Raw genomic sequence first — 72089 nt, 5'->3', positions numbered from 1 at the left:
AACTTGGTTATTTTGTTGATTTAGCTAGTTTAAGATGCTTTTGTTGGTGATGTGAAGCAAAACCTATCTATGGTGTTTTGTTCTACAGAGCACATTGGTCTTTATTAAACGGCGGGGGCAGAACGACGGCCTGTTTACCAAACCCTCTGCTGCAGTAGCTTGGAGGTATCTCTTGGAGGTATTGCAATTTTTTGTTTTGTTTTTATAGTACTGTCACAGGCAGCTTGCTGTGATGGTCACTTTTTTATTTTGTTTTTTAACCAAAATTAGGAATTCTAAGCAACTCATTTCTAGAGGAATTTCTGACTATCACTTATTCTCATGGATATTTAATTTATTCCAATCTTTGTGACTATGTACATAATATTACTATTTGCAAAATATTAAAAGTCAAATAATTTCTTCTATATAGATATAAATATATAACTATATAATATTACAATTAAGTTTATTTGTATAATCTTACAGCTGAGCAGGGAGTTACAGATGGTGCTGCTGGACCTGGATGCGCTGCCACAACAGATATTCTGGGGCCCGTTCTTCATATGTCACTTATTACATCCAAGATTAAAAGACACATCCCAGATGATATGATCCAGCTAATCAAAAAAAACAACAAAAAAAAAAAAGCAACCCTCAGACTTTTCAGACATTGAAATCTTCTTTGTAGTTTCCCAAAGGTCATTCAATATGTGCCCTTGTCCTGGCTAAAGCTGCATTGTAACAGGTTTGGAGTCAGGGAATGGGGTCATAAAATACTACCTACAGGCATAACCCCTGTCCCCAAGCAGGATCCCATTGTAATCACCTGCACAATGGTAAAATGCAGTTGTGTTAGGCCCAGAATAAGTGTGTGTAAAATGATGAGCTTGACATTAATATTTTTCTTACCACATTCAAATAATGTGCATAAACGTGATCTCTGAAAAGTCTTGAGTCATGCACCAGCAAGACATGGCTGCAACACACTTCCCGTATCACCTCCGTTTATAAAGCCGAGATCTAAGCTAATCCTGTTTATGTGAAATAAGCCTACTCCCAAGCAGGTTTAAGTTTACCAACCTGTTGCTTTGACTCAGGGATCATCAGGGATGGTCTCCAGAGTGTTTTGACATGCACCTCTCCATGGTCCATTGTCCATCATGTGCATGGCTGCCATATCACTATGATTTTTTTAGAAAGAGGCAAGAATAACGAACAGTACATACAAAAAAGTGCCTCACAATCTGAAGTTTGCTAAAGAAATGTTAACATAGAACAATTTAATAGTCAATACTGCTAACATTTTAAATACAAAGGGATTACAAGTCTGTGAAGATTTTCAGTTGTCCAGGTGAAGTTATCGAGAGGTTTAGTCATGGCAACTGGATTTCTAGTTTTTTTAGGTCTAAATGTTTCACTACTCTTTCAAGTAGCTTCACCAGTCTAAGGGAAACATGGTATCTTTCAGGTTGGTTTCACTCAACCCCTAGCCCAAAAAGACTCATTAGACCCACACTCCTGAGTTGGTTTCACTTCACATCTGGTCTGAACAGGCTCGTTAGGTTCATTAGGATATAATAGTAGACTCATGTGACCCCTCAAATTCACCAACTGGCTGCAGAGTGTGTCCTCCCTGAAAGACATTTGATGTGTTCCTTAATTTCGTGGATGAAAAGGCAGCCTGTTAGATTGAAGACGGGTTATGTCTGAGCCCTCTACCCCAGCCCTCCAAGGAGGGTTTCATCACTTGAACATATATAGGTTCTCTGACACCTCTCTCAAGCCATCTCTCTTCTCTGTCCAAAATATGTACATCATTGTCATCAAATGAGTGTCCGCTTTCCTTTAATGGAGGTGCACAACTCTTCAACATTCCCACCACCAATGCTTTAACATCTGTTAGGAGAAGACTAAGAGGACAGCACCCTCTCTGCGAGGAGCAACATCAACCCAGAAGAAATTTGCCTGCTACTGGACCTATGTCTGACCACCACATACTTCTCATACAGAGGTGAGTTTTACAGACATAAACATGGATGTGCCATGGATTACAACTTTACACTTCTTTTACTTGACTGTTAAAATAGTTAGGTGATACCTGCACCAGTTCAGACACCTCTGCTCACAGTTGTAAACACATCACTATAGCACCACTGACTGTCTCCCCTTCATCATCAACCATATCCTCCTCAGGCTCATCCTCTGGGGCCATGGTGTCACCAGCCCCAAGGCAGATGTGGAGAATGGCGTATGTTGTTATGTGCTGAAAATAATGCTCATCCTGTTCCATTGACTCTTCTTCAATATTATAAAATTATTGTTGAGTGACAATTACATGAGGTACAAAGGTGTGGTGCACCTCCAGCACTTGCAGAAAGATGGCTCTGAATCCTTTCTTCTTTATTCATTGGATAGACATTGAAGCATTGAGCTCCCAGACGTTGTATTGCCTACTTGTAGGAAGTGTGTGTGTGTGTGGGGGGGGGGTTACACTTTGTGTAACTAGTACTGCAGTATAGTGTAATCCTATATGTTTAGACACGTGACAGGGTCACCGCTCTTTACTATAGGGGAGACATAAGGGAATAACAACTCCATATATGGTAATAGACTAAATTCCTTTAGGTGGAAAAGTACTGGTATGGTTGGGCGGTGGCCAACTATATATTGTATAGTTTCCACCTAGAGTTCAGATCTCTCCGTGTGTTCCATGAGGGTTGATCTCCAGAGCGCTCTGTATAGTTTAAATAAAACCTGAAATCAGCTGAACCACTCCAGCCGCCTCTGTGTACCTTCTCATCAACGGACCTGGGTAAATCACATGTGTATTTAACAGTAGCCTGCATTTGCTAGGATAAAGTGCCCTGGAGGAGGGGCTTTTATGATAAAGTAAGGGCAGGTAAATAAATAATTCTTTATTTAAAAATGTGAAAACTGTATTGAATATCATTTCATAAGTTAATAAATTTTATTTAGTTGAAAATAACTTAAGATGTTTAAGGGAAACTTTAAAAATTCATTACCCTTTATATCTTAGTCAAATAAATATAAAACCTAAATCACTGACTAAAAGCCTGTGATATTTAACTAAAACTGAACTAAAACTACAATAATTTAGATGACTAAAATATGACTACAACTAAATTACGTTTTAGTCAAAAGACTATAACTAAAACTAGATCAAAATTTGCTGTCAAAATGAACACTGTTCTGGAAAACACTAAGCTATTATCTAGTAAGCTAGTACATGCTTTTGAGCTTTCCTCAAGGATTCACATGTCAAGAATAACAAAGAATTCACCTTGGGATCAAGAATAATTGAGTCCAGGGCAGAAGAAAGCATATAATTTCCCATAATGAATCCAACACCTTGAATGGGAAAATCTTGATGTTCAGCAACATTAAAGAACCCAGAAATTAATTTGGACAGGACATGCATACAGTCAAGTGGGGTAGATATATAGCGCATATACATAACCCGTACTATTGTACTTGCTTGACAGGAGGCTTCGGTGGAGAACGGCAGAAGATCTGAAAGTATAAAAGACTGAACCACCCGTGTCTCTTAAGATCTTCACCAATGTCTACAAATATAACAGGCTATATACATGTAACCCTCATGGACTGATTCTCCGTGTGCTGTCCCAGTCCTCTATATGCCCAGCTTCAGAACTCTCTGCGTTATGTTTTAAGATGATAGTGTTGGGTTAAGTGGCAATGTGTGATGCGGAAAGAAAGCACACAGTGGACACAGCAGTTGTTTGAATTGTGGAATGTGCAGCAGGCACTTTATTTTGTTGCCCACAGAATAAAGATGATTGTTCAACAATGGCTGGCAGCCTTATACCTTACGGTAGTTAGGACAGATCGTAATGAAAAGATGGCGTGCTGCGTTGGAACACAGCAGTGCTACATTAGCTGACATCAGACACAACAGTACAACTCAATAGTATTTTCCCATAGAAACAATGATGCTATTGCACTACCTAGTGGTGTAAAAAGTCACTGCCTTGGCTGTAATACAAGTGTGTTGATGCATAAAGGTTTGTAACGTAACTTTTTACTGGTGTCGCTAACTAACTAAAGAGCTTCGTCGAACTCAAGCTAACTCTTCCACGTACCAGGAATGTCAAATTGTAATTGAGTTCATGTTCTGTGTTATATGTGAGCATGCTCGCCGCCCTTTCTGAACGGTACTCCTGTGGGAGAGGAGCTGGTGCGGACGGACTGTTCACTGGAGGTGCTTTCATGTTATTTTGTTTTGGGTACTGGGAATATATGAAAACTCAACTAAGATCCCGGTGTCACCATTTTGTCCAACACAACACGCAAATACATCAGGAACCACTATACCAACTGGCCGTGCATGGTGACGCAAAGCGCGGGGGGAAACTCAACATGGCGAGACGAACACTGGCAAACCAGGCACAGGGAGGCTTCTAAGGCGACCGGTTAAATAGCTCTGCTGTGAAATAATCCTCTGATCCATAGCTTAGTTCATAAATCCCTTAAAAGTTCACTTCATCATAGCACAGACCGGACCTCACTACAACCTTAGTTTACCTATGAAACTGTTGGGAAAATATTATTAGCAGTTACATTCTATTTATCTTGTTAAATATTATTTATGCGCACATTGTTGCAAAGAGTTACGCAGACCTGACACTCTAAAGAAAGAATGTTAAACTAACTAAAAACCCTGTTCCTTACTCAGAGTTTTTAACTGAATTCCCTGACTTCCTGTCTGATTTAGTGCTTAGATCAGATAAAGTCATTATAGTGGGAGATTTTAACATTCATGTAGATGTTGAAAATAACAGCCTCAGCATTGCATTTAATTCTATATTAGACTCAATTGGTTTCATTCAAAACGTTAATAAACCCACCCACTGTTTTAATCACACCCTTGATCTTGTTCTGACCTATGGCATCGAAATTGAACATCTAATAATTTTTCCCCCAAATCCTGTTTTGTCAGATCATTCTTTAATAACTTTCGAATTTAAAATGATGGATCATGCAGCGTCTGGAAGAAAATTCCACTACAGCAGATGTTTATCCGACAACGCTGTTAATAAATTTAAGAAAATGATTCCATCTTTATTTGCATCTATGCCAAGTATAAACATAGTGGAGGGCAGCTGCCTTAATCTTACTCCCTACCAAATTGATCATGTTGTTGACAGCGCTGTAACCTCACTGCGTGAAACGCTTGATTCTGTAGCCCCTCTGAAAAAGAAGTTAGTGATTCAGAGAAGACTAGCCCCATGGTATAATTTACATGTTCGTACCTTAAAGCAGGCATCACGAAGGCTGGAAAGGAAGTGGCGTTCCACAAACTTAGAGGAAATTTTTCTAGCCTGGAAAAACAGTCTACTAACATATAAAAAAGCTCTCCGTAAAGCCAGAACTGCATACTATTCATCACTAATCGAGGAAAATAAGAACAACCCCAGGTTTCTTTTCAGCACTGTAGCCAGGCTGACAAAAAGTCACAGCTCTGTTGAGCCCAGTGTTCCCTTAGCTCTCAGCAGTGATGAATTTATGAGTTTCTTTACAAATAAAATCACAACTATTAGAGATAAAATTCAGCAGATGCTTCCTATACCTGCAATAAATGAATCTTTTACTACAGTAGCTCTTGAATCATCTGTAGGACCTCAGTTATGTTTAGACTGCTTCTCTCCTATAGATCTCTCTGAATTTACATCAGTAGTTGCTTCATCGAAATCATCAACGTGTCTCTTGGACCCCATCCCAACTAGACTGCTTAAAGGCACCCTGCCATTAATGAACTCATCTTTATTGGACTTGGTAAATTTATCTCTAGTATCAGGCTACGTACCACAGGCCTTTAAGACTGCAGTAATCAAACCTTTACTCAAAAAGCCTAGTCTTGATCCAGGTGTCTTGGCTAATTATAGACCAATATCCAACCTGCCATTTATTTCTAAAATCCTAGAAAAAGCTGTTGCTAAGCAGCTATCAGACCACTTACACAGGAATGAACTATTTGAAGATTTCCAATCAGGATTTAGAGCACATCATAGTACAGAAACAGCACTGTTGAAAGTTACCAACGATCTTCTCTTAGCCTCAGATAATGGACTTGTTTCGATACTTGTCCTCCTAGACCTTAGTGCAGCATTCGACACCATTGACCACAACATCTTATTACATTAGACTGGAGCATGTGATTGGTATCAGAGGAACAGCGTTAAAGTGGTTCCAATCCTATTTATCGGACAGATTCCAGTTTGTTCATGTCCATGATGAACCTTCCACACGAACAAAAGTTAGTTATGGAGTTCCACAAGGTTCTGTGCTAGGACCGATTCTGTTCACCCTGTACATGCTTCCTTTAGGATATATCATTAGGAAGCACTCTATTAATTACCACTGCTATGCGGATGACACTCAGTTATATCTATTAAACCTGTTAACACAAACCAGTTAACCAGACTTCAAGCCTGTCTAACTGACATAAAGGCTTGGATGACCAGTAACTCTTTACTTTTAAACTCGGAGAAAACAGAAGTCATTATATTTGGGCCTAAAAATCTCAGAAATAACTTTTCTAAAATTATAGCTACTCTAGATGGCATAGCCCTGGCCTCCAGCACTACTGTAAAAAACCTTGGAGTTATTTTTGACCAGGACATGTCCTTTAACTCACACATAAAACAAATTTCTAGAACTGCATTCTTTCACCTGCGCAACATTTCCAAAATTAGGAACATCCTGTCTCAAAATGATGCAGAAAAACTAGTCCATGCATTTGTTTCCTCAAGGCTAGATTACTGTAACTCATTACTATCTGGATGTCCTAATATCTTAATAAAAAGCCTCCAATAATCCAGAATGCCGCAGCCAGAGTCCTGACAGGAACTAGCAAGAGAGATCATATTTCTCCTATATTGGCTTCTCTTCATTGGCTCCCTGTAAAATATAGAATAGAATTTAAAATCCTTCTTCTCACATACAAATCCCTTCATAATCAAGCTCCTTCATACCTTAAAGACCTCATAGTACCATATTATCCCAATAGACCACTTCGCTCTCAGAGTGCAGGCCTACTTGTGGTTCCCAGAGTTCTCAAAAGCAGAATGGGAGGCAGAGCCTTTAGCTATCAAGCTCCTCTCCTGTGGAACCAGCTCTCAGACTGGGTTCAGGAGGCAGACACTCTCTGTACTTTTAAGGCTAGACTTAAAACCTTCCTCTTTGACAAAGCATATAGTTAGGGCTGGCTTCAGGCAACCCTGAACCATCCCTTAGTTAGTTATGCTGCTATAGGCCTAGACTGCCCGAGGACCATCGGTGCACTGAGCTCCCCTACCCTAACCCCCCCCCTCTTCTCTCCCACCTCATGTATATTCCACCATTGAATGTTACTAACCTTGTGCTCTCTCCCTCCCTCTCTCTCTCTCTCTCTCTCTCTGTACCTTCTGCAGGTGTCCCTGGTCCTGGAGCTGTTTATCGCTTTTGTGCAGTTACTGGCCCCACCAACTTGCAGTGTCTATTTGTTGTTTATTGCTGCTGTTCTTTTCTCTCTGCTCTATCCACTCACCCCAACCGGTCGAGGCAGATGGCCGCCCAAACTGAGCCCGGTTCTGCTGGAGGTTTTTTTCTTCCGTTAAAGGGAGTTTTTTCCTCTCCACTGTCGCCAAGTGCTTGCTCATAAGGGAATTGTTGGGTTTTTAGTTTTAGTTTTTGTAAAGTGCCTTGAGATGATTTGTATTGTGATTTGGCGCTATACAAATAAAATTGAATTGAATTGAATTGAATTAAAAGCCCTGTCTCCACGGTGTGAAGAGACATACAAGGTATTGAAGAGTGTAAGTCCCTGCAGAAGGAACACACTGCTTACACTCACATTAATATTGCATACTAATATACAGTGGGTACGGAAAGTATTCAGACCCCTTTAAATTTTTCACTCTTTGTGTCATTGCAGCCATTTGCCAAATCAAAAAAGTTCATTTTATTTCTCATTAATGTACACTCAGCACCTCATCTTGACAGAAAAAAACAGAAATGTAGAAATTTTTGCAAATTTATTAAAAAAGAAAAACTGAAATATCACATGGTCATAAGTATTCAGACCTTGTGCTCAGTATTGAGTAGAAGCACCCTTTTGAGATACTACAGCCATGAGTCGTCTTGGGAATGATGCAACAAGTTTTTCACACCTGGATTTGGGGATGCTCTGCCATTCTTCCTTGCAGATCCTCTCCAGTTCTGTCAGGGTGGATGGTAAACGTTGGTGGACAGCCATTTTCAGGTCTCTCCAGAGATGCTCAATTGGGTTTAGGTTAGGGCTCTGGCTGGGCCAGTCAAGAACGGTCACAGAGTTGTTCCGAAGCCACTCCTTTGTTATTTTAGCTGTGTGCTTAGGGTCATTGTCCTGTTGAAAGGTGAACCTTCGGCCCAGTCTGAGGTCCTGAGCACTCTGGAAGAGGTTTTCTTCCAGGATATCTCTGTACTTGGCCGCATTCATCTTTCCTTCAATTGCAACCAGTCATCCTGTCCCTGCAGCTGAAACACCCCCACAACATGATGCTCCCACCACCATGTTTCACTGTAGGGATTGTATTGGGCAGGTGATGAGCAGTGCCTGGTTTTCTCCACACATACCGCTTAGAATTAATGCCAAAAAGTTCAATCTTGGTCTCATCAGACCAGAGAATCTTATTTCTCATAGTCTGGGAGTCCTTCATGTGGTTTTTGGCAAACTCTATGCCAGCTTTCATGTGTCTTGCACTGAGGAGAGGCTTCCATCGGGCCCCTCTGCCATAAAGCCCCGACTGGTGGAGGGCTGCAGTGATAGTTGACTTTGTGGAACTTTCTCCCATCTCCCTACTGCATCTCTGGAGCTCAGCCACAGTGATCTTTGGGTTCTTCTTTACCTCTCTCACCAAGGCTCTTCTCCCACGATTGCTCAGTTTGGCTGGACGGCCAGGTCTAGGCTGGTAGTCCCAAACTTTTTCCATTTGAGGATTATGGAGGCCACTGTGCTCTTAGGAACCTTGAGTGCTGCAGAAATTCTTTTGTAACCTTGGCCAGATCTGTGCCTTGCCACAATTCTGTCTCTGAGCTCCTTGGGCAGTTCCTTCGACCTCATGATTCTCATTTGCTCTGACATGCACTATGAGCTGTAAGACGACTCATGGCTGTAGTATCTCAAAAGGGTGCTTCTACTCAATACTGAGCACAAGGTCTGAATACTTATGACCATGTGATATTTCAGTTTTTCTTTTTTAACAGATTTGCAAAAATTTCTACATTTCCGTTTTTTTCTGTCAAGATGGGGTGCTGAGTGTACATTAATGAGAAATAAAATGAACTTTTTTGATTTTGGCAAATGGCTGCAATGACACAAAGAGTGAAAAATTTAAAGGGGTCTGAATATTTTCAGTACCCACTGTACCTATGTAGATATGAATTGCAGGTTAAGAATGTGTTGTGACTCAGGATAATTAGACACTGAAAGCTGAAGGCTGAGAGGAGACTGCACCTCGACACTGTTGAGTGGTGAATAACTCCAAATAAGGGAGGCACAGATATGAGAGAAGCTTCTAAATTCCTAGTTCTCTCAACAGGGCGCTGGCCCCCAGGGATTGGAGGAGACAAGTGCCAAAGAGCCCGGACAAGCCTTAGCACCAACGAACGGCGAGTCAAATCTAAACCGCAACTTCCCCCACCTGTTGTCAACCAATAAGATGTGATTCTTGGCTGACATATGTCATGTTTTCCTTTGTTTTATATCTTTTTCTTGCAAGGTTGGTTGCAGCTAACTGCTTGTAGACTGCGATTTTCCTTATATATACGATACGGGTCCTTCTACAAGAGTTTGGAATTGCAATTAAAACTCGTGTGTGAACCAAAAGAACTTCTCTGCTAATTTCCAAGAAACAAACACGCTTACAAAACCTAAATCACTCTGCCTGCTTAGCTGAACCAGCTACTACCTATTGTAAGACTTTAGTAGTTAAAATGTTAAACTCATGTCTACAGTAATAATAATACGGTAATATATTTATCAGACCTGACTGTTTGCTTTTGAAATGCCTTCTATCTTCTAAACTCAGACTTTTATTCCCAACAGCCCTGACTTTAAAAAAAGACATTAAAAAAAAAAAAAACAACCCACACACATTTCTTGCCTGACTGCAACACTTAAACAACTGTCTTCACTTTCTGTCCTGTCTCTGTACCTTCTGCACCTTCTACAGGTATCCCAGATCCTGGAGCTGTATATTGCTGATGTGCCACCAACCCGCAGTGTCTATTTGTTGTTTATTCTTTTCTTTTTCCCCTATCCACTCAACGCACTGGTTGAGACAGATTGCCGTGGGAATCTTGAGATGATTGTATTGTGATTTGGCACTATACAAATAAAAAATTTAGCTGACTTAAATTAAGCAATTACAAAATTCATTTTCTGAAGTTGGGCAATAATAATTAGGTTAAAATAATAGATTGTAAAGTATACACCATATATTTTTGATAAACAACTAAAAACTAACTAGCAGGATTGTTTTATTCATAAAATATTTATAACCTTAACATTAAGATAAGATAATTCTTTATTGATCCCACAGTGGGGAAATTCAATTGTTACCACAGCTACAGGACAACAGTAAGGTGTAAAGAATGAAAAATAAAATGTGTCCAGAGATTAAACATTTTACAAATTTACAAATAATGGTATACCATCCATCCTTCCATTTTCTATACCCGCTTCTTCCTGAATCAGGGTCACGGGGATCTGCTGGAGCCTATCCCAGCTCTCTCTCGGGTGGAAGGCAGGGGTACACCCTGGACAGGTCACCAGTCCATCGCAGGGCCACATATAGACACACAAAGACAGACATCCTCACACACTCACACTCACACTCACACTCACTCCTACGGGCAATTTAGATTCACCAGTCAACCTAACATTCATGTTTTTGGTCTGTGGGAGGAAACCGGAGTAAACCCACGCAAGCACAGGGAGAACATGCAAACGCCACACAGAAAGGCTGGGTTACAAACCCACGACCTCCTTGCTGTGAGGCAGCAGTGCTAACCACTCAGCCACCATGCTGCCCCATAATGGTATACATATGTCTAAAATAAAATAAACTACACAAGATAAGCTAACATGAGAACCTCTATGTGCACAGTTCAATTCAATTCAATTTTATTTGTATAGCGCCAAATCAGAATACAAATCATCTCAAGGCACTTTACAAAAACTACAACTTCAGTTGAGTTTGTTAGATTGATTGGTGGGAATGAAAGACCTGCGGTACCACTCCTTCCTGGAGGGTGTAACAGTCTTCCAGGAACTGCTCAGTGCCTCCACTGTCTGATGCAGTGGATGAGCGTATTGTCCATGATTGTCCATGATGGCCAACATCCTCCTCTCACCCGCCGCCACAACAGTGGACAGTGGACAGCCCAGGACAGAACCAGCCCTCCTGACCAGCTTATTGAATCTTTTTCTGTCCTGGTCTGTGCTGCCTGCTCCCTGGCAGACCACAGTGTAGTGGATAGCAGAGGCTACCACAGAGTCAGAAAATGTCCTTAAGAGAGGCCTGCACTCTCCAAAGGACCTCGGGTGGAGGCGACTTTGGCCCTTCTTGTACAGGGCATCGGTATTATTAGTCCAGTCCATTTATGGTTTAGGTGAACACCCAGGTAATTAAAACTGTCCACTATCTCAATGTCTGAGCCCTGGATGCTCACCAGTGTGTGATGTGGTGTCCTCCTCCGGAAGTCGATCACCATCTCCTTCATCTTACTGGTGTTTAAGCACAAGTGGTTGCACTCACACCAGTCCACAAAGTCCATGATGACTGACCTGTACTCCAACTTGTTCCCCCCAGACCCACAGCCAACAATGGCTGAGTCATCGGAGACCTTCTGGAGATGACAACTGCTGGTGTCGTATGTGAAGTCCGAGGTGTACAGTGTGAAAAGGAACAGTGAGAACATCGTCCTCTGAGGGGCCCCCATGCTGGAAACCACCACCTCAGACACACAGTTGCGTAGCCTCACGTACTGTGGCCTGTCAGTGAGGTAGTCATTTGTCCATGCAGCCAGTCGTCCGTCCACTCCTGCCCCTTCCAGCTTCTCTCTCAGAAGTGCCAGCCGAATGGTGTTGAAGGCGATAGAGAAGTTAAAAAACATGACCCTCAGTGGTTACGGCGGCTTCCAGGTGCGTCAGCACCCAGTGCATCAGGTAGATGATGGCGTCATCCACCCAGATATTCGGCCTGTAGGCAAACTGCAGCGCAGTGCTGACAACAGAGTGAAGGTGGCTGAGGATGAGCCTCTCCATGGTCTTCATGAGGTGGGAGGTAAAGGCTACTGGTCTGTAGTGGTTTGGCTCCTTAGCGTGCATAGTCTTAGGAACCGGAACCACACAGAAGGTCTTCCACAGGACAGGGACCATCTCCAGACTCAGGCTCAGGTTGAAGACGTACCACCTCACAGAGCTGGTCAGCACAGTTCCTGAGCAGTCCAGGGCTGATGCCGTCCGGACCTGCGGCTTTCCTGGTCTTTAGCCACCTCAGTTCTCTCATCACCTGATCTGAAGTTAAGGAGAGGGGGGTGGAGGTGGGGGGCAGAGATGGGCTGGTTATGGAGGGGGGTGGTGTGGAGTGGTGTGAGTGCGTGGGGGCGGGTGTATCCGCTGGACCGTAGATGTGTGAGGTGAGGGGAGGAGGGCTGGAATCAAACCTGTTGAAGAACTCGTTGGCCAAGCCCTGGTCTGTGCCTCCTCTCTGTCCATGGCCAGAGATGGTCTTCAGGCCTTTCCACACGTCTTGAATGTTGTTCTGCTCCAACCACTCCTCCAGCTTCTTCCTGTGGCTGATCTTGGCCTGCCTGAACTTGTACTTGAGTTCATGCTGAACTCTCCTCTGCTCCTCTCTGTCCCCTGAAATAAAAGCCCTCCTCTTCTTTTCCAGCAGGACTTTAAGTTCAGGGGTCACCCAGGGCTTGTTGTTAGAGAAACACCACACCCCTCCAGGTCAGTACCGTGTTCTCCACACAGAAGTTGATGTAGTCTGTGATGCATTGGTCAGGCTGTCGATGTCTTCTCCATGAGAGCTGCAGAGTGTCTCCCAGTCTGTGGTCTGCAAACAGTCTCTTAGTCTCTCACTGACCTCATCAATCCACACTTTCACAGTTAGAGTCGTATGCATCCTTAACGTTTGCATACAGCAGGTCCAGTGTCTTGTTATCCCTGGTGTGGCACTTAACGTACTGGGTAAAAGTGGGGAGAATGGAGGAGAGTGAGGTGTGATTGAAGATTAAATTTGTCCAAATGCTGTGCCACTTACCTTTGAGTGGTCTCCACATGCTGGGGTGCTTTTTTTTTGAAGGTTGCTGCACCTTAATCTATAATGTCATGACATATGACATCATAGTTTGTGCTAACTCATGGTTTTATTGACTTTCACTAGTTTTAGGCAGAACCATAAATAGAGCTTACATATCCCTAATTAGGCAGTATTGGGGCAATTTAGTGTTAAAACCCCTTTTTACTGTGGTAGAAATTTCTTTAAGTTTGAGAGTTGCTAATTCTCAGAAAACAACCACAAGTGTGATGAATCATCTCAGGTTTAATCAGGAGAAGACGTCCTTGCAGAAGTCCTCTGCCATCTGTGTTACAAGAGCAGTTTATATACTGTACTTTGGACTAATCCTGAACAGACCCCCACATTGTTTGTTCAGGTACTATCTTCAGTCTTCTTACCATCAAAGAAACAAATTGTTGGCAGTCATTTACAACCTCCTACCCTAAAACACTAAACCAATAAACAGACAGAACCACATACCATGAAAGGGTCAAGCAAACATTCAACCCCCACATTGGTTTAAGTCAGTGACCATTTGCTCTGTTGTAAAATCCTCACATTCCCCCCTTTTGACACAAAGTGTCAACACAATTATAATTACCAATCAGATGGAAATAAACATTACATTATTAGTCAGGGTATTTCTATAGCACTGTCATCATATGGGTTTCCTGAGGTCCAATCATTCAATTGTATTTCATCAGTCTTTGTTGATTCAGTTAGAGGATATGTGTCCATGTCCTTTAAAGTGTGAAACTGTCATTTTTTGAAGCTGACAATTTGCTCTGTTGTAAAATCCTCACATTACATCGACTGCAGTCGGGGACACTGCCAGTTTTCAATCACTAAAATCTTTTTTGGTCATGTTTACTTCTGCTCAGTCTGTAAGATAGTTGTGGAATTTCTGTTTTTCTAGAGGCAGTAACTCCTGAAGTGTAAATATAGTTTTCAGGGTGTGTTTATGTGAATTGGCAGTTCAGAAATATGGCAAGCCAAACCTATAAATTCTCACTTTCGCACACAGGGAAACCCTACCAAAAGACATCCTTTTACACCACCCTATCATTCAAGACAATAATCTCTGCCCTCTGGTTTTCATATTAAATACATTTGAAATGTAACACCTAAATGAGTGAAGACTGGTGTCTGCAAGCCTTAGAGGTTGGTCTCAAATTACTTTATACTGATATATTTATTGGGAATAATGATTACTAATATCAAATAAATTTAGTATTATTTTTTAACTGTTTTCAACTGTTTTAAAAGCAATATAATTGTGGAATTCAGACAAATGCACTAGTGTAATTTTAGCTTGTTTAGGCAGTCAATATGGACAAACCAGTCAAAGAATCAGGCTTTTAAGGAGGGATGTCCTTTACATGTTTAGTAAATAAGGTCCAAGTCAGTCAGTGTACTCATTTGGTGTATAACATTAGATTAATGTGGTTTGCAAAGGAACAAAGAATATAGAGGAATGTATAATGAACTGATCATTAACACTAATCTCTCTACAAACAAGAAAAAAATAATAAATAATAAAACATACACACAGATCAGTGAAACATTACAAAGGTGAAGAAAAAATTAAGTAACCTGTAGTAAAGTATATTAAAGTATATTAGCTTCTCTTCATTGGCTCCCTGTAAAATACAGAATAGAATTTAAAGTCCTTCTTCTCACATACAAATCCCTTCATGATCAAGCTCCCTCATACCTTAAAGACCTCATAGTACCATATTATTCCAATAGAACTCTAACCTTGTGCTCTCTCTCTCTCTCTCTTTAAAATTGAATTGAATTGAATTGTGGTTCCCGGTCATTGCCACGGCAATAGCGTGGAAAATAGAGCATGTCTCCCATTGGCTTTTTTGATCAGCACACCCTAAAGATTTTTTAAACCGAGTTTGGCACAGTCCTGACAAACTAAATTTTGGCTCTCCATGCAAATTTGCAAGTCCTTACAGAGGGGGGGACATTGATCATGTGGGTTCAGGTTCGCGGGTGATTCAAATTTGACAACACAGTAAGTTTAAAACTCCCATTGGAAAACAATGGTGGATCTCAGTCATTGCCACAGCAACAGCGTGGAAAATAAGAGTATGGGTCCAATTGGCTTTTTTGATAGATATGCCCCAAAGGATTTTTAAGACAATTTTGGTACAGTTCTGACAAGCTGAATTTTGGCCCTCCATGTAATTTCATCCTTCAGTACAGATCTCCCATTGGAAAACAAGGGTGGCTTTCTGTCATCGCCAAGGCAACAGCGTGGAAAATACAACATGGGTCCAATTGGCTTTTTTGATCAGGACACCCTAAAGGATTTTTGTCCCAAATTTGGTTTACCTGTGACAAACTAAATTTTGGCTCTCCACTCAATGACCTCAAGTAGAACTCCACACTGGTGGACTTCCTGTTGGTCACACGACCTCAACATGATGAGCTTTTTTGCATGGCCCAACATGAAGAATAAACGTGCTGAGTTTGGTGACTGTGCGATGAAAAAAATGTCAGTGGGGCTCCCATTGGAGCAATGTATTTTCACTTTTGTCGGGGATGCCAAAGAGCCATGCTTTTGAGGTCATTTAAGAAACCTTTAAAATATAACATTTTTTCACGATCCGGAATTGTGTGCAAATTTTGGTGAGTTTTCACATATGTTTAGGGGGTCAACTTTGCGTTCTTTTCGCATGTGAAGAAGAAGAATAACAAAAAAACCTTCGGTGGAGCTCGGGCCTAATTACTGCACCTCCATGTCAAAGAATTATCAATTCAGAGCGAATTGGAGCCTAAGAGACTTGAAGTTTGCATGCCTGATCTGGAGCTCGGTGGAGGCACACCTCGGATAATGTCCTCTGAGTTTGAGATTAGTAAAAACATTCGACTTGACCCACCCTTTAACGAGAAAGCTGTGGATAACTTCTTTATTCTTTTTGAGCATGTGGCAACCACATTAAAATGGTCAAAATAATGTTTGCTGTATTATGCTGCAGTGTGTCCTCAGCGGTGAAGCGCCGGTAGTGTACTCTTCTCTGCCTGCGGAAGATTGCCTGGATTATGTTTTGTGAACCGAGGCTTACTATCAGCGGTCATTATTGGTAACTATTTAGCAGGGAGAAAAGTTTTAGCCACTCCTGGACTTACGTTGATCCCAATAAATAATAATAGTAATAATAATAAAAGTCCCCAGATGAACTGTCTTTGAGATTTCCCAAAGTTTTTTCGGCTTGTGCTGTGAATAGGTCAATGCACAAAAAGCAGAAAGACGACATTAACCTGACTGACAGTTTTTTGTGCAATCCTGAGTCCGGCAGTAACCATATAAACTGCTGATGCTGACATAAAAAGTGTGGCAAATGTTTTGAATGTTGAGATTGTCTCTTTGTCCCGCCAGCAGTTAATTGAAGATCAGCGAAGTAATGAGTCTTTGGCATGTCTGTTTGACAGTAACCAGTAATAGAGTCGAGTCCATGTCCACTGGTTATCTGGTGTAAGACGATTTGTTGATGTGTAAGTGGACACCATCAAATGTTTCCCCTTCAGAAGAGTGGTGTTATGCAAATTGTACTCCCTACTTCATATCGTCGAGAAATATTAAAATTGGCTCATGACAGCATTTTTTATGGCTGGGAATTAAAAGCGATGTTACGCATCACTGTAAATCCTTGGGATCATTGATGTCTAGTTTCTGGGAAGCCTGATCAAATTCCTCCCACTCCTCTATATCCAATCCTTGCAGTGGCTGAACCTTTTGAACATATATTGGTTGATTGTGTCCGCTGCCTCGAACTAAGTCCGGGAATAAGTTCCTTGTGATGATAATGTGCCCAGGAGTCCCTGGGTTTTAGTCCCTCATAACTTGTTTTTACACATACAGTGTGTGGTCCTTTAAAGAATGAGCAAAATTTGTTGGACTTTGTGAGCAACTTTAGACTGAAACTGCACTGTGCTTGTGAAATTGCCAAAGAAAAGCTTGCAGGTTGCACAGGCCAAGATGAAGTCATGGTTTGACAGAAATGCTAGAGGCTCTCTGTCTTTAAAGAGAGAGTTTAAACCTGGTGACAAAGTTTTAGTGTTGCTGCCTATACCTGTCTCGAGCCTTCAAGATTGCTATAGTGGACCTTATTTGGTCAAAGAGGAGGTTGGTGACAGGGACTATCTGGTAGGCCGAAGGCTTGGGTCCCACTTGCATCACGTGAACGTCGAAGCCTTACCTTAAGCGCATCTCTTTTTGTCACCTCTCGTCTCTGATAAGTCTGTTGTCTCCCCTGTGGAGCTGTCTAGGCCTGAAGTCACAACGCCTTGTCACAAATAGACTCACAGAGGACCTGTCGAATTCTGAAACTGCAACCTAGCGTTTATGCCCTGATGAGAGAGGCGGGGTCCTGTCTGAACACTAACTCATGGAAAATTGTCAAATTCTGAAATACTGGTAAATCAAATTTTTGCATGGACTTCAGGAAAGTCAATTGGCGTGACTAAACCTGATTGTTTCCCGTTGCCGCGTATAGAGGACTGTGTTGACCGAGTGGGTGGTGCTAAGTTTGTATCTAAACTTGACTTGCTAAAAGGGTATTTGGCAGGTGCCACTTAAGGAACACACAAAGGAAATCTCTGCATTTGTAACACCGGCTGACTTTTTCCAATATACTGTCATGGCATTTGGTATGTGCAGTGAACATCGTGCTTTCCAGACATGACGCTTGGCATTCAATCTTTGTTTGCTGTCAATCTTTGTTTCATCAAACCAGAGAATTTTGTTTCTCATGGTGTAAGAGTCCTTCAGGTGCCTTTTGGCAAACACCAGGTGGGCTGTCACGTGCCTTTTTTGAGGAGTGGCTTCCATCTGGCCACTCTACCATACAGGCCTGATTAGTGGAGTGCTGCAGAGATGGTTGCTCTGGAAGCTTCTCCTCTCTCCACAGAGAAACGATGGCTCTATTTCAGAGTGACCATCGGTTTCTTGGTCACCTCCCTGACTAAGGCCTTTCTCCCTCAATAGCTGTTTGGCCAGGCAGCCCACTATAGGAAGAGTCCTGGGGGTTCCAAACTTCTTCCATTTACAGATGATGGAGGCCACTGTGCTCACTGGGACAGGATAAAGGATGTACAGGCAAATATGTTTTATTTACAAATATGAGGTCTATAAAATATGCACTGTAGATGTGCAAGTAAGTACTTTCTCTCCAACATGCCATCAATTTCAAAATTACCCATTTTTTCTTAAAATGGTACATTTTCTCAGATTAAACATTTGATATGTTTGCTGTGTTCTGCTGTAAATAAAATAGGGGTCTATGAGATGCAAATCATAGCATTCTGTTTTCATGTAGAATATACACAGCATCCCGAATTTTCTTGGAATTGGGGTTGTGCTTAAAGTTGATGGTACATTTTGTGGCCAGTATTTCTGTACTTTTAAATAATAGTTTGGAGGCTCCAATTACACTTGTAAAGGTAATTGCTTCTTTAACTTTGGTAAAGCAGCTGAATATTTCTTATTCCCTGACCATAAGTAATATTTTAGTGCTTTTCTCTGCCCATATACAGTAATGTGCCTGTCACTAGGATGTCCTGCATGTCAAACAGCACCACAGCCAAGTCAATACATTTATCTGGTAACTTTAATTATTCACAAAATAAGCACTCATGGATATATGTTTATGTTGTATTTATGAAAACCCCTCTCCAAATGCTGTAAGAAAAAACTAAATGTAGCAAAAATAAATGCAGCACATGGATCTTCCTAATGTGATATTCCAGTATGAAGCAGTATGGTCCTATCACTCTCCCCAGCAGTCCTCTATCTTCCCATTAATTTAGTCCTCATCACTGCCCATCTCTAAAGGGTCAAAATCTGGATCCTCCTCATCCAAATCCAAGTCCTCAATGTCCTGGAACAGTGACTCGTCAACCTCAACGTTATTCCCAGCTACAAAAAAAAAAAAAGAAATATGTATGTGACAATAAAACCAGGGATAAAAACTAATAATTCTCCAATATAATCTTTGTGAACAAGGATTTTTGACCATTTCTGTTCTGGCAAAAACAATGGTGACCACATGTTTTTATGTGCTTATGTCATGGGGAGCACAGAACATTCCTGTTATGGAATTAAACATTTAAATGCTTCTGACTATTAAAATTAAACTTAACTTATTCTGAGTGTTCTATTTCTAAAAAGAAATTTGAATGTTTTCAATATCTGTGACAAAAGAATACTTATAAAACAACATTGGCAGTATGACTTACTGTCTTCAAGGAACTGAATATCAGACGTGTCCAGGTTGTGGTCTTTCTCGAACAGCTGTTTACCTGGTGTGGAAACAATATTTTCATGTAGTCAACTTCATTTTGTGAGCCTTGACAGAAAAGTGTTTCAAATGATGCTATCAGGATTACCAGTGAGTTTGGGTTTTCCTGCCTGCTCCTCCTCCTTCTGTCTTTTCCTCCTCAGCTCAGCCATCTCCAGCTCAAACTTCGCTTTCCACACCAGGAAGTTTTCAATGGTTACTACTGTGCCCTGGAATGCCACCTGTTAAACACACATCTTTATATTACAATGCTATAATTATAAGAACATTTATTGACCATGTTCATTCATTAACCAGAGATGCGGAACTTAACCTTAATAACGCAACAAAAGCAAAATTGCCTAGTGGAACACAAAATTATATATCAAGAGACAAATTAAATATTATCTGGACCTAAAAAGACATGGTGACCTACATGAGCAGTCACTGGTGTTAAATAAGTACAGAAGGCTCACAACATGGCCATACAAAATAAGCAGATATAAGAAAACAGGGCTGTCAAGAGGAATAACTGCCCACAGTGTAGAAGAACTTCTGTATAGACAGAACTGCACTTCACACAGTGCCAAAAATATAAATTAATTTCACCTGTTAGACAATTCTTGTCAAAATTCCAAAATATCTGAATGTTTTGAAAAAGTCAATATTAATTCAATAATATAATACTCTCCTGCTAAGAATGCCAACTGAATTTAAATTTGTATTTTTTTGGCTGAACTAGAGTGGAACTCAAAAGCTTTCACTCGAAAGTATTTAAAACCACAGACAGAAATCTATTTATTAAAACCCTTTAAATGTATCTATAATCCTCTCCAGAAGGAAAACCAAGGGTTTCAGTGTTAGAGTGCACTTTCAAAGGCACTCTTAACACTTTCCCCTCAGACTACTGAAAGGACATTTATCCTTTAACATTGCCCTAATCCATCTATCCATCATCACTGTCATCCATTATCTGCTGGAACCTATCCCAGCTCTCTTCAAGCAAAAGTCAGGTGTACACCCTGGACAGATCACCAGTCCATCACAGGGCCACTTATAGAGACAATCACACATCCTCACACTCACCCCTATGGGCAATTTAGACTCACCAGTCAACCTGACATACGTTTTTCCTTTTCCAAGGAAAGTGGAATAAACCCAGGCAAGCACAGCAAGAACATGCAAACTCCACATAGAATGGCCCCTGGTGGGTTTTGAACCAGGAACCTTGAAGCATTGCTGTGAGGAAACAGTGCTAAGCACTCAGTGACCATGCTGCCCTGTTGCCTTAATACCAGAAACAAATGACTTAACTACTACCTTCACTAATTTGACATCGGCAGCATAACACTCAATTACGCCAATCAGATATATCAATATAATGAATGTTGAATCAGTGTATAACTTTGCCAAAACAATGTTGGACTCCATAATTTTCTCTGAGCCTCTCCCCAATTTGACCATCAATGACATGTTTAGCCACATGTCATTGTTCCATCAATGTCTGTCCAGAAAAGGATGTGGGCTTCGTAGACAATTAGGCCACTTTCTGGTGAAAACCTGGTCTGCTAGTGAGGGTTGGCAAATCTGATCAGGTTTATTAGCCAACCTAAGTTTTACAATCCAGAGTTCAGGCCGGTACGCAAAGACTCATCATCAAATGCCTCTGCAGTTTCCTCAGAGCTGCCATGGTCACCTTAGACCAGAAAAGCTAGTAAAATTCTACCAGAAGTCCATCAGTCTCAGATTTGCCATTCTGCAGGCTCATCAGAGAAGAGCACAATACAGTGAGGGACAGTCTAGTTTCTTCTGTCCATTATATTCCTCAGGGGAAAAAAAAAAAAACATAAGACACCCTTCCATCTTTGTGATGTCAAAGAACCCAAACAAAAATCTGAACAAAAAAAAAAAGCAATCTGACAACAGCTCCCTGTGTTGTCATGTCCAACAAGTTGGCTAGAGCTGTTTTTGTTTTTTTTGTCTTTTTTTTTTTTTTTTTTTTTTTAAACTTAAGGGAGGTCTAAAGCCCTTGAAAACAATGTTGGTCTCTGTAATTTTCTCTGGACCCCTCCCCAATCTGACCACCTAGACAGCTGCATGTCGCTGGCTGTCTAGGTGGTGTCCAGCAAACGATGAGGTTTTCATAGACAATTGGGCCACTTTCTGGGTAAAACCTGATCTGGTAGCAAGGGACAGCATCCATCCCACTTTAGATGGTGTGTCTCACCTCTAGAAATCTGGCCGAGTTTATTAGCCAACCTAAAGTTTTACAATACAGAGTGCTCAATGGCCCAAAAGTGAAGGGAGGGGGGGTGTGACTTTAGACAGCGGCTAGCGTTGACTCACAGATGATGGGTCAACATTTTTGGAAAGGTCTCACACATCCCCACGTCATGGTGGGGACGTGGGGATGTGTGAGACCTTTCCAAAAATGAATATATTATGATTGCCAGGCGGGCACGGCCCTGGAAATTGTTAGGACTACTATTATTAGGCCCAAGCACCGACTGAAGGTCACAGCCACAGCAGTGGAAGGCCTTTGGTATTATTCTGTCTCAATTTGTGCTCTACTCTGTCTCTATAGAGCTGCTTTGCCTTCCTCAGCATCCTCTTGAGTTCCTTCTGCACAGTCCGGAGTTCCTCTGTCTCTTGCCATGAATGCCCTCTACTTCTTTTTGAGGAGACCCTCAGTGGTCGACGAACGCATCGGCGCGTTTTGTGGCATATTCTCCTGATAACACCGAAACAAACTTAAATTACTCCATCAGTTTTGATCATACAGATAAAAGCAATATAGGCTATCATTCGAATCTGAAGGGTCTAGTTTTATTTGTATACACTCATAAAACGCACAGCGTTTTATAAAGAAAGCAGACAAGGTGCATTCTGTCTTCTCTCTTCACAGACACGTAAATAAAACCACCAGAATCTCAGCGAACACTTGCCTCATAAAAATAAGATATATGGCTAGAAAACTTGAAATGTCTTCTTTTAAATGAAACAATTCAAGTCGAAAACAAATCATCATTTTTATTTAATCCATAAAAAATGTAAGGAGCGGTGCATTTTCTCCAGTCTTGCCTCATTACAGCTAATGCGATACCGCTTCGCACTGAACGCACTGTTCATATGGAAATAATCTGAGGTGAACCAGGAAATTATGTGCACACTCCCCAGAAATTACATAAAGCGTCAAACTTCATCATAGAATGTACTCACTTTTTTTGTGCGTTTGGATGATGACATGCTACGCGGGTGAAGATGCGCTTTGTATGTTCCCGACAGTGACGAATAGTTTACGTAAAAACACGACTCAAATGACAAACGTTTGCATTAGCATTCTATTACACTAATTCCCTCTCAACCACATTCCTGACTGAAAGGCTCATTATGCGGGTCTTTGAAGTGCATCTTTGACTTCTCAGGTAAATCACATGACTATTCATGGTCAGACACACCTTCCTGCATATGCCCTTTCTAAACAAAAAGTGTCTAAGAAAATTTAAATCAGTATTGTTTTCTGTGAATGAGTGAACATGACTTTCACATCATTTTGAAGCAAACACTTTTGGCTACAAGATGCATTTAAAAGTCTTGTGAACCAATGTTCTGTTTGTGTTTTATGGTCTTATTTCAGTGACTTAAACATGTTTGTATTCACTAATCATGCATAAACACTGTATTCTCAAAAACACAATCACGTATAAACCTGCTGCTCACATATTATTGTAGACCAGTTTGTGCTGATTACAGTGTTATCAGACTTTATCTATTAATATGTTTAAAAGCAACTGAAAAAAGCACAAATGTCAGGGCATGTCAAAACTTGTCCAGGGCCCCAAGACACCCTCAGACCCCAGAGGGTTAAGTCTCTGAATGCAGTTGGGCTGTGTTGGCTGACACGACTCTGCAACATCACGTGGCGATCAGGGACAGTACCACTGGACTGGCAGACCGGGGTGGTGGTCCCTCTTTTCAAGAAGGGAGACCAGAGGGTGTGTTCCAACCACAAGGGGAAATCACACTCCTCAGCCTTGCCGGGAAAGTCTATGCCAGGGTACTGGAGAGGAGAATTTGGCCAATAGTAGAACCTCGGATTCAGGAGGAACAATGCAGTTCTTTCTACGGTGCTCATGGGTTCATGGGAGTTTGTCCAATCAGTCTACATGTGCTTTGTGGACTTGTGTCCCTCGTGGCATCCTGTGGGAGGTGCTGTGGAAGTATGGGGTCCGTGGCCCTTTGCTAAGGGCTGTCTGGTCTCTGTACGAACGGAGCAGGAGTCTGGTTTGCATTGTTGACAGTAAGTCAGACCTGTTTCCAGTGCATGTTGGACTCCGGCAGACCTGCCTTTTGTCACCAGTTCTGTTCATTATTTTTATGAACAGAATTTCTCGATTTACCAGTCAATCAACGTTCCTACCCTCACCTATGATCATGAGCTCTGGGTCATGATCAAAAGGACAAGATCTCAGATACAAGCAGCCGAAACTAGTTTCCTCCGCAGGGTGGCCTGGCCTGGGAACACCTTGGTATCCCCCCCGGAAGAGCTGGAGGACATGTCTAGGGAGAGAGAAGTCTGGGCATCCCTACTCCCTACATAGACCACTGCCCCCACAACTTGGCCCTGGATAAAGCAGGAATGGAATGGAATGGAGTAAGTATTGAATAATAGTACAAAATATCGAATAAGCAAAATTCCTTTTGGGATTTATCTTAAATATTTTTTCATTACCAGGAAATACCAACTGTTGCATATTCTTAGTCTCTGAGCCTTTTAAATCTACATAGGCAGTGGGTCTTTTTTCACAGATGCAGCAATATTGCATTTCACAGATGCAGCAATATTGCACCACCATGTTTCTTCAGTAGCATAGAATGGACAAACCAAACACTGGCTTTAGAAAGGGAATTGCATTTTGTATTCAAGGTGACAGCCACAATGTCCTCTCTCATGCTTGGAAATGGAGAGGTGGGGTGTTGTCTGAAAGTTGCATTCTTCAATCTCCCCACTAGATGCCACTAAATTTTTCACATTTTGCAAGGAGAAAAAGAGGTTGCAAAAGAGGTTTTAATCTCAGTGGGACTTACCTGGATAAATAAGTCAAATAAATAAATTGCACTTTAAATCTTCAACATGTTTAAGTGATTAGGATTACCTTCTGAACACTCTGTATGTGTATAGTTTCTACCTTCTCTGCTTCTTCTGCCTCTCGCTCTCTCCGCTGCTTCTCCTCCTCTTGTCTGTTTTTCATCACATCCACAATTTCATTGAGTTTTTCCTGAACAGCTGTTACCAAGATGAAAATCATCACCACTCCCAGGTTTTCTTCTGCCTGTATAATAACCACATATACACTCTGGTGATACTGATTACATTGATACATTGTCATGACCACAAGATACTGTATGCAGTTATCACATGTAACAAAAAAACAATTTTTACCTAACATTTAAACAGATCTTAAATTTTGTAACATTAAAAAAGGTGTTTGTTTACTAGAATCACACTGAAAGCAAGAGTAAGTGGAGCTTCAACCCTAGTGAAGCAACATGCTTTTAGGACTTGCAATTGATGATTGCTAGACATTATCCTTGTAAGGTGCATGTAAGAATGCAATATGATCCAGGCATTACCCAGACTACCTGCAAGCTCCATTTGTAAAATCAATTTCCCACTATACACTTCATGTGTTAAAACGACAACCCCAGACTATCTCTAGACCTAATTCTCATGGCATTGTCTGGCGTTTATATGTGAAAACAGAAACATTTAATCCACACAGACCTGCAATCAGTCATCACAACAACGGTGTGTGTATGTGTGCTTTTTTTTTTTTTTAACATCAGGACAGAGACAGCAGCTTAAAAAAAAGAAAAAAAAAAGAAAAAAAAAGCAAAACAACAAATTTAAAAATTCTTTCTAATGTAGGCTATAGCTGTCTTTAGAAATTCAATAAATGTTCCAGAGGAAATTTAGACATGAACCTAAAAATCACAGAGAGGTGACATGGGTCTCATGCCCAAATCTTAGTCAGTATAACCAAAGTTACTGTAACAATTGGCCTGAGAACTATAAGCATTTTACTGGATGAATGATTATCTGACTACATAACAGAAAAACTACAACAAGAAGGCACGCCACTATCCACATAAAAATGTTAAAATTGTTTAAGTATTGAAAAGTGACTTTGACTCTTCTCTGTCTGCCATTTTCATCTCTGCAGTCGCTCACCCTGTCACCGTGTGTCGTCACACATTACCACATCTAACTATTCATCTAAATCGATAAATACGTTTGTTGCCAACTCTTTTAATAATACTTTACCAATTTTATTGATTTTCGTATTTTCCAGATTATAAGTTTTACTTTTATAGTTCTCTGGTTTGTCCTGTAACTTCCACAGTGAAGCAACTTACAGTGTATGTGTTAATTTACTGTCATTCTGTCAAATAGTCATTGGCGTTAGATGGCAGCATAATTTGCAAATAACTTCTCTAAAAATCAGACGTGATTTTCTGGATTTTTTTTCCCCCTCATTTTGTCTCTCATAGTTGAGGTATGCCTATGATGAAAATTACAGGCCTCTCTCATCTTTTTAAGTGGGAGAGCTTGCACAATTGGTGGCTGACTAAATACTTTTTCGCCCCACTGTATATCTCACAATGCATGGATGTTTCCATTCTACACGCATTACTCAGACACCATATCTGCATTTAAAGCACTGTAAAAAGGTATTTGCCCCCTTCCTGATGTTTTATTTTTTGTATAGTCATCACACGTAAATAATTCAGATCAAACTAATTTTAATATTACACAAAGACTATAATTCGTATAATTAACAATGTAAGGCGACTTATGTTTTTTTTACTGTTCAGTAAGACTACTTTTGCTAAAAGCAACTTATAGTCTGGTGCAACTTATAGTCCAGAAAATACAGTATTTGTAGCAGCCCTACTTTTTATGTCATTGTAGGTGGTTTTCAGTTTTGGACTTCTGTCACTGCTTTGGCATGGATCATTGGGGGGGGGGACTAAAGAGAACACGATAAAGTACTTGTTCTGCATACTACAGACAGAAGTTCATGGTTCCTGACCCAACATCTACCACAACTATGATGTAGATATCTTAAAATATAATTTCTACTAGAAAGAATTTTATTGCAGATTTCTTTACAATTGTGACTAGTTCAAATACAATTTTGACAAAGAAAAATGCCATTACAGATATCTATAGTGACATTATAGAGTGTGGTTTTTTCAAATGTTAAAAGAGTTGGACCCCTTGTGTATCTTTAACTACCAGTATGAAAAACATACTGTGATAATATTTAAGGCCATATTGCCCAGCCCTAAAGGAGATCACATTCAGTTCAGATGGACAAACCTGTTGCTGCAGTAAGGTGAGGATGTCCTCCACATCACTGTCCTCCAGGTTCTCCTGAGAGTGGATCTCCCATAGTGGAGGTTCATCTGGGTATTTCTTTACATATGTGAATTTTAGTGTGGCTTCCACTGCTAAAACAGGAAAACGGACAGCTCATAGCCTATTATCACTGTCTGCTATGCTTCAATTCAGCAACTTTTAGTCTTTTCAGACTATCATCATGACTGTGACATCACTATAAAAATTCATTATTAAATTTAAATATATGAAAATTTCATTACAATGTGTTTAAGTGTTAGCAGATCACACACACAAAAGCGTTTCCCCTACCATTGATAACCTAGGGGCGACACGGCACAGTATACTTACTTTCACCATGTTCCCCTGCGACTGATGTGACCGTGATGGTAAAGCTGGTGGGTTCATCGGAAAGCACTGCAACCACACATGGATTAGTAACACAGTTTCTACATTTTGCTACTTGATAAATTGGTGTGACATAATTCACCAAGTTACTACATCTGGCAGCATTTTGAAAGCTAGCCATCACTAATCCTGCTGTAACTTAGAGATGTTTGGCGTACTTGTCCATAAAATATGCATAATAAGTCCACAGTAAGTAGTAAGTCCTTGCTGCATGTCTGACATTTAATGTTAAGGTTAACGTTACACAGACTGAGTTACATTAACCCTGTGCCGGTAGATGTCAGAAAACTGTTTGCAGAATTTATCACTTAATAATTCCACCGAGCTAATTTGATTTTTACTTCCTAGCCTTCGAGCTAGCTCTCTTTCCCTTCTTACTGATGAGATTCAAACCTGTGAACGAGTCTGGGTAGATAGACTCTATAGCCTCCAGTTCATTCCTTTGCTCCTCAGCGTAGTCTGTCATGTTCGTGTAGCTGGAGTTATCTGGAGTTCTGCAAGCTCATCACCGCTGTTTTTAAGCTAACATGCTGTGTACTGCGAGTTCGCAATGCTTCTTCTTCTTTTGATCCGCCTGTAAATCACATCAACTTTCAGGTCCATACCGCCACCTACTGTACACGTGTGTGTAGCACCATACTATCTACACTTTAATCCCTACCTATCAATCTTGTGTGTCTTCCTGGTCACTTGTAGTCCTTCTTTTTCTCCTTCTGATCCCAATATTCCTTCCTGGTTCCACTCTCCTACTGCTGCTCTAACTCCTGTGTAGTCTGAACAAACTGTGCTGAATTTCAATAAGTGACTAACTGATGACTGATGACTTTAAACATTCTAGAATTGATGTGCATACCACCACTCTATCTGGTTTGACCTCCTCTACCCACTGAAGACTAATAATAGCTGCTACTAATTCTGCTGTGAATACAGAAAACTGATCTGACAGTGTTTTGGAAAGGCGTATTTGGAATTCTGGTAAGTACACTCCAATTCCCATATACCCCCCTATGTTCTTAGAACCATCTTTATAAATTTTTAAGACAGTCAAAGTAAGTGCTCTTCAAATATACACGTTTTAACTTCCACTTCATTCATTTTCCATTCTCTTTTCATATCATATACATCTTTACTTCAGGAAAGAGCCATGGGGGAACACCGATAACTGGGGCTGACTGTGAAAACCCTTTATTATACAGTTCATGTTTTTGAGCATAAACATACACCAAACATCTTGCAGTTCTACATTTCTAGCTATGGTTGAACAGAATTCTCTACATACCTTTTTTGTGTTTTTAAAGCCACTGCCCTTTTCCATTTATAGTCTATTAGATTCTCCTTTGTCATATTCTTCCTCTAAGCTCTCTCTTTAACAGCAATGCTACACTCTTTATTCCAACAGGGAACCACATTCCTCCAACCTTTAATTGTTGTTTTTGGGATACTACAGATAGCAGCATTTGAAATATGATCAGTAACTTGACTAGTACACTCCTCTATGTTTCCCTCTAGAGTTACTAAGTGGACTGTCTCCTCATAGTATGTCTTGAATTTTTCCCAGTCTGCATTACTAAAACACCATCTCGGAATTGTGTAGTCCTCTTGCTTACATACATTTGTATTTACTACAGTAGTGACTGGGCAATGATCACTCCCTGTTTAATCTATCCTGATGCACTACTCACTTGTTCTCACTAAGATATCTGATACCCATGTTAGCTCTAGGCATGATATTGAACCTCTGTTTATATTAATTCTTGTACCCTGGCCATCATTAAGGCAGACCAGTGACCTCTCATCCATCATTTCTTCTACTATATTTCTATTATTATCTGTATGATTGCTGCCCCATAAGGTATTATGTGCATTAAAATCACCATACCAGATAGCCCTTCTGAATATTGTCTCTGTCATTTCTTTAAACACATCCTTAGTCATTTTCATGCATGGATTGTAAAAATTTATTATCTTAAGATTACCATCTTTTCTGGGTCTGCAGATATCTACTATAATACACTCAATTTTGTTGGGATAGTGGATATCCCTGTATGCCAACTCATCTTTGATAAATGTGGCACACCCTCCTCCACTGTGATTATTTCCTCTATCATGTCTAATTGAACTATATCGCAGGATTTTAAAATCTAACTGTGGCCATACCAAGTTTCCTGCACACAAATCATGTCTGGTATTACTTCTAACTCATTTATATACTTTTTAATTTCTTGACCTTTCGCTATTAAGCTTCTAGCATTCCACTGAAGAATGTGCACAACCATCATTAGGGCTTCAAACCACAGCTTGACCATTTTCTACTGTTTCTGTTGTCTTCAATAATGCTCTGCTTTTATGTCTTTCATGTCAAGGAATTTTCCTGCTGCCTCCACAGTTGTTTTAATTTTATCACTTTTCTTCTTTATGTGCACTGCTACATTAATGATATGACAGATAAAAGCCACAAAGTTCTCTTTTTTCACAGTCATTATACTATCATCCACTTCACATTTGTGAATACATATATTATGCACAGGAATTGGGGCCATATGACCATGGGGCTGCCTTTCCTGCACAACATTTGCACTCTGCACTTTGTTCCTCCGGGCCTCTGTCATTCATATTTAGGGCTCTCTCTTCTCTCACTCTCTTTAATGCCTCTGCAAATGAGATTTTCTCCATTATTCTGCTCCTCTGGGCTTCTTTAGCTTCTCTCTGTACTACACAACCTCCATATGCAGCACTGTGTTCACCTCTGCAGTTGCAACATTTTCTTTACACACTTACTTACTCATGCTGGCCACCACATCTTGTACATCACAAATTCCATTTACACTCTTTTGCTATATGCCCCATTCTTTGACACGCAAAGCACCTAAGTGGCTTTAGTAAGTATTCCCTGATGCTATAGTAGCCCAACTGCACTGATATTGGGAGAGCTCTTTCAAACACCAGTATCATTGGAGTTTGAAGTGTATCTTTAAAAGTGACATCTCTTTTTGTTTTTGATCCTGGTAGCCCCAATAACTTTACCTCTTTCTATTTCCTTTTTTACATCTTCCATGGACATTCTCAGCAGTACCCCTGAGATTACTCCTCTCAACCTTGCAAGTGATCCAGGAATATACATCTTCATCACCTAGCGCTGACATCTTGAGTATTTTTTCTTGTTGTTGACTGCTGGCTGCATGTATTACCATTCGTTTGTTGCACATAAACTTTGTGAACTTGACTTTCCCGATTTCTTTTTCAAAAGCTTTTGTAAGTTTTATTGGATGATAGTGTCCACCATCCATTAAACTCAATTGTTATTTTCCATTCCTCCATTTGGTTTAGCACTACGTGCATCTGCTTTCTTGGGCTAGATTTTACTTTCTTACTCCTCTGACTCACTCCTGTCTGACCAGCTTCTTGCTTTTTCTAGCCTATCTCAACAAATCTTTTTCCTCCTTGAAGCCTTAGATATCATCCACCCCATTTCATTACCACTACTCCCATCTGAGGTATTAGACATGGTGATACAGTCAGAGTAGTTTATGTGCCACACAAAATGCTGGCATGTGGTCAACCAGTGCACATCATGTTGTAGAAAGGTCTTAGCTGAACTAAATCTGTTCCATTATTTCTAATGCACATGAGAGCAAGTCTCAGAAGTAGAAATGGACTAAGCCCTTCGACGGTGATGTATCGAAGACATCTAAACACAGGGATAGGGCCCCATAACAAGCTGCTGAGTAGGACTGACCAGTGTGTGAATGACGTGTTGTGTTACGAAGCTCCTCGTGCTTTGTAATATTCATGGACAAATGAAAGATGCCTTACCAAGAGTAAGTAAAAGGTCAACTGCATACTGTATACAGGAACTATATTACAGGGAGGAGGTTGACGAATAATGGGTAAAAAGAAAGCAGAGGTAATCGGCGAATGAAGGGGGGGGGGGGGTTTAATATCATACAGTGGGACCTCTGTCTGCAGACTTTAAAAAAGGGATAAACTCTCATTAACGTTATAGTGTAAAGATTTCAGATTTCAGTAATGAGATAATCTTTCATTCATACCTGAAGGGGAATTAACGTAGTCTTGTAGTTAAAGTCATATAGTTATATATAGTTAGGGCTGGCTTCAGGCAACCCTGAACCATCCCTTAGTTATGCTGCTATAGGCCTAGACTGCCCGAGGGCCATCGGTGCACTGAGCTCCCCTACCCTAACACCCCCCCCCCCCCCCCCCCCCCCCCTTCTCTCCTCCCACCTCATGTATATTCCACCATTGAATGTTACTAACCTTGTGCTCTCTCTCTCCCCTAGTTTGTGCTCTCTCCCTCTCTCTGTTCTCTCTGTACCTTCTGCAAGTGTCCCTGGTCCTGGAGCTGTATATCGCTGACGTACAGTTACTGGTCCCACCAACCTGCAGTGTCTATTTGTTGTTTATTGTTGTTGTTCTTTTCTCTCTGCTCTATCCACTCACCCCAACCGGTCGAGGCAGATGGCCGCCCAAACTGAGCCCGGTTCTGCTGGAGGTTTTTTCTTCCGTTAAAGGGAGTTTTTCCTCTCCACTGTCGCCAAGTGCTTGCTCATAAGGGAATTGTTGGGTTTTTAGTTTTAGTTTTTGTAAAGTGCCTTGAGATGATTTGTATTGTGTTTTGGCACTATACAAATAAAATTGAATTGAATTGAATTGAATAAGTAGTGTGATGTGCAAACTGTTCTTCCTTCTACTCTCTCACTCATGTGAGTGTTTGTATGCAGGGCCTAATGATTAAAGTCAACGCAGCCATGGGTGTTTTTCCTGCAGTTTCCTATCATCATTTGACACTACTCTCTCTGTGGGATGGGTTCGTGGTCAGTTGCCATGGAGATGGTTTTCAACCTGAAAAGTGTGAATATGTTTTGACAACTGGATTTAAAATATGAATGAAAAGCTCCAGCCTAGTTTTGTTTCTGTTGGGGACTGCAATAACTACTGACACAGTCTTTTAAAAATTACATCATCCAATTGTACAACATCCAATTTTTCCTTTTTTTGTTTCATTACCACTTTTTCCAGTTTTGCTTCTATTTTTATGGTGTTATTTTTTCCATTTCAGTTCTAACAAATTTCTCATGGGCTGGTGTTACAGGGCTGTGTCCTTAATGGTCAACAGCTTTTTAGTGGATGTTACAGATTTAAATTTTCATTGGCCGGCTGTTTTTGGGGAGGTATTACACAGGGCTTGAAGAGTAGAAGATCTTTAACTAAGCAATTTTTATTACTTGAAAGAAACTAGATAGAAATAGATTGTACTGAGTTTGTATTCTGAGGATTCAGTGGAAGGTATAATTAAATGTCCTCAGCATAACAATGCGCAAAATCTGTCTTTTGAAGTAAATCATATTGGTGCTAAAACTGAACCTTGAGGTACACTGCAAGTAATGTAGGACTAAGAAGAAAACTGCCTTCTCATCTTAACAGAAAAAAACTCTCCTATTAAGCAGGAAGTAAATCAATCAAGAGCACTGCCTTGAATGCCAACCAAGAACATAAGATGGTTGAGAAGGATACTGAATTGAAGCACATCTTTAGAATAAACCCATAATGATAGATTTACTGCATACTATACAGACAGAATTTTTATTGAATGGGTAGGAATACAAAAACAGAAGTATGTGATTTTCAGACAATTTCTTTTCTTTTTTTTTGCGGAGTCAATTCACTGATGGCTTTCATGAAATTTGCTTACAATAAGAAAAACACATAATCCCCATCCTTATTCTTGAAGACTTCACTACCAGCTTGTGGATAAGGCAATACAGCTTATTTGTTGATTATTGCAGCACAGTATGGACAAATGAAAATGCAACATACAATAAAGGATAGTAAATGGTACTAAATGAGGATAGTAAATAACATAACTTAATAGATACATGATTTAATAGTGCTATAGACCTAGAATAACCTAAAATGTTTACTCTACCTTGTGAATGTAATGGTGCTACACTGTGAAATGTAGGCAACTAAACTACTATGGCAATGGTTATATCCCCAGCTATAAATGTGTTAAATGTAAAGCCTTCACTTCATATAGCTTTTTTCTCTATACATGAAGGTTTCCTATCAATGATCTTAGACTAATGCAACACTTATCACACTCATTTGGATAAACAGTAAATCAGTAATGTCTGAGAACTACAGCGCAAGTATCTCTTCTATATGAAACTATCATTTGTGTTAAGATGATGTTTTTATGTCAAATCTGAAAAGAGCAGTTTGTGGCTCAGGTTCCACAGTAATAAAGCTGGATAATGTCAGAAAGAAAGGGAAGCTGTCTCAAGTCAAAGCAGAGAACACTCCAGTGATGTTTTTAGGGTTAATAGAAGTTTGTGATAAATTCAGAAGGCATTTCCTCTTCAGAATCACTCTCATTACAGTCTCTCAGTGTGCCAACATCCTGCACGCCAACCAGTGACATATCTGGTTGAACATCCTCCTCATCTGATTGCACCACAGGCTCATCACTATCCCGACTGGCCACTTCCTCATCTTGCTCCTGTACTACATCCTGGTTAGGCAATTGGTTGGTTGTGGGATAAGCCTGGTTCATTTGGATTCCCAAAGATTCAGAAGAACTGGATTTGAGGTCTGGTCCTGTTAGAGAAGACAACAATATTTCATTGAACTACAGCTTCACTCTCAGTGGACTAACTGATCTGGAAGCCTAGTATCAGCTCACATCTAAGTTGTGTGGGGTGTATTAACATGAGTTGGATCCCATAATATGTGATCTTCTCACTGACCCAGTAACTGCTGTGAAGTAACTAAAGTTTGGGTTACCTGAGGTTAGTGATGATCCAAAACTGATGTTATCACCACTGGAGTTGAGGAAGTCATCCAAAGCCTCCTGGTCTGATATATTCATTACTGTCATCTGATCCAGAATACACACCTCATCTTCTAATGGATCTATACACACACACAAACACACACTTTTCATAAAGTCAGTAATTTCAAAATACTGAAGCAGATGGCTGCCTCGTTTATTTTTGCCCTGTCTCAAAACTCACACTCGTCAAGAACACCAAGTACACCTTTGGGTTGTAGAAAGGTGTGACAGAAATAGGCATGAAATACAACAAAACCTCTTGTGAGAAACCAGAAACCAGAAAACCATAGTTTCCAGACTATAAATTGCACCAGAATATTAGTTGCTTTTAATAAAAATGACCTTGTTGAACAGAAAAAAAACATATCTAATGGGGCTTTTCCACTAGCACTATTCAGCTCTACATGACTCTGTTTTTTGGGTTTTCCATTAGGGGATAGTACTGGGTAGCAGGTACTTTCTTGTACCTCCTCGGCTGAGGTTCCAAGCAAGCCAAGGTGATGCGAGCCACTGACTGGCCAGGGAGTGATGTCACTACTACATACTACATACTTCATTATCTGCAGCCTAAAATCTGCTGTATAGCTCTCTCTTTTGGGTGGCATTTTGGCTTGTCTTACACTGTGAGATGTTGTTTAGCTTGAACATTGGCGTTTTTAGTTTTTTAGCAGTATTATATTATCACCAGTTGAGCCAAGAGTGCATTCTAACACTAAAGAATACTCAACAAAAAGAAATTAAATGAACACATGTAAGTAGCTTTGCTACATAAGTCACATGACAAGTCAGAGTAGTAAAAAAGTGTGATTTATAGTCCGGAAAATATACACTAATGAAAAATTTAGAGTTTCTTAATTTAGAAGTCACACTCATTCCAGAGTTTCTCAATAAGAACATCTGACTGTTGTATGTTTAGCATTGATAAACTATCAACACTTACGTTGTTGCTATGCATTTTTCATGTAGGCCTAATTTGTGCTTCAGTCAAAATTATTTTACAGTGGTGTAGTTATCATCAATAAAACTCTCTAATCATTGAGACCACAAAAACCAGTGATTTATGACTCGGGCAAACAGAGTATGTTGGTATATATCTAGTTTTATGTGAATACACAGTTGTAGTCATAAAATCGCATGGTTCTGTTCTATTAATATTAATCTCTATGAAATTGGCTACAAAAATAAACAGCCAGCAAGAAGTACAGTTTCAACCAATCACATACCATATATATCAAAATGGTGTATGATAAATAAATCAGCAGTTCTATGCGGGTGATACTATTTAGCATTTGATTGTTAAGCTACATCATTATCCAGTTGGATGCCTTATGAGATGTTTCGTTTCGACGTTTTTGTTTAGTTCCTAATGAAGGCAGTAGCCAAAACGCTGGGCTTTTAACATTCTATTGGAATACATAAATAAATAAATATATATTTATTTTACAGTTACTAGTCAAATAGTTTTTTTCACTTCTTTTGCTATCTAATTTAGCTAGTTACTACTTCATGTTATACACTGTTAGTGACCTACCTCTATGCTGTAGAGTTAGGGTTTGTCCTGAGGACAGGTATTGCTTCATATCTTGATTAAAGGCTTCTTCATAGACTTTCTGTTGTTCTCTTAGTTTTTGCTGCATTGCTTGCTCCAGCTCTGCCACGTTCTGAGCATGCTCAGAGTTCAGTTCCACTAGAAACAGAAAAACATTTTGTTTTAAAATATAGTGCATTCAGAAAGTATCCAGACCCACTTAACTTTTTCAATTTTGTTATGCTGCAGTGATACTACAATTGTTTAAATTAATTTTTTCCTCATTATCTACACTGATCCGATCTACACTCAGTGCCACATAATTACAAAGTGAAAACAGAATTTTAGAAATGTCTAAACTTATTAAAAAGAAAAAACTGTAATATTACATTTACATAAGTATTCAAACCTTTATTCAGTACTTGAAATGAAGAACCTTTGGCAGCAATTACAGCCTCCATTCTTTTTGGGTATGACGCAACAAGCTTTGCACACCTGGATTGGGGGATTTAATGCCATTCTTCTTTGCAAATCCTCTCAAGCTAAGTCAGGTTGGATAGGGACAGACCACAGAATTCATGTGTTTTGCTCTAAGAGGATTCTGTCTAGCCACTGTGCCAAATCAGTGGAGGGCTGCAGTGATGGTTGTCCTGGGACTTTGTCCGATCTTCACACAGGCTCTCTGGAGCTTAGTCAGAGTGACCATAAGGTTCTTGGTGACCTCTCTTACTAAGGCTCTTCTCCTACGATTGCTCAGTTTGACTGGGCGACCAGCTCTTGGAAGAGTCCTGGTTGTGCCAAACGTCTTACATTTTAGTCTTATGGAGACTAGTGTTCCTGGGGACCTGCAGTGCAGCAGAAATGTTCTGTGGCTTTCACCAGCTTGATGCCTTAGGACGATCCTGTCTCTGAGCTCTGCAGGCAGCTCCTTTGACCTCATGGCTATGTTTTTGCTCTGATATGCATTGCCAGCTATGAGGCCTTCTATAGATAGATGTGTGTCTGTCCAAATCATGTTCAATTAATTTAGTTTACCATAAGTGGACTCCAATCAAGATGTAGAAACATCTCAGCAAAGATCAAGAGAAATGGGAAGCACCTCAGCTAAATTTCACGTATTGTTGCAAAGGGTCTAAATACTTTTGAAAATGTTGTGACGGTCTGACCTTCATGAGTTCTTTGGGGATGCTAGCCAGGTCTCTCTCCTGGAATATGTTTTGTCTTTTCAATGAACTAGACAGCACAAAGGATGTACACTATGTACACCCCGGTTACCCTGAGAACCTAATACAAATTCACCACCAACCTGTGTTCTCTTTTTATATATTTAAACACTGATATATCCAAAATAACCAAGTGTGTATTTAATTTGTTCAAATCAACCGATGTTTGGAATTGATGTCAGCATTCCTGCTGGCTAAGAAGAAGAAAAACTTTTCGCTTCTGTGCACTATTCACTACTAACGAATCAGCAGCACTCGTCAGCAGAGCTTCGTGCTGGGGAGACGGAGATGAAGTCGGCGACTCGGGGTATATGTGTGTGCATGGGGAGGTTTGCCCTGGTGGTCACAATGTGATATTTCTGTTTTTTTCAATTGTAGTATCAGTCTGCAATATAACAACATTGAAAAAAGTGAAGGGGGTCTGAATACATTCAAAATGCACTTTACCCTGTAATCTATATAGTGTTTCACATTTTACCATTAACAGCAGTATTAATCAATGTGACACTTTAGGACATTTTGTCTTTTATAACACTAGCATTCCAAATTAATATTTCAGTTCTTTGTCACAGACACTGGATATAAGAATAGACATGCACTGCCATACTTTCTCAATCAGTTACAATTTCCCCTATTTTATACACAAAAATTTAATTATGCACACAGTTTTAAAAACTTGAAGCTCATATTTCAACATGATTCCAAACTCCTCAGCTCTAAAATCAATTCCATTGGTCTTGTTCAAATGTCATTATTATAAATCACAATTGTGCAAACGACCTGCAAGGCCTTTAATCTGATATGGTAATTCGCCCTTTTCGAAGAGAGCTTGAACTTGATGATGTTTCCTAAGAATATGGCTTCATTGATGAGGCAGGATTGAACCTGCAGAAAACCAATGTCCCTAGGCAGTGTGGTAGAAATGTTGCCATGTGTGCTGCTATTGGTCATTGTGGTGTTATACATCACAATGCACAGCTTGGTCCCTATTATACTCTCACTTCGGTAACACTGCTTGAAGACCTAAAAAACATTCTCATCCTCCCACAGGAAGAGGAACTGGAGAAGCCCAGCTGCTCCAACTTTTTGCCTGAAACCTGTATAATTGATTAATAATTAACTCTTTTCTGCCACAGTTTCTGGAAATGTGTTTAAATGTTTTGGAAAAACTGTAACATAATTTAATTAATAGTACTAAGTGCTTTTCACATGGATGTAGTGGATGTTGGAAAACAAATAAGTGTCTATTTTGGCTAATAAATTTTGTCCATCATCCAATAGCATTTATTGTGAGAAATATGCAACAATAGTGAATTTACAAAAGCAGAAAATATTTGCACACTAGTAATGCCTCATGTACAGTAGCTCACCTTCCAGTGCATCCAACTCCCTCCTGTTAGAAGATAAATCAGACAAGCTCCCATTAAAACACAAACACTAGTTCGCATTATATTGGTCTACTCCTCTGACAGAATGCTGCACAAAGGAATGTGCTGAAAAAAAAATCAGCCTTTTATTTCGTTTTTTATTTTCTGGTGCAATTAAAAATATTCTGATACTGTTAAAAGCTGAACTGTAGTCAATGTACCTGGATCTGGTAGGGCAGAGATAGTTGGAAAACAAGCAGGACACTGGCCTTCAAGGACCAGGATTGGGCACTACTGCTCTGGACCTTACTAGTAATCTAGGGTTTCTGGTTGAGGATGTGCTTATTTACTGTGACACTGTCTATACAACTAACATAACTAGTAATTGTGACTCTCCCACATAAAGGAAAGTAGCCTAATGGGCTATACAAATATATATAACTCCTTGTCAAGTATAGATGCAATTAAAAACAATCACACAAAATGTAGACCTATTTCTAGTAGTTACACTGCCAACAACATACGCTCAGCTACATGGCTATGAATGAATGCTAGCCTAATCTTCTCCCAGTCAAACAAGCTACCCAGCATCTTCTGAATGGCTCAAAAAAAAAAAAAAAAAGGTTTTGTAGTGGCCTAGTTAACTTTCAGACTTAGATCTAATTGAGATGCTGTGGCATGACATTAAACAGGCTCTTCATGCTCGAAAACCCTCCAATGTGGCTGAATTAAAACTATTCTGCAAAGAAAGGTGGGGGTGAGTGAAACAGCATCTCCTCTTAATCTCTCAAGTTGCTTGTATGCTGACACCCACTCCAAACTTTGTTTTAGCTGCATACTTTTTTACTTGCACTTTGAAGTCTTTCTTTTGTTCATTTGGGTTACTATAATAGGAGTGATAGTATAGCGTAACATAATCGTTTTTAGTTTTTTGGCGTTACAATATCATCTTAAATTCAGTCAGGAGTCAAGAGTGCCATCTAACGCTAATGACTACTTGATAAAATTACTGTAAATATAAGTCTGTATATAAGCTGTATAAGTCGCAGGACAAGCCAGAGGAGTAAAAAAAGTGCAACTTATAGTCCAGAAAATATGGTAGTTATTTTAGCAAAAACAGAAAAAATACATAGTCGCTTCAGTGTGTAAGTCACTTTTCTAATTATACTAATTATAGTCTAAATTAACCTATGAGGAACGTAGGCCAGGCATAACACCAAACAGAAGTACATTACAAAATTCATTCATGTGTCAAGTAACAGTTCCTGCTAAACAACTCTGTCAACGCGATTATTTAACAAAATTAAACACATACATAAAGGTCGCTTCGCTATATAAGTCGCAGGACAAACGAGAGGACTATAAAAAGTGCGACTTATAGTCTGGTAAATATTGTACATGTTCATTACATTTATACAATTTTGTTATGATGTAGTCTAATTGTTATTTACACAATTTAGTGATTTTTCCTAGACTAAACTTAATGTTGTCTTTTGCCTTCAGGTTATGTTGCCTGCTTGGTGTTTGTACTGGACAATGGCTTTGAACAATTTTACATTTTTGAACTTCCCTGTCAAAGTAAAGCAAATCAGTAACAGTCCACTGCTGCTACATTGTTATTTAACAACAGGATTGAACCACCTGCAGTTAGTAGGAAGGGACAGGTAATGGTAAATGTTCTCCATGACCTCTTACCCTTGCTGTCTGCTCTTTGTGTGCTTTGTGTGGAGGAGCTGAGCCAGCCCTCAATCAAGCACTAACAGAGAAGAGAAGCTGGATAATAAACATTTCCCATTCCACTAACCTGACTTATTAGGATCTTCAAGTACTGAAAAAAATGTTCCCAGTTCTTTCAAATTGAGAACTGGTTTAGAACCAGTATGCCAAATAACTCTGAGTCAGTTGCAACACTACACCCAAATAATTTTCATAGAAAAATGCTGTAGAGAAGCACTGAAAAGATATCTGTGATTGAGTGATATTGACAGCATACCTTTTCTTTTTCTTATAAACTTCAAGTTCATTGATATGATGTTGTTTGAATGTCTGCTGTTCACACTGAGAACACAGAAACTCCAGGTATACCAGTCTGCTCTCCATCTCTTCAAATTCACCTTCCAAATGAGCTGGAGACAAACACACACGACCACAAATTAAACTCAGTAAAATAGCTTTCCATCTTTTATCTTCATAAGGTTGACATAATCACTCAAAATATGTGCAATATATACTGTTGTGCTCATAAGTTTACATACCCTGGCAGAATTTATGATTTCTTGGCCATTTTTCAGAGAATATAAATGATAACACAAAAACTTTTCCTTCACTGCTACGTAGCATCATTATTTGGCTACGATGTGCGATGTGTTTTTTTTTTTTTTTTTTTAGAAAACTTCCAACATCGTGTGGCGCTCGGGGACAGTACCCCTGGATTGGCAAACCGGGGTGGTGGTTCCTCTTTTTAAGAAGGGGTACCGGAGGGTGTGTTCCAACTACAGAGGGATCACAGTCCTCAGCCTCCCAGGGAAGGTCTATGCCAGGGTGCTGGAGAGGAGGATCCGGCCGGTGGTCGAACCTCGGCGGTTTCCGTCCTGGGCGTGGAACACTGGACCAGCTCTACACACTCTCAAGGGTGCTCGATGGTTCATGGGAGTTTGCCCAACCAGTCCACATGTGTTTTGTGGACTTGGAGAAGGCATTCGACCGGGTCCCTCGTGACATCCTGTGGGAGGTGCTCCAGGAGTATGGGGTCCGGGGCCCTTTGCTGAGGGCTATCCGGTCTCTGTACTCCCTCCGGGTCCAGATGATGTTGTCCTGTTGGCTCCATCGAGCCAGGATCTCCAGCGTGCGCTGGGGCGGTTTGCAACCGAGTGTGAAGCGGCTGGGATGAGAATCAGCACCTCCAAGTCCGAGGCCATGGTACTCAACCGGAAAAAGGTGGCTTGCCATCTCCAGGCCAGGGAAGAGATCCTGCCTCAAGTGGAGGAGTTTAAGTATCTCGGGGTCTTGTTCACGAGAGAGTGAAGGACGGAACGCGAGATTGACAGACGGATCGGGGCATTGGCAGCAGTAATGCGGTCGGTGTACCGGTCCGTTGTGGTGAAGAAGGAGCTGAGCCGTAAGGCAAAGCTCTTGATTTACCGGTCAATCTACGTTCCTACTCTCGCCTATGGTCATGAGCTCTGGGTCATGACCAAAAGACCAAGATCGCGGATACAAGCGGCTGAAATGAGCTTCCTTCGCAGGGTGGCCGGGCGCTCCCTTAGAGATAGGATGAGGAGCTCGGTCACCCAGGAGGAGCTTGGAGTAGAGCCGCTGCTCCTCCTCATCGAGAGGAGTCAGTTGAGGTGGATCGGGAATCTGTTTCGGATGCCTCCTGGGCGCCTCCCTGGGAAGGTGTTCCGGGGATGTCCCACCGGGAGGAGGCTCCGGGGAAGACCCAGGACACGCTGGAGGGACTATGTCTCCCGGCTGGCCTGGGAACGCCTCGGTGTCCCCCCGGAAGAGTTGGAGGAAGTGTCCAGGGAGAGGGAAGTCTGGGTATCCCTGATTCGGCTACTGCCCCCGCGACCCGGCTCGTTTTTAACCTATAACATATACATTTCTTTAGGCAAACATTTTTTCTATTCCTATGGAATTCAGGAATGTGCTGCTCTGTTATTATGTCACCTAAAGTTTTTGTTGACACTTTTTGTCACACTTAAATGATTCAGATCATCAAACAAATTTTAATATTTCAAAAAGATAACCTGGGTAAATATAAAATGTTGTTTTCAAAGGACGATTTCATTTTAGTGAAAAAAAAAAAAAAGACGAGCAGACGAGCTACAGACAAATTTCATCAGAACAAGGTGTTTCCACACTGGAGACACTCTCTGCGCACTTGTCCCACAGTGGCTGCACAGAGACCAGTCTGTCCTGCTCGTTTTGATGGTTTTGATGGCTTGGTTTGATAAAGGTTAACTTGTAGCTTGCTCTCTGACTTACTACAGGTGGAATATGAATATTTTGACTTTACTGCAGTGCTACCAAACTGAAGTGCACAGTTGCTGAGAATTATGTGTGTGATACTGTCGCTGTCTAATGCTTTGTCAGGCAATAAACTGAAATAAACTTTAAATTTAAGAAAATTATAAAATGTTTCTTTAAAGTACAGCAATGAAATGAAATGATGTAAACAGAGACTTGAAACTAAAACAAGACTTTTTTCTTCATCTTTCTAAGTTCAACTTGTTTGAATCTATGTTATTGTAAATTTTGTTCAGTGCAAATATGAAAAAAATATCTCTATTCTTGATTTTTTTAAAACTTTGTGCTGTATTTTATCTATTACACTAAATAATTAAATTAATGAAATAAGTGATAAAAAAGCTGACATTCTGCTGAAAAAAGGATATGCAGCACTCCATGATAGCAAAATGTATGGCTATTAGACACCAAATAAAGCAAGTCATGCATAGAGGGCCGGCAATACTACAGGAATTGTACTGTAAAAATGCATTGCATTGCTTTTTTTTTTATTGGCTTTCCCTTCCCTTCCCTAGCTTAATGCACTAATTATTGTGACATTTTTACACATTAACATCACATTAATGCTCATCATATGTTTTACACCTAAAAAGCCATTTTACAAATGCATGCATGTGAACCAAACTCATACACATTGTTTTTGATTGTTCTTTCTTTGTTGGTTTTTTTTTCACAAGGAGCTAAAATGTATGTTTTTTTGTTTGTTATTTAACTGTTCAGTTGTACAATGTCGTATTCTGCCAAACATCTGGACATCTGGACATCTAAAGCTTAAGGATTTAATGACTTGATAGATTCCGGCCAGTATTCTTGTTGGAAAAATGTAGTAATAACAGTGAATGAAGTTATGCTATTAACATGTGCTGCTGCTATGTGTCTATGTGACTTTTTCTGTTCTATTGCCTGTGTAAGAATGATTAATAAAATTAAAAGAAAATAAAACATAAACATCAACTCCAGCCTTTCTGCCAGAGCAAAACTCAGGCTGGAATTTAACCTAAGCTGCTTTGCACCTTCACTACCCTGCCTAACAATCAGCAGTACACTGCTGTTTCTTAGGAATGACATGTGGTGACTGAAAAATTTTACTACAAAATAGTTATTTAAGAGACCTGATTTAAAATAGCCTCCCTTCTCTGTGGTCAGCTAAGTTTCTATGACATCACCTAAAATGTGATGTCAACAGACCAGGAAGCAGGGTTACTAGAAGATTCCAACACTTGCCCAACCCTGCCCAACACCAGAATAAAAAACCTGCCATTTTTAAAAACCAGCAATAGCAACTGTTTGTTTTTCCATTTTTATAGTCTTTAGTGAAGCAAATGGATACTACTACTTACAAATAACACTGTGGTCCTACAGGGATGTGCAAATGCGTGTGTTTGTGTCACATATAAAGGACATCACAGCAGTTTCGCACGGACGTGCTATGACAACCCTGCCCACGTTGAGGTGGTACTCAATTGTAATGGAAAATGACCAAATTTGAGTAGTCTTTCAGACCAAAAAAGACATAATACCTGATCTTTGTAGGAAGATATATATGATGATTGATTTCATATATAATTTCAGTTTTCATAGTTTTAGATGTCAATCAGGCACCCTTCTACTCCCATTCTAATTACACTGCAGGTAAAATATTTAATCTCCTTCCTTATATGCTGTCATGATTAGAGGGGTTGAGGTAAAACAGTTGCTTGGCCCTATGAAGGGGACAACTGTTATTTGTCAGTGTAAGTTTGTGTGTTAGTACAGTAAAAGTCCATTTACCCACTTTTGTGTCCCAGTGTGTTGGTCCCTGTGAAGCATAAAGCCATACAGGCTGCAGATGCTGCTTATTTCATGGCACTATTGTTAGTGCTGGTACTGACTTAACTAAACAGAAAATACAGACCTTAGACAGTACCTATGCTAGCAGTGACGGCATCAAGTTCATTGATAAACACCGGCAATCTTTGTAGTTGGTCCTGTAGTTGTGTCAGGACTGTTGTTCTTCTCTCCCAGTGTGCTGACAGCATTACTATGTCCCCATCTATGGCCTAAAAAGAACACAGAGGGATGAAGATAAGACAAAGACATAAGACAAAGCACAGAGGACAGAGGTTGTAATTACAAAATGGAGCAACACAACTACCAACATCAATGCTGAGTCCTCTGCTATAACAGTTAAACCTTTGTAAATAAAAAAATATACCAGCTCCTGTCATTGCTTCAAAATAACTAAAGCTTTTCAAACTATTGAATCTATAGTTTATAGTTTATCTACTACATTGTGAGTTTTCTTACGACATAAACAGAGTGATTCTGAAATTAAATTTGTACTTAATTTATTAGTTTCATATTGTTAGTAAAATTATTTGCTTGTTATAGGTTGGCAACTAATGATTATTGATTAATCTTTTGTTTACTTTCAAGTAACTGACTATTTTATCTATAAAATGTTGGTCAGTAATAGTGATGTTTGTCCATTATTTACCTGCACTGGGAGTCTGTATGTGCCACAAAAGGTAAACTGACATCTGCTGCTTGTAATAACTATGTACCTACATTTTAGCAAATATTTGTCAGCTTTCATAAAATAATGCACAGCATGACAGACTGTGAAATAGTAGACCATTGCCATGGCTGAACAGATTTTCAGTCCTGTCGTTTTAGTTATACTTAGCAAGCCTCTGTATGTTCCTCACTCATTTAGATATGTTCCTGAGCTGTATCATGTCCCCTTGATTAGAATGAATATTTCAGATTTTGAGTTTTGACAGATTTTGAAACCCAAGGTTTATTATTCAAGTAAACAGAAATAAATTTACGTGGAATAATCAACTCCTTTCAAAATCAGATATATTCTGACAGTTTCTGTCAGTTAATTTAAATACACACATACTTTAATAAACACATCTCAATCAGTGCAAAAGAAACAGTCCTGTAGACAATGAAATCTAATCTTCTGCCCAGGCCGGAACCAATGGCTGTGCCCGCTTATTCTTGTTTAGGACTGACTTATAAGATGGAATGAGATACACAATGTCATGGTCCAACATACCAAGTGGAGCCTGACAGAAAGCCCTGCAAGCTTTCTTAATGGTCCCGAAACAAAGTTCCAGACACCTGGAATAACAGGTAGGAAAAGTCACATGCTGATAAAAGTTACCCAAGGATTTCAGAGGTTTACAATGATTAAAATTGCTTATAATAAGCAACTGTGCCTCTGGCGCAATGCCTTGAAGGTGCTGCACCATTTTCCCACTCCGAGAAAGAATGTCCAGTGGCGGGATAATCTCCTCAGGAAAAACTGCCATGGAATCCACGGTACCCACTCCAGTGTTTCTCAGAACATAGAAGAAAACCACCCTTCATATAAAGGTAAGTCATCTTAAATGTTTACAAACATATCAAAACACAATTAGAAAAGTTTAAAAACATGTTCAAAGCATGCCAAAAAGCATGTTCGAAGCACCCTTTTTTTTTTCCTTCATGCACTCACTACTGCATCGCCACATCCAGCGCCACCCTGCCCCCACCCTATCTATATGATCTGATTCTATGTTGGAATTGTTTCAGTGTTTAAGACAGACGGACAGCCACCCTGACATTATCCTGTATGATAGTAGGACATTTTGGTAAACTTGGACTCATTTTCCTCCCAGTGATGGCAAGTGGTCCAGGAAAAGTCAGCAAAGTAGCCCCAAATCATGATGCTCCCTTCTGCCTGATTAATGTCTTACATAAAGTAAATTATGAACAAAGATGTTTGCCACTATATGTAATAAAATATTATTAATCCCTGAAGGGAAATTCATGTAGTCCTGTAGTGAAAGTAATTAGTAATTAGAAGTTATTAGTGCAGGTAGCTAGTAACAGTCCAGTCCATTTCCCATTGACTAAAGTGTGGCATAGCTTGATGGCCGTGGGTGGAAGGATAGATTTTCTGTGTGCCACCACACACACACAGGATGTAGGATTCCCCTTTGTTAGAGTGATAAAATACTTATGTATATTTTGTGTTGAAGAATTGTCATTTTGCAGTTTAAAAGTATGTACAAGCACTACAGGTCTTAAGAGGAAACACATTGTCTCAAGCTTCAATGTTGTAAGTGATGGTTAAGCACAATGTTACAATAGCAGGATGTGTGCGACCAAGATATGCCTCAGGTCAGCACAATGAACTATCTGAGGAAATGTCATCGGTTGGTAATGTCTGTGCATTCAACTTGTGTGAATAAAAAGCAGTAACAGGGAAGTATCCGACAGAGTGCTGTGGGAGACTGACGCTGTAAAGTGCAGGCTCTGTCGGTACTCTCCTTGCTGCAAGAAATAAGCAAACGTTTGCTGTCTTTCTTAAGAGTGGTGAGTCCTTAGGTAAAGAACCCAACACCCTTCCTCTAGCCTCCAGTGGGTCCAGCCTCATTCCAGCCACTGAGCCAGTGTTTCCACCATTTTGTCCAACCACCTTGCATCCTTGTGCTTTATTGCTGCCTCCCCAGCAGACTGCAGCATAACACAGCACACTTGCCATCACATTGTGCATGCGCAGCATCTTCCTGCAGACATCTAAGGACCTAAACGGCCCTGGAAGAAAAAGTTGTCTCTGTCCTTTTTTTTCTAAGTGCGTGACCAGCCCAACTTGTCAGGCTGAACACTGATTTTTGTGTGTGGATCTTGTGCTATTTTGGATATCTCTGCTTGACTTCATGAGGATAATCAGCCAACCCTATTTTCTAAAACATTTCTGCACAACTACAAACGATACGTTTTGAAAAACATAGTTTTAAGTTTTAGAAATTGATTAAGGACATATCTATATCAAAGTGAATAAGATGGGCTACCTCAAACACTAAATACAAATAAATAAAACAATATACGGTCTCTTAACTGCATATATATATATATACAGTGGGTATGGAAAGTATTCAGACCCCTTTAAATTTTTCACTCTTTGTGTCATTGCAGCCATTTGCCAAAATCAAAAAAGTTCATTTTATTTCTCATTAATGTACACTCAGCACCCCATCTTGACAGAACAAAAACAGAAATGTAGAAATTTTTGCAAATTTATTAAAAAAGAAAAACTGAAATATCACATGGTCATAAGTATTCAGACCCTGTGCTCAGTATTGAGTAGAAGCACCCTTTTGAGCTAGTACAGCCATGAGTCTTCTTGGGAATGATGCAACAAGTTTTTTACACCTGGATTTGGGGATCCTCTGCCATTCTTCCTTGTAGATCCTCTCCAGTTCTGTCAGGTTGGATGTGAACGTTGGTGGACAGCCATTTTCAGGTCTCTCCAGAGATGCTCAATTGGGTTTAGGTCAGGACTCTGGCTGGGCCAGTCAAGAACGGTCACAGAGTTGTTCCGAAGCCACTCCTTTGTTATTTTAGCTGTGTGCTTAGGGTCATTGTCCTGTTGAAAGGTGAATCTTCGGCCCAGTCTGAGGTCCTGAGCACTCAGGAAGAGGTTTTCTTCCAGGATATCTCTGTACATGGCCGTATTCATCTTTCCTTCAATTGCAACCAGTCGTCCTGTCCCTGCAGCTGAAAAACACCCCCACAAGATGATGCTCCCACCACCATGTTTCACTGTAGGGATTGTATTGGGCAGGTGATGAGCAGTGCCTGGTTTTCTCCACACATACCGCTTAGAATTAACGCCAAAAAGTTCAATCTTGATCTCATCAGACCAGAGAATCTTATTTCTCATGGTCTGGGAGTCCTTCATGTGTTTTTTGGCAAACTCTATGTGGGCTTTCATATGTCTTGCACTGAGGAGAGGCTTCTGTCGGGCCACTCTGCCATAAAGCCCCGACTGGTGGAGGGCTGCAGTGATAGTTGACTTTGTGGAACTTTCTCCCATCTCCCTACTGCATCTCTGGAGCTGAACCAAAGTGATCTTTGGGTTCTTCTTTACCTCTCTCACCAAGGCTCTTCTTCCACGATTGCTCAGTTTGGCTGGACGGCCAGGTCTAGGAAGAGTTCTGGTAGTCCCAAACTTTTTCCATTTGAGGATTATGGAGGCCACTGGGCTCTTAGGAACCTTGAGTGCTGCAGAAATTCTTTTGTAACCTTGGCCAGATCTGTGCCTTGCCACAGTTCTGTCTCTGAGCTCCTTGGGCAGTTCCTTCGACCTCATGATTCTCATTTGCTCTGACATGCACTGTGAGCTGTAAGGTCTTATATAGACAGGTGTGTGCCTGTCCAAATCAAGTCCAATCAGTTTAATTAAACACAGCTGGACTCCAATGAAGGAGCAGAACCATCTCAAGGAGGATCAGAAGAAATGGACAGCATGTGAGTTAAATATGAGTGTCACTGCAAAGGGTCTGAATACTTATGACCATGTGATATTTCAGTTTTTCTTTTTTAATAAATTTGCAAAAATTTCTACATTTCTATTTTTTTCTGTCAAGATGGGGTGCTGAGTGTACATTAATGAGAAATAAAATGAACTTTTTTGATTTTGGCAAATGGCTGCAATGACAGAGTGAAAAATTTAAAGGGGTCTGAATACTTTCCGTACCCACTATATATATGCAACCTGATGAGAAATGGGCTACTGGAACAAGACACTCGTGGACGAGGGCTGATAACAGAGAACTGTTGGAATGCTACTACATGAGTAACCCCAGTGATAGGGGCTACATGAAGAGGATGTGGGACCTATGGAAACTCCGAAACCCACCATCCACACTAGGGTCAAAGCATCTAGTAGCTCAGTGTTCCAACATCCGCAAACGGCAGCTGCTATCACAACTAGAGATTGAAGAAATACAATACAAATGCTACGGCAAGGGGGAGCCAGGACGCCAGGTCAGGGGGAAACAACACCACCCCCACCCGAGATTGGGTATCAAGCCCCGACACACTCAACACAAGAGCAGCTGACCTGAGAGTGAAGATCGTAGGCAAGATGGACACCTGGAACCTCCGCAGCCGGTTACCAAGACTAAGTGAAGTACTCTCTGAAAGTCTACTAGAAGATGTGAATGCACGAACAATCCCCACTGTGACCATCACCGAGACCAACAAGCTGATATACACCACGGCAACAGTGATCCTTGAGATGCTTCGCCACAAAATACATTCCCCCACCAAGGAGCAGTACCCTGCATGGAGAAGGAGGTTAGAGGCAAAAATAAGGGAAACATGGAGAGAAGTTAGCCAACTATCAGAACTGCAGAGAAGGGGGATGAAGTTGGGTAAGAAATACAGCAGGCTGTCCATACCTGAGGCCCTGGAGACTGCCAAACAACGACTCACAGCCCTGGCCACACACCTGAAGAGGTACACCAGAGAAATAGAAGCACGGAGAATTAACGGGATGTTCTCCACCGAACCATCCAAAGTGTACTCTCAGTGGGGGGGCAGTAACACGAGAGCAGACCCACCAAGGCTGGAGACTGAACAATACTGGAAAAACATATGGGACAGGGAGGCATCACATAACACCAATGCCCAGTGGCTGGCAGACCTGAGAGCAGACCACAGCAACCTCCCTGAACAGGAACCAGTAACCATCGCAACGGCAGATATCGGAGAAAGGGTCTCAAACATGAAGAACTGGACAGCACCGGGGCCTGACATGATCCATACCTACTGGCTAAAGAAGCTAACTGCCCTCCATGAGCGCCTGGCAGCTCAAATGAACCAGCTGCTAATGGATGGGACTCACCCAGAGTGGCTAACTGAAGGCAGGACAGTCCTGATCCTGAAGGACCCCCAAAAGGGAGCAGTCCCATCCAACTACCGTCCGATAACCTGCCTCTGTACAACATGGAAGCTCCTGTCAGGCATCATAGCGGCTAAGATGAGTAGGCACATGGCTCAATACATGAGCGGGGCCCAGAAAGGAATGGGTAAGGACACCAGGGGAGCAAAACATCAACTACTGGTGGATAAAGCGGTCGCTCGAGACTGTAAGACCAGGCAGACCAACCTGTGTACCGCCTGGATTGACTACAAGAAAGCCTACGACTCAATGCCTCACACATGGATCCTGGAATGCCTGGAGCTGTACAACATCAATAGGACCCTAAGAACCTCCATAAGGAACTCAATGGGACTGTGGAAAACAACCCTAGTAGCCAACCTCAAGCCGATAGCACAAGTCTCCATCAAGTGCGGCATCTACCAAGGAGATGCTCTGTCCCCGCTGCTGTTCTGCATAGGCCTGAACCCCCTCAGCCAGATCATCACTAAGACTGGCTTCGGATACCTACTGCGAAATGGGGCAACCATCAGCCACCTCCTGTACATGGATGACATCAAGCTGTATGCCAGGACCGAGCGAGATATCGACTCACTGATCCACACCACCAGGATATACAGCAACGGCATTGGAATGTCATTCGGACTGGACAAGTGTGGTCGAATGATAACGAAGAGAGGGAAGGTTGTCAGGACTGAAGGAGTTGAACTCCCAGAAGGCAGCACAGAGGATGTTGAGGGAAGCTACAAGTACCTTGGAATCCCACAGGCAAATGGGAACCAAGAAGAAGCCGCAAGGAAAGCAGCCACATCCAAATACCTACAGAGAGTAAGGCAAGTCCTAAGAAGTCAGCTAAATGGGATGAACAAGGTCCAAGCCATCAACACCTACGCCCTGCCGGTCATCAGATACCCCGTTGGCATAATAAGCTGGCCAAGACAGGACATAGAAGCCACTGATGTCAAGACAAGGAAGCTCTTCACAATGCATGGAGGACTTCACCCCAAATCCAGCATCCTGAGACTGTACGCTAAGAGGAAGGAAGGAGGCCGGGGACTGGTGAGCGTCAGAGCCACCATCCAAGATGAAACAGCCAAGATCCATGAGTACATCAGGAAGATGGCCCCAAGCGATGGAATACTTAGTGAATATCTCAGGCAACAGAAGCCCGATGCAGAGGAAGAGGAGCAAGAACCATCATGGCAGGACAAACCCCTGCACGGCATGTACCAACGACAGATACAAGAAGTGGCTGATATTGAAAAGTCCTACCGGTGGCTGGAAAAAGCTGGACTGAAAGACAGCACAGAGGCACTGATCGTAGCGGCACAAGAACAGGCCCTGAGCACAAGATCAATAGAGGCCGGGGTCTACCACACCAGGCAGGACCCCAGGTGCAGGCTGTGCAAAGATGCCCCTGAGACAATCCAGCACATAACAGCAGGTTGTAAGATGCTAGCAGGCAGAGCGTACATGGAACGCCATAACCAAGTGGCCGGCATAGTGTACAGGAACATCTGTGCTGAGTATGGGCTGGAGGTCCCAAGGTCAAAATGGGACGCGCCTCCAAAGGTGAGGGAGAATGACCGAGCTAAGATCCTGTGGGACTTCCAGATACAGACCGACAAACAGGTGATGGCTAACCAACCGGACATAGTAGAAAGCCGTAGTGGTAGATGTAGCGATCCCAAGTGACAGCAACATCAGAAAGAAGGAACACGAGAAGCTGGAGAAATACCAAGGGCTTAAAGAAGAGCTAGAAAGGATGTGGAAGGTGAAGGCAACAGTGGTCCCCGTGGTAATCGGCACCCTCGGGGCTGTGACCTCCAAACTGGGAGAGTGGCTCCAACAGATCCCAGGAACAACATCAGAGATCTCAGTCCAGAAGAGCGCAGTGCTAGGAACAGCTAAGATACTGCGAAGAACCCTCAAACTCCCAGGCCTCTGGTAGAGGACCCGAGATTGAGGAAGACACACACCACCCATAGGGGTGAGATGGGAAAAAAAAAATATATATATATATATATATATATATATATATATAAACGTTGGTGTTTATTGTGTTTGATCAGCCAAGTACATATTTCTGGTGATGTGCAGGATATATTATCCTAAAGAAATTTATTAGTTATATAGTTACCCTAGTTGTAACAATTAATGATTGTTAATGTGGTCGACGTGCATCATCAATTACATAAGCTCATCATCCAGAGATGAAATGGTCTTACCTCTGTGGCCTGAGCACAGTCTTTAGTTCCTTTATGGAGCAGAAACCAACTCTCCTCATACCTGCAGAAACAAATTATATATATTGGAAATTATTGTAATTCATATATAATGGAAACTGTGTTTTGTGTGTGTGTGTGCGTGTGTGTGTGACTACACAGAGACCTGCTGAGGATTTCCAGTCCAGCATTGAAATGAGCAAGGCTTTCTTCAGACCTGAACAAAAAAAGAACAATCACATAGTTATCCATTGTGATGTGAGGTGTTTACACGTAGAGTAATTGACTGGGCTCTGTTGTTGCTATAGTTATAGGTTCTGTTGAGCATGTAATTTACATGCTCGGCTCTTATTCTTTTTTCTTCATGTCTCTAAAACTGGCTAAAGATACAGTTGTGCTCATAAGTTTACATACCCTGGCAGAATTTATGATTTCTTGGCTATTTTCCAGAGAATATGAATGATAACACAAAAACTTTTCTTTCACTCAATGTTAGTGGTTGGCTGAAGCCATTTATTGTCAAACAACTGTGTTCACTCTTTTTAAAACATAATGACCTAAACATAAACATAAACTACCCAAATGACCCTGATCAAAAGTTTACATACCCTGGTGATTTGGACCTGATACCATGCACACAAGTTGACACAAACAGGTTTGAATGGTTATTAAAGGTAACCATCCTCACCTGTGATCTGTTTGCTTGTAATTAGTGTGTGTATAAAAGGTCAATGAGCTTCTGGACTCCTGACAGACCCTTGCATCTTTCATCCAGTTCTGCACTGATGTTTCTGGATTCTGAGTCATTGGGAAAGCAAAAGAATTGTCAAAGGATCTGCGGGAAAAGGTAGTTGAACTGTATAAAACAGGAAAGTTATATAAAAAGAGCAGTGTTCAAACTCTAATAAAGAAGTCGAAAATGAGGGGTTCTGTTGAAACCAAACCACGGTCAGGTAGACCAACCAAAATTTCAGCCTCAATTGCCAGGAAAATTGTTCGGGATGCAAAGAAAAACCCACAAATAATTTCAGGTGAAATACAGGACTCTCTGAAAACATGTGGTGTGGCTGTTTCAAGATTTGCAATAAGGAGGCACAAGAAAGATGGGCTGCATGGTCGAGCTGCCAGAAGAAAGCCATTACTACGCAAATGCCACAAAGTATCCTGCTTACAATATGCCAAACAGCACAGAGACAAGCCTCAAACCTTCTAGCACAAAGTCATTTGGAGTGATGAGACCAAAATTGAACTTTTTGGCCACAACCATAAAGGCTACATTTGGAGAGGAGTCAACAAGGCCTATGATGAAAGGTACACCATTCCTACTGTGAAACACGGAGGTGGATCGCTGATGTTTTGGCGATGTGTGAGCTACAAAGGCACAGGAAATTTGGTCCAAATTGATGGCAAGATACATGCAGTATGTTATCAAAAAATACTGGAGGAAAATTTGCACTCATCAGCCTGGAAGCTGCTCATGGGACGTACTTGGACATTCCAACATGACAATGATCCAAAACACAAGGCCAAGGCGACCTGTCACCTGTGAGGAGATCTCAAACGAGCAGTTCATGCAAGACAGCCCAAGAATTTACAGGAACTGGAGGCTTTTTGCCAAGAAGAATGGGTAGCTTTACCATCTGAGAAGATAAAGAGCCTCATCAACAACTACCACAAAAGACTTCAAGCTGTCATTGATGTTAAAAGGGGCAATACACGGTATTAAGAACTGGGGTATGTAAACTTTTGATCAGGGTCATTTGGGTAGTTTCTGTTGTCATTATTGATAATAAATGGCTTTAGCCAACCACTAACCATGAGTGAAAGAAAAGTTTTTGTGTTATCATTTATATTATCTGAAAAATGGGCATGAAATCATAAATTCTGCCAGGGTATGTAAACTTATGAGCATAACTGTATGCTGTAAAGGTGTGTGAAGATGTGTGAGGGGACAACAATAGGATTCTCTTAGTGTGTTGAAAATTCTCTCACTGGATCAGGGTAATAAACAACTTTCTTTTCTTGCTACTTTTTTCTTTGGGGTAGAAAGCCATTTGCTTCCGTTTCCGCTTTAATAAAAATAATCTCAATTGGTGCTTGCCGAGCTGTCACTGTCACAGCATCTGTGAATGAATTTAAGCTTTCCCAAAGTCTGGCCTCTCATGTCACTAGGCTCCTTTTGTCTCCATCTTGCACAGCGGAGTATACTGATACACAACATCTGAGTTTCATTAACAAGGAAATAATGCTGAGGGAGCTGTCTCAAAGGTGTGAACATTCCCCTTAGCAGGTCAGTCAGAGAGCATTCATATAGTTTGGGAGGAATCATTTTTTTGCACTTCATGAGGGAGAAGCAGTTCACAGTAATACCACCCTTTTCTATAAGAAAGGGAATTGCTCTTAGATGAAATATTATTTCTGACTACTGTCTCCAAATATGTGAACTTACCTGTAATACTTGGTAACCTTAGGTCATTGAAATAAAAGCTCTGTTTTATTTAAAGTGCTTTGGTTCAAAATACTGTATAATGCAAAAGAACTGCATGCTTTCTTATTAAACAAAGATATTGTAAAATGGTCTGAAGGAAATTATTGGTAGGCTATCAATTAGATGTAGTGATAAAAAAGTGGATTGCGATGACCAGGTAGATTGCTGTCTTCAGGCTTACAATCACACATTTGGTTTATGTAAAAGGAAACTTTTACTCATAGGGTGCACCACACTGAACGGGAGATAGAAAAGACACCTGTCTGAGGAGATACAGTAGGAAAGAAAATAACTGCCAAGCACTGCCAAGATTAAGACTACAAGAGCATCTCCAAGCAGTTCAAAGTTCCTGTGAGCACACACATTATTATGGTATTAATATCCGACAAACAGTTAACATTATCCACAGATGTATTGACATTCCTTCAGAGAGCCTTACGTAGTACATCTACAACAGGCATCTACAAAGTGACTCCCTCAAAAGACCATGCTTGTACAGACTGTCCAAGCTCAGCGAGACTCCCTTAGAACATCCCAGTTCCATTAACTGATCAGTCTATGAATTGTGATTGGACACTTCAAATGACAGATTGGAGGAAAAGACCTATATCACTAGGCCCACACAGTGTAGTAGGCCTGGTCAGATTGGCTGTAATTTTGGTAGGAGGCAGATTCTGGAAACAATTTCTATTTACCATGATGGATTTATTCCATAGAATGTTCCCACCCAGGTGCATAAACATCAAAAAATATATATACAAAAAAAGCAGAACAAATAACTGTTTAACTAAAGACAACCGAACTTAACTACTGCAACTCAAAGTAGTTAGCACATAGCTACACCCTACTGTTCTCTCCCCCACAATTAGCTTCTGACTGCTTTTGTAGTCTCTCTCCACTGCAGCAATTACTCATGGGCATACCATCTAGACTCAGCCACACATCTCCTGAAAACACATTAACATATATTCCATTAAATAAAATGTTTCTTACTCTTTTATTCCTATTCTGCAGATAAATACCCATAACCACCCAAATTACCTACTAATGAGCAGAAAATCCCCTATAACAATGTAACATTCCCTCCCTGAACCGCCAACTTATCGTGGTCGAGGGGTTTGAGTGCCCGAATGATCCTAGGAGCTATGTTGTCCGGGGCTATATGCCCTTGTCAGGGTCTCCCAAGGCAAACAGGTCCTAGGTGACGGACCAGACCAAGAGCGGTTCAAACACCCCTTATGAAGGACTGTGACGTCGCTTGGTATGGCGAAGCCGGGGCCCCACCCTGGAGCCAGGCCCGGGGTTGGGGCCCATTGGCGAGCGCCTCATGGCTGGGTCACTGGCTGGCGGGGACCTTGACGACCCAATCCCTGGACGTTGTGTTAACAACAGGACTGGCTAACTGCAACTGTGGCAAAGAATTTACTTTTCTGCTTCCTGTGTTTGCTTTTTAGAGGAGACACAGCTTGGATCCAACAAGGAATTGTGGATTTGAAACACTTATCTGACAAAATAAGAAAACATGAATGCAGCACAAGTCACATTAGAAACAGTGTAAAGTTTTCAATGTTAGGTAAGATTAACATTGCCTGTCAACTTGATAAGGGCATTGTCAATATGCCTTTTTAACATATTGACCTTGAATTGTTTCCTATTAAGAGTAGTTTCCCACAGAAGCATCTGGACATCACAAGTGAACATTTCCAATGATCTGCCAAGAAAAACCGAAGAGTGAGCTAATGGTGATGTATAGCAGTGTGGAATTTGCAGGACTGAGGTGTGCAATGTCACTTTTGAGGAAGTTGGCTCCAGAGCACTTTTTCTGAAACACTGAAATTAAACCAAGCAGACATCACAACCCCTAGGACATCAGAACAGTCAGAGGCGTTTCAGCAGTAATCACATAGGCTACCACATAGAGTCTGCTGTTTACACTGGGTTAGGGTTAGCTTTCTTCTGTACACATGACTTGTCTCTCTTCTGTAATCTTTTTTTTTTTAAATTTTGTTACAAAATTGTTTTATTTAGGATATCACGTTTGACATAATGTGTTGCGAAACAGTTGTGATAAATATTTACCTACAAAAAGGTGCTACTGATGGAATTTGTTTTATAGTGCACCATGTTTAGGGCCTGTGATTCCACCAGTCTTGCATAGTGTTTTTGATAAAAAAATGTTCTGTGTTCGTACAGAGAATAGGCAATTGGTATGAGTATGGATGGGTATGGGTATATGTGTGGGTGTGGGTGTGGGTGTAGGCGAGACAGAGAGAGAAGAAGAATATACAGCGAGTCTTTTGCATGCATTCTTGTTGGTACTTCTCTATAGTTTTGTGTTCTTCTTTGATGTAACGCTGTGTTGATGTAGTAAAAACTTTTGATGAGTGTAATGAATTTGTCCAAACACCTGATATCACTGCCAGATTTTGCTGAGGAAGACCCCACTTTTGGAAATAACTACATAAAAAAACAAAAAACAAACTGTGAGGTCACATCAACTCTGAACAAAACAGCAGGGGGTTACCAGGGGGTTACCAACCCTGGTCCTCAATGTCTACTCCCCTGCTTGTTTTCCAAGTATCCTTGCACTTTCAGTATCTGACTGGCTGAATACACCTGATCCAGTAGTGATTAGAGGACCGATAAGTCTAATCAATTGAATATGAAATATTAAGAACAATAAATGCAATTACTTTTGCCAGTTTCAACTTCAGAAATTTTCTGAAAAAAAATAGAAAAAGAAAAAAAGAAAAAAATTGTAGATTTTTTTCTTAGGTGGAAGGGTCAAACACTTTTACACTGTATGTAATAATTAACACATGCACTCAGTTTTCCTCTAACCTTGGTCTTCTCCTGATTTTGGTGTCTCTTGATTTGTCTCCAAGGGTTTTGAAGCTGAGGAAAGAAAAATGAGGGCAAAGTAAACAAAAAGCTCCAGGAACAAATGCAATGTTTGTGTGTCTCATATGCCAGCCCTGTGAACTAGTAATGTCCAAGCTGTGTCCAATGTCAACTGATGGATGACAATGAATCTATATCAGTTAAGGTAGGATGTACTGCAATAACATAATGTCATGCAAACCTTTGCATACCAAGATAAAACACATTTTATATTATATATTTATATTTATAAACAGGCTCCATCCTGACATTAAACTCTACGCACATAGATGTTGTATGTGTCTGTATGATGATTGTGTCTAGTCACGAATAACAGAACAAACAAAACAAACAAGGACGTAATTGAGGGTCCGCGTATTCACTGTCCCATATTTAAAAATTGTTTGAAAAAAAACATCACATGATTGTCAGCTGAATGCAATAACCAGGAAGGTCTGGGCTACATAAAACGAACAAACCGAAATTCTGCGTAGAGTATTAAATCAAAAATTAACACAACTTCTTTAAACTCACGGAGGCTAACACGACAAGGTATAAGCCTATATCATGAGTTCAAAAAGATAAAGTCTGCAACGATAGTTTGTTTTAAAAGAGTAACATTAGGCTACAGCTACTAAGAGTGGCTCGGCCGGGGAAATTTTAATGTTAGGCTGCGTGACAAGATCTAACCACACTTCCAACCTAACCGTATAATTTTGTCTGAGCCAGGTGGTTCGCCGCATGTAGCTAAAGTAGAAATAAATTTTGTGTAAGAAAGCAAACTAACCCCGTTGTGAAATCCTGATGGACCATATGAAGCCTTTCTTTGAAGTTTCCAAACATGGTTCTTCTCAGTATAGTGTTTCTGATGTGCGCATTCTCAACTAAAACCTCTGCTTAAACTAGATATATTTACTGAAATGCTTCTTCCTGATGCCGTAGCGTATTTGCTGTTTTACCCTACTTGTCTGTGCGTTTCCTACTGTACAGGACTCAACAGTCCAGGCAGCTCCACCCCATCTGCGACTCTCTAAAACCTGATGACCCCTAATCAAGAGGTTCACACAGTTAATGAAACATCTTACAGATGACACAAGGTGGGGTCGTGTCAGCTATGCAATAAAGAAATTATTTGTACGTATTCTGGAACAGTCTGCTGAAGAAAAGATGCTACCTTAAGGCATAATTCAGGGTGTAATCACAAATTCTCTCATCTTCTGCTGCACATAATACAGTAGACATGTTTGTTGTATGGTGCTGTAGCGTCCTCTTCTGTCTATGTCGGTGCCTTACAGTCCCGTATCAGGGTTCGTTTTTTGTCTGCAGTCAGGGGCGGACCGGTCATCTGGCAGACCGGGCATTTTCCCGCCGGGCTGACGTACTTTTTGAGCCGGGCCAATACAGCTTTTCATATCATATTTGCCCATAAAACTCTTAGCAGCCTATGGTTTTTTCTATATAATTAGTTGACGGCGCTGTGGTCTTTGCAGCTTTGTAATGTATTTGTCAAAAAAGTCAGTGTACGATTTTTTTCCAGACAGACCATAGACATTTAATTCCATTGTTTCTTTTCTTAATTGACATTGGGCTGGCCCAATCACATCTTTAAACAATTCCCTTTTTGGGCCCTGTGTGAGCATGCAGCCTCAGTGTGTATCTGTCAAAATAGTCAAGAGAGAGTCAGAGAGATAAAGGAGAAACGGAAGGGAGGCGCAGAGAAATTGCGGGGGGGAAAAAGAGGCTCTTCAAACGGACGCTGCAAAGTGTTGCAAAATAATTAACTCTTTCTGACCTATTATTATATGGCTTTAATGCTTTTATGGAATAGGAGTCTCTATGGGTAGTATTTTGATCGTCGGCTGGTCTGGGTCGATTTTTTTGTCCCATTCTAGCCCTGTCTTCCCTGCACGATGAGGAACAGCCACATTTAGACCAAAAAAATAGGTTTCCTCTTGTTGTGCCACTTGCTTGTTTTGTCCTGTTTATTCAGCTATACCCAAATGCTCCACAGTTGTCAGCAGAAGTCCAGTTGCCATGATTCAACCTCTAGATAACTTCCCCCTGGACAACTGAGAATCTTCACAGACATATGGTTGAGATTAGTTGGACTGAATAGTGACTAAAGCCATAACATATGATTCACATAATTTTCATACTTAAACCTGATGTGAAACATTAAGTTGCTGGAGAATAAAATGGATGAGCGCAGTACTGCAGACTCCACCGTAAACTCACATCCAGATTGTATTGGTTGACTGTTAAGCCCACAAGAAAGTGAATACTTCTGAATGCAGCAACACTGTTTGTAAAGTCTGCTGTTTACACTGTGTACAGGAATAGAGCCAAAACAGTCCGCTATGGAGCCCCTGTGCTGCTCAAAATTGCAGTTTCCCAGTCTGACGAACTATGGCCTTCCTATTCAAATCAATTCAATTTTATTTGTGTAGTGCCAAATCATAATACAGTCATTTCAAGGCACTTAAAAAAAAATCCCAACAAATCCCTTATGAGCAAGCACTTGGCGACAGTGGTGAGAAAAACTCCCTTTAATGGAAGAAACCTCCGGGCTCAGTTTGGGCCTCATCTGCCTCGACCTGTTGGGGTGAGTGGATAGAGGAAAAAGAAAAGAACAGCAACAATAATTACAAACAACAAATAAACACTGTGCAAGTCAGTGGGGCTGGTAACTGCACATCAGCAATATATAGAGGTCCAGTAGCAGGGATACCGGCAATAGGTACAGAGAGACAGAGAGAGCCCAAACTACGCAAGAAACAGAGCACAAAGTTAAGTTTCTGTCAGGTAATCTGTGATCCAGGAAACAAAGTAGGGGTCCACCCCCATCCATTTGAGCTAACCACTTGTCTTTTGTTTTCTCTTTAATTATAAGTAAACATCTCTCTACAGGGGCATAGTAGCTCAGTTATGCACAAAACCCTCTTTAAAAAAACAATAGCAAAATATTATAGATAAAAAGTAAAATATATAAAAATATATAAGATAAATACAATACAATATTTTTAGCAGAGAGATATAAAATTTGTATATGTACAAACCAGCATATGTAGATATAAAATGGCTCTGCTTACCTTTGGTGATCACTACTTGCTGTGAGTGGAGGGCAGGTCCGTCCAAGCATCAGGTTCCAGTCCTATCCAGGTCACAGCACCAGTCAATGTCATGGAGAATTCTCAGGCTAGGGCCACAATCAGCTGTTGAACTCTCCATGAGCATTGTTTCTGTATTCTTCCGATTCTTGGTGTGGTCAGAACTCAGAGTCGACAGAGTCAGATGCAAAGGTTTAATGTGTACTTCAAAGTTTACAAATAATGGAGGTGTCTGAAACACCAATTTTACTCCATCACTGAATTGTATTTGTGTCATGCGTCACTTGTAGTCCATGTGCCACCAGTATTTCCAGGATGTGCTGAGGCTATTTTTTAAACAATGTGATTTATTACATGCATAATTGTCAAGGGTGACTGCAGGAGCAGACAGAACAACATGTACAGCTAAGTCAGGCAGTTTATTTGTTTGCTACAAGTTACACACAAACACACATCTAGTGCTAAATAACATTTCTGAGGTAGATACTTGTACTAACCTGGACCCATTTTATGTGAGTAACTTCAACATTTATATGTTAAAGTCACTTTATTCAGGTAAATGAATACTTCAGGTTGAATGAATACCCCACATGTGACTAAAGTGGTGGACACAACTAAAAAATAAGAGTAATTATTGCTAGTATCGCAAAGAAACAGTAGGTGCCCTAGAGGCCACATAGGCCTGAGACTTTAAATCCATACCATGGTCATCCACATCCTATGATGCTGCACACAGACAAGGTCAAATGTTCTCACCATAAAATCAAATGTCCTAAAGTAGGTCAATGTCATGATCCGCGTTTTTGACTTCCTGTTGAACTTTTATTTCGGCAGGTCATGACAGGAACTGGTTTCATTTGGTTTTGTTTCACTTCACTTTGACCTAATCAGTTTGTTCACCTGTTTCACCTGTGCCTCGTTTTGTATCTCCCCTTTATATACTTTTTTCAACCACAGTTCTTTGCCAAGTTGTCTGCCCATCACTGCTCAACATTGCCTTCAGTGTTATACTCATGGAAAGGGAATTCAAGTTTGCTTTGCTTTTGTTTTTTCACATCTGGTTTTCTTCCTTGGTTTCTGTTTATGGACCTCCTCGGTTAAGTTAAGTTTACTGCTTTTTTTCCTTGTGTTAGTGATGGGCAAGTGAAGCCTCATGAAGCACTGAGGCTTTCCTGACAATTGTGCCGAAAAAGATTCAAAGCTTCAAGACTTCAGTGACGGTGACATCTGGTGGACAACTGAAGCAATAGCAACCTCTAAAGAGCACGAATGAAGCACTGGCACTGTTTCAATCCCATGACAGCAATAAAAGTTCAGACCTCTTGAGATCAAAATGATCCCAAACTTTAGAACGGCGCTTATTGGTGGGACTCGCCATGAAACTTGCCAAAATACTCTCACTCTCACTCTCCAAATCTCTATCTCCTCACAACCCCATTTTGAAGCATAATGATGCATGTTATATAGCTGGTATGGCACCAAACCACTCAAATCTGTCAAACCTGTCAAGCTGTCATTGCCTCAGAATGCATTGAAACGCCATGAGCCAATGACACACACTGAAAGACTATGAGCCAATGAAAAGCTTTGAAACACTTTGAAGCAATGAAGCACGAAGCGAAACAGTGATGATGTTCGAAGCTTCAAAGCAGTCTAAACATAACTGAGGTCCTACAGATGATTCAAGAGCTACTGTAGTAGAAGATTCATTTATTGCAGGTATAGGAAGAATCTGCTGAATTTTATCTCTAATAGTTGTGATTTTATTTGTAAAGAAACTCATAAATTCATCACTGCTGAGAGCTAAGGGAACACTGGGTTCAACAGAGCTGTGACTTTTTGTCAGCCTGGCTACAGTGCTGAAAAGAAACCTGGGATTGTTCTTATTTTCCTCTATTAGTGATGAATAGTACGCAGTTCTGGCTTTACGGAGAGCTTTTTTATATGTTAGTGGACTGTTTTTCCAGGCTAGAAAAATTTCCTCTAAGTTTGTGGAACGCCACTTCCTTTCCAGCCTTCGTGATGCCTGCTTTAAGGTACAAATATGTAAATTATACCATGGGGCTAGTCTTCTCTGATTCACTAACTTCTTTTTCAGAGGGGCCATAGAATCAAGCGTTTCACGCAGTGAGGTTACAGCACTGTCAACAATATGATCAATTTGGTAGGGAGTGGGATTGAAGCAGCTGCCTTCCACTATGTTTATACTTGGCATAGATATAAATAAAGATGGAATCATTTTCTTGAATTTATTAACAGCGTTGTCGGATAAACATCTGCTGTAGTGGAATTTTCTTCCAAACGCTGCATGATCCATCATTTTAAATTCAAAAGTTATTAAAGAATGATCTGACAAAACAGGATTTGGGGGGAAAACTATTAGATGTTCAATTTCGATGCCATAGGTCAGAACAAGATCAAGGGTGTGATTGAAACAGTGGGTGGGTTTATTAACATTTTGAATCAAACCAATTGAATCTAATATAGAATTAAATGCAATGCTGAGGCTGTTATTTTCAACATCTACATGAATGTTAAAATCTCCCACTATAATGACTTTATCTGATCTAAGCACTAAATCAGACAGGAAGTCAGGGAATTTAGTTAAAAACTCTGAGTAAGGGACAGGTGGACGGTACACAATGACAAGTAGAACTGGTTTTTGTGTTTTCCAGTTTGGATGCGAGAGACTAAGAGTGAGGCTCTCAAATGAGTTATAACTGTTCTGAGGATGAAAGTTTAATAATAGGTTTGAGTGGAAGATTGCAGCTACTCCTCCACCTCGACCTGTGCTTCGAGGAACATGATAATTTTTATGACTGAGGGGGGTTGATTCATTCAGACTGACATATTCATCCTGCTGTTACAGATGATCAAACAATCTCATGCTGTAGACCACCTCCTCGTCCTAACAATCCACCACCGGCTCAGCCTCCTCTGTATGCCCAGGGAGAAGAGGGTGTTTTCAGTGGAGCAATATTACTTCCCACAGCACCTTCTGATCCTGTGCCTCGGCCTCAATCTCCTTATGCCGAAGATAGTGAGGGAGTGCTGGTTTATTTTAACAGAGTGAAAAATGTGTTTAACACGGTGGAATACCACTATCTAAAGGTATTGGTATTGTACAGAATGGGGATTGGCAGTACGCGCAGCAGTTAAAGAATGCCATCTTAAATGGCCTCAAACCTGAAATTTCAGGATTTATTTGAAAATATCAAATTGACCATAATGACTTTCTGAGTATTATTTCCAGGGTGACAAGCCATGGCTTGAAGGCTGGGGCAGGGGGCGGGGACGAGGTCGTAGCCAGAGACCTGGCAGACCGCAGTTAGTTAACCATGACTGTTGCTACCTCTTTGGAAAAACAGGCCACTGGGCCTGCCCTCAGAGAAAGACATGGCCTGAGCAGCAGGTGGGAGGAGCAGGATACTCTGCATGACTAGACAACAAAAAAAGGTCAGATGCAAAATACGCACACTGAACAGCAGAAAAAGCCCACATCTGACTGAAGCTAACATTTTGAGCTATGAAGGAGTAACTTAAATTATGCTTTAAGAAAAAAAGCTACAGTAACATTTTTGGTGCAAGGCTTGAAAATAAAATTCCTTTTTGGTACAAAGGCTTGTAAATCAATTCTTAGCTAAGTTTTCACCTCCTACAGGAAGTCAAATACTTTTGTATGTAGATGATACTTTGATATGCTCTGAAACACAAGAACAAGACTTACACAGAAAGGAAGCTATCTTAAAGCCACAAATTAAAAGACAAATGGTGTCTTTCTTAGGTATGACAAACTTCTGCAGAGCATGGATACCAAATTATTCAGAGCTGTTTAATCCATTGTTGAAATGGAATATACATGTGTGGGGGGAGGAGAGGAAGAGAGGGGAAGGGAAGGGAAGGGAAGGGAGTGGAGGTGAGGGGTAGGGTAGGGGAGCTCAGTGCATCAATGGTCCTCGGGCAGTCTAGGCCTATAGCAGGATAACTAAGGGTGTTTCCTTGGTAGCTAAAGGCTCTGCCTCCCATTCTGCTTTTGGAAACTCTGGGAACCACAAGTAGACCTGCACTCTGAGAGCGAAGTGCTCTATTGGGATAATATGGTACTATGAGGTCTTTAAGGTATGAAGGAGCTTGATCATGAAGAGAATGTGAGAAGGAGGATTTTAAATTCTATTCTGTATTTTACAGGGAGCCAATGAAGAGAAGCTAATATAGGAGAAATATGATCTCTCTTGCTAGTTCCTGTCAGGACTCTGGCTGCAGCATTCTGGATTATCTAGAGGCTTTTTATGGAGATACTGGGACATCCAGATAGTAATGAGTTACAGTAATCAAGCCTTGAGGTAACAAATGCATGTACTAGTTTTTCTCTCATTTTGAGAAAGGATGTTCCTAATTTTGGCAATGTTGCGCAGGTGAAAGAAAGCAGTTCTAGAGATTTGTTTTATGTGTGAGTTAAAGGACATGTCCTGGTCAAAAATAACTCCAAGGTTTTTCACAGTAGTGCTGGTACCAACCAACCTACTAAGGCACCAAATACTGACAAACCTGAACAGTATTAAACCCCACCACCCTCAAAGAGACAATTGATATAGAAACATGTTATACTGATAATAATGAATGGTTGAATTGGATCACTTGCACATCCCAGCAACTGCAAGTTTCTGATTGTATTGTATGTGTGGCAGCCAGACCACAACTAGGGACTATGCCCTTTAGACTTAATCCACACAATGATGCAACAGGTCTGAACTGTACACTGCAGCTGTTTACTTCCACCTCCCCTCGGCCAGTAAACAATGTCAGTCTTTGCATTATTTGATGCCACCTGCTCCTGTTGTTACTCCACCGTTCTTTACACCTTATAGTGCTAACCTTGTGCTCTCTCTCTCCCCTAGTTTGTGCTCTCTCCCTCTCTCTCTCTCTCTCTCTCTATGTACCTTCTGCAGGTGTCCCCGGTCCTGGAGCTGTATATCGCTGATGTGCAGTTACTGGCCCCACCAACCTGCAGTGTCTATTTGTTGTTTATTGTTGCTGTTCTTTTCTCTCTCCTCTATCCACTCACCCCAACCGGTCGAGGTAGATGGCCGCCCAAACTGAGCCCGGTTCTGCTGGAGGTTTTTTCTTCCCTTAAGGGAGTTTTTCCTCTACACTGTCGCCAAGTGCTTGCTCATAAGGGATTTGTTAGGTTTTTAGTTTTTGTAAAGTGCCTTGAGATGATTAGTTTTGTGATTTGGCACTATACAAATAAAATTGAATTGATTTGAACTGAACTGAACTGAACTGAACTGAACTGAACTGAATTGAACTGAACTGAACTGAATTGAACTGAAATGAACTGAATTGAATTGAATTAATTATACCTGTTTTTCGGTGATCTCCACTGGTGCAACTCTACCACCAATGTGACCATTCCTTGGACAGGCTATGACCCTTCCTGGTTCACTGACCTTGTTGCATCACGTGTGGTTGTATTGTGGGGGAAACCAATTGAGACCAGTGCTTCCACCTGATTGGCAAGGAACCTGTGCTCTTATATGATTGGTGATGCCATTTTATGTGTTACCTCTGTCTGGTTCTTCCCTAGACAACCCACACCGTGTGAAAAGAGACACTGCAGCAGCCAGCAGTTTTGATAACAGAGTGTACACTGATTCCATCGGAGTGCCCAGAGGAGTCCCCAACAAGTGTAAAGCTAGAAACCAGGTTGCAGCATGGTTTGAATCTTTCCTGGTTTGGTGGTCAACCATTAATAAAAATGTTGATTATGTCGTGTCCTGATGTCCTTCTCACTTTTGGGAAATCATCAATCTGACTAAATTATAACTGACTCAAGTTTACTAAGTGTAGATGGCAATCTTCTTCATCAGGATCCCAAACATAAGAGAGACCACTGAATCCAAGTGCACAGGTGTTTATTCACACAACACACAGTACAGACTAGGTGAGTTACCCTGGGGTAGACTGACAATGCTTCTGAAGCTCTCTGCTTTTATACCTATGGTCAAGGGTTTGATCTATGCCCCTTGACCCACCTCTTTTCATTTCAAAGTTATGTCCATTTACCACTATTAAATTCCCATTTTTGGTCATATTGGTGTATAGCTCCTTCTCAATTCCTTTTTTTAAGATGCTGGGGGACCCACACCCCGCCCAACTCTTCTGCAAGGGCTTGGTGTGATTGTCCCCACCCTCTCTTCCCAATCCTTGTTAGATTCTTGGATACATACATAGGTACAGTGGGTACGGAAAGTATTCAGACCCCTTTAAATTTTTCACTCTTTGTGTCATTGCAGCCATTTGCCAAAATCAAAAAAGGTCATTTTATTTCTCATTAATGTACACTCAGCACCCCATCTTGACAGAAAAAAACAGAAATGTAGAAATTTTTGCAAATTTATTAAAAAAGAAAAACTGAAATATCACATGGTCATAAGTATTCAGACCCTTTGCAGTGACACTCACATTGAACTCACGCTGTCCATTTCTTCTGATCCTCCTTGAGATGGTTCTGCTCCTTCATTGGAGTCCAGCTGTGTTTAATTAAACTGATTGGACTTAATTAGGAAAGGCACACACCTGTCTATAGACCTTACAGCTCACAGTGCATGTCAGAGCAAATGAGAATCATGAGGTCGAAGGAACTGCCCAAGGAGCTCAGAGACAGAATTGTGGCAAGGCACAAATCTGGCCAAGGTTACAAAAGAATTTCTGCAGCACTCAAGGTTCCTAAGAGCCCAGTGGCCTCCATAATCCTCAAATGGAAAAAGTTTGGGACTACCAGAACTCTTCCTAGACCTGGCCGTCCAGCCAAACTGAGCAATCCTGGGAGAAGAGCCTTGGTGAGAGAGGTAAAGAAGAACCCAAAGATCACTGTGGCTGAGCTCCAGAGATGCAGTAGGGAGATGAGAGAAAGTTCCACAAAGTCAACTACCACTGCAGCCCTCCACCAGTCGGGGCTTTATGGCAGAGTGGCCCGATGGAAGCCTCTCCTCAGTGCAAGACACATGAAAGCCCACGTAGAGTTTGCCAAAAAACACATGAAGGACTCCCAGACTATGAGAAATAAGATTCTCTGGTCTGATGAGACCAAGATTGAACTTTTTGGCATTAATTCTAAGCGGTATGTGTGGAGAAAACCAGGCACTGCTCCTCTCCTGTCCAATACAATCCCTACAGTGAAACATGGTGGTGGGAGCATCATGTTGTGGGGGTGTTTTTCAGCTGCAGGGACAGGATGACTGGTTGCAATTGAAGGAAAGATGAATGCGGCCAAGTACAGAGATATCCTGGAATAAAACCTCTTGCAGAGTGCTCAGGACCTCAGACTGGGCCGAAGGTTCACCTTTCAACAGGACAATGACCCTAAGCACACAGCTAAAATAACAAAGGAGTGGCTTCGGAACAACTCTGTGACCGTTCTTGACTGGCCCAGCCAGAACCCTGACCTAAACCCAATTGAGCATCTCTGGAGAGACCTGAAAATGGCGGTCCACCAACTTTCACCATCCAACCTGACAGAATTGGAGAGGATCTGCAAGGAAGAATGGCAGAGGATCCCCAAATCCAGGTGTGAAAAACTTGTTGCATCATTCCCAAGAAGACTCATGGCTGTAGTATCTCAAAAGGGTGCTTCTACTCAATACTGAGCACAAGGTCTGAATACTTATGACCATGTGATATTTCAGTTTTTCTTTTTTAATAAATTTGCAAAAATTTCTACATTTGTTTTTTTTCTGTCAAGATGGGTTGCTGAGTGTAGATTAATGAGAAATAAAATGAACTTTTTTGATTTGGCAAATGGCTGCTGTGAGGATTTTACAACAGAACAAATGGTCACTAACTTAAACCAATGTGGGGGCTGAATGTTTGCTTGACCCTTTCATGGTATGTGGTTCTGTCTGTTTTATTGGTTTAGTGTTTTAGGGTAGAAGGTTGTAAATAACTGCCAACAATTTGTTTCTTTGATGGTAAGAAGACTGAAGATAGTACTTGAACAAACGTGGAGTCTGTTCAAGATTAGTCCACCCCTTTCTTGTCAAAATGTATATAAACTGGTCTTTTAACACAGACGGGAGAGGACATTCTGCAAGGACGTCCTCTCCGGGTCCGTGATTAAACTGAGATGATTCATCACACTTGTGGTTGTTTTCTGAGAATTAGCAACTCTCAAACTTAAAGAAATTTCTACCACAATTTGGCGACGAGGATGGGATGGACAGGCCACTGACCAGCGCCTGTTCTGGACCGAAGGAACCACCGGTGGTAAAATTTAAAAATGAAGGGAAAGTTCCGCTCCGACAAACGGAGGGCTGGAATCCCGCCTTAGGTCAGAACGGGTGGCGGACAGTGGATGCTCCATTCATTTAATAAGTGAGTACAGTGTTATGAATCATTTCTTGTGTATGTCTGTTAAGTGTTGATTTATGTTTTTGGTCTGCGTCAAAATGAAAAACCCTAGGTGTGTGTGTTTGGTAATCACGTGATCTTTGTAATCCCTCCTGGTAATGAGACCAGTGTGTCTGAGGGACAGACGCCAGATGATGAAAAAATAATCCTAACAAAACAAAAAACGAAAAAGAAAGAAAAAAAAGAAACAACGAGAAAACCCCACTGGCTGAGGATTACAAACGTAAGTCTTCCTTCGGGAAGCCATATGGTTTATTAAGGAAACGACCCGTACGTGGAAAACATGAAAAAATTAAGACAGTACTGAAGAAGTAAGCTCTGATTGTTAATGAGAAGTTCGATAATGTTGTTAATGTGAACTAAGCTGTTAAATGAGAAGTAAGCTATTGTTAATGAGAAATACGACAATGTTGTTAAATGAGAAGTAAGCTATTGTTAATGAGAAGTATGCTATTGTCTATGAGGAGTAAGATGTTATTGGCTATAAGAAGTGAACTATTATTGTCTATAAGAACCACCTTAGAATTTGTCCCATATCATGAACTGGGCATATGAATGTGATGATAATGTCATAAGCTTTGTGGTGACTCCTTCAGTGTCTTGTATGCACAAAGTGTGTACAATAAGGGTACGTTGCTCGGAACGAAAGTGTCATACAAACTACCTGGCTGAAGAAAGTTACCCAAAGTTAGTGTTTGTCTGATAAGATCTGACCATACGATGAGATGGGAAGATCAGTGTGAATGAGAAATTATTGTGTGTGTGTTATAAGCCCAATGAAAGTGTAAGCACCAGCCCCAGTGCTAAATGATGGTAGATAAATGGGTTAAAAATGTGGTTATAGAATGTTGTTGAGAAGGAGAAGAGGAAGTGAAAGAAGGAAAACAAAGAAGGAAGAAATAAATTGGCACTCTTTTCAAGAGTGAGAAAGGGAGGCAGAAATAGAAGTAAGAAAAAACTGCTGCAGAATTAAGGGTAAAGTTAGAGAAGTGATGTTGAGGAGAATAAGAAGGTAAAATAGAAATGTAGGGTGAGAAAGTAGTAGTTATGTGTTGCAGGTTCGTCAAACTCCGATGGGGACACATCAGACCCAAAACACAGCACCAGTGGGATCACAACAATTCACCGCTACGATGGACACCTTGGATGAAGCTGTGCGGACTGCAATTCCTCTGAGAGTCTGCTGGTTTCAGATTCATGATACTGGATAAAAGGGGGATGAGTGAGTCACCAGCTGATTATTGCACCCGCATGGTAACTATTCGCTGCACACTCCGGATAATGCAGCATACAGTCACCTGTGGAAGACTGCATTAATAAATGTCTCAACCTGGCCCAAGGAGCTGCGTCAAGATGTCATGTGTCAGCTGGGAAACAAAGACTTTGAAAAATGTATGGACACATGTCTTACATGCAGAAAGGAACCGAGAGAAGTCAGACATGGACCAGATAAAAAATAAAATTCTCCAAACTGCTCACCAGCAGGAACCTACCGAGCCTGCGATCTCGACAGAACAACAGAAGGAGACGTCAGAGGAATCAAGAATTTCTGCAGAATCAGCTTCAAAGAGAACAGTTTCACACTTTAAAGGACATGGACACATATCCTATAACTGAATCAACAAAGACTGATGAAATACAATTGAATGATTGGACCTCAGGAAACCCATATGATGACAGTGCTATAGAAATACCCTGACTAATAATGTAATGTTTTTTGGAGGAATTATAATTGTGTTGACACTTTGTGTCAAAAGGGGGGAATGTGAGGATTTTACAACAGAACAAATGGTCACTAACTTAAACCAATGTGGGGGCTGAATGTTTGCTTGACCCTTTCATGGTATGTGGTTCTGTCTGTTTTATTGGTTTAGTGTTTTAGGGTAGAAGGTTGTAAATAACTGCCAACAATTTGTTTCTTTGATGGTAAGAAGACTGAAGATAGTACTTGAACAAACGTGGAGTCTGTTCAAGATTAGTCCACCCCTTTCTTGTCTAAATGTATATAAACTGGTCTTTTAACACAGACGGGAGAGGACATTCTGCAAGGACGTCCTCTCCGGGCCTGTGATTAAACTGAGATGATTCATCACACTTGTGGTTGTTTTCTGAGAATTAGCAACTCTCAAACTTAAAGAAATTTCTACCACACTGCAATGACACAAAGAGTCAGAGGGTCTGAATACTTTCCGTACCCACTGTATATGACACACACTATCATGTACACTTCTTTTCCATACATGGCTTTTACTGCAGAGCATTTTACTCACACATGTCCGTTTAAGGTATTGTAATACCTCTCTGTGCTTTAATGTTTTTTCTTTATGTGAAATATGACTTTTCAGAATTCTTCACAAGCTATATAGTTTTCCTATGTGTGGCCTTAGCTTCCCAGATTTTATACACAACATTCCCCCCTTTGGTCCTAAAAGGACCATCCATCAGTCCATTCAGTGAAACCAAGCCATCACATAGTCATTTTAAAAATGAAGATACACAGTTTGATTATACTTTTTCTACAATTCCCGCAGTGAGGGTTGTCCTCCAGGAAGTTACCCCTCCTGCTAATATGCAGGTGCCAGGTTCTTCCCAAATGATCCCAGTGCTCATGAGTAGTGTATACTGGTTTATGCGGCGGGGGCTATTAAGGGGGGTCACTTTTTATGGCCGTTATTTATGACAGTCATAAAGATAATAAACCATAAAATTGTCGTCACGCTCCCCACCCACCGGGCGGTGCGATTTTCCTATTGGTCATGACGTTACTCATGGGTTGTGTCGGTTACGGTGTATAAATGTAGGTGTATGTGGGTCATTCAGTATGATTTTATCTAAGTTCGACTTCGA

The 72089-nt window shown here is 40.8% G+C and overlaps 2 protein-coding genes across 5 annotated transcripts; both read right to left on the bottom strand.

Moving 5' to 3' along the window:
* Nucleotides 1-18937: 18937 nt before the first annotated feature.
* On the bottom strand, nt 18938-28017 carry rwdd1 (RWD domain containing 1). Of its 3 annotated transcripts, none has more exons than XM_026294381.2 (7): nt 27828-28017; nt 27378-27443; nt 27009-27139; nt 24781-24957; nt 19734-19866; nt 19584-19646; nt 18938-19263 (listed from the first exon to the last, which is right to left on the bottom strand). In XM_026294381.2, exons 1-7 carry the CDS (start codon nt 27898-27900, stop codon nt 19151-19153), a joined length of 756 nt encoding a protein of 251 aa, XP_026150166.1. In that variant the 5' UTR covers nt 27901-28017; the 3' UTR covers nt 18938-19150. The 3 variants fall into 3 exon arrangements, with proteins under 3 accessions (XP_026150166.1, XP_026150168.1, XP_026150169.1); XM_026294383.2 differs by having other exon boundaries at nt 24814-24957; nt 27828-28015; XM_026294384.1 differs by having other exon boundaries at nt 27776-27917.
* Nucleotides 28018-33016: 4999 nt separating this feature from the next.
* Nucleotides 33017-58870, bottom strand: LOC113122240 (dysbindin-A-like). 2 transcript variants are annotated; one of them, XM_026293423.1, is made up of 11 exons: nt 58514-58870; nt 57688-57741; nt 52525-52575; nt 52362-52422; nt 44338-44470; nt 44206-44229; nt 40396-40528; nt 38406-38428; nt 35816-35971; nt 34236-34364; nt 33017-34049 (listed from the first exon to the last, which is right to left on the bottom strand). In XM_026293423.1, the coding sequence occupies exons 1-11, from the start codon at nt 58567-58569 to the stop codon at nt 33772-33774; spliced, it is 1098 nt and encodes a 365-aa protein (XP_026149208.1). In that variant the 5' UTR covers nt 58570-58870; the 3' UTR covers nt 33017-33771. The 2 variants fall into 2 exon arrangements, with proteins under 2 accessions (XP_026149208.1, XP_026149209.1); XM_026293424.1 differs by lacking the exon at nt 44206-44229 and having other exon boundaries at nt 58514-58864.
* Between the last annotated feature and the right edge of the window lie 13219 nt (nt 58871-72089).

Source organism: Mastacembelus armatus, chromosome 16, assembly GCF_900324485.2.
Source record: "Mastacembelus armatus chromosome 16, fMasArm1.2, whole genome shotgun sequence".
Lineage (NCBI taxonomy): Eukaryota > Metazoa > Chordata > Actinopteri > Synbranchiformes > Mastacembelidae > Mastacembelus > Mastacembelus armatus.
This window is presented reverse-complemented; position numbering and strand designations above follow the sequence as displayed.

Bases quoted from the DNA above. Each gene is read 5' to 3' on its own strand.
- rwdd1 (XM_026294381.2), bottom strand. From the start codon at position 27,900: ATGACAGACTACGCTGAGGAGCAAAGGAATGAACTGGAGGCTATAGAG. The intron at 27,140-27,377 runs GTAAGTATACTG...TTCCTGTTTTAG, and splicing joins CGCAGGGGAACATGGTGAAA to CAGTGGAAGCCACACTAAAA. The intron at 19,264-19,583 runs GTAAGTCATACT...TTTTTTTTGTAG, and splicing joins TATTCAGTTCCTTGAAGACA to CTGGGAATAACGTTGAGGTT.
- LOC113122240 (XM_026293423.1), bottom strand. From the start codon at position 58,569: ATGTTTGGAAACTTCAAAGAAAGGCTTCATATGGTCCATCAGGATTTC. The intron at 52,423-52,524 runs GTCTCTGTGTAG...TTGTTTCTGCAG, and splicing joins GGACTGGAAATCCTCAGCAG to GTATGAGGAGAGTTGGTTTC. The intron at 44,230-44,337 runs GTACTGTCTAAG...TATGCTTCACAG, and splicing joins TGCCGTCACTGCTAGCATAG to GGACCAACACACTGGGACAC.